Here is a 72,089-nt window from a genome sequence, read left to right on the forward strand (position 1 = left end):
AGTCCCCAAACATCCCCCAAGTGCAAAAACGGTTTTATTTTTTTTTCGGCAATTTCGCGGGGTACGCTTACCGTACGCTTACGGTAAGCGTACGGTAAAAAAATAAAAATAAAAAAAACACTATCCACACTTACCCCACCCCCTGTGCTTTTGGTGGCCGAAGGCCACCAAATGTGCTGGGCTTATTACAATGGAAAAAAACACTATCCACACTTACCCCACCCCCTGTGCTTTTGGTGGCCGTAGGCCACCAAATGTACAGGGCTTATTATAAGGGAAAAAAACTTAGCATTTAAAAAACCGTACTAATTCACTGAAAAAACCATAGGTTTCACACACGTTATAGTTAGGAATTAGCATTTAAAAAACCTTGCAAATTCACTGAAAAAACCATAGGTTTCACACATGTTATAGTTAGTGGAAATTTTACTGATAAAAAACCAATGAAATTGCCCCGTTATAGTTAGCGCAGGCAACTATAACTCACGCGACCGCAATCCTCTGCTGATGACATATGTGTCTTTATGAAAAAAAAATATTTGTAATATATGTATAGCTAAAAATGTATGGAAGAAGACATGGGCAAATAAGTGTCTAAATACAGTATTAGCATCAGCAGAGGATTGTGGTCGCGTGAGTTATAGTTGCCTGCGCTAACTATAACGGGGCAATTTCATTGGTTTTTTATCAGTAAAATTTCCACTAACTATAACATGTGTGAAACCTATGGTTTTTTCAGTGAATTTGCAAGGTTTTTTAAATGCTAATTCCTAACTATAACGTGTGTGAAACCTATGGTTTTTTCAGTGAATATATATATATATATATATATATATATATATATATATATATATATATATATTCAAAGGACCAATGTTTCCAGACACGAAAATGCTGCGCACTCGGGCTGAATGCATAAACAATCTTTTTATTCCGGCTAGCTCCGAAGATTAAAGAGCTAACACACGCGTTCCGGCCTCCTGGCCTTCACCAGTGTTGGTGACATTGGTGCTTTGAATAATTGTGCGGAGCCATCTCCGCGAGCTGCAGCACCCGTGCTGCTGAGAGCTGCGATTTGCTGACGGCAACTTGTTTTGAATGATCTATCTATCTATCTATCTATCTATCTATCTATCTATCTATCTATCTATCTATCTATCTATCTATCTATCTATCTATCTATCTATCTATCTATCTATCTATCTATCTATCTATCTATCTATCTATCTATCTATCTATCTATCTATCTATCTATCTATCTATCTATCTATCTATCTATCTCTCTATCTATCTATCTATCTATCTATCTATCTATCTATCTATCTATCTATCTATCTATCTATCTATCTATCTATCTATCTATCTATCTTTCTCATCTACTGGCGGTCGCCAGTAGGTAGTTATAGTTAGGACCTATTATCCATAGGAAATCCGCAACATTCTATTTGGAATAACTTTGGCGCCGGTTGACGAATCTTCGCAAACTTTTCAAAACTGGTGGGGTGCTCCAGTCCGCTCCTATCCTGAAAGTCTCTGGGTGATTCGTCAAGCGGGGGCCGAGAAAAAAGGGGGGTCCCAAAACGGGTTTTCCCCATGCAATTTTCCATAGGAACTTTTAATTGCAGCTACAGAATTACACCAAATTTGGCAAAAAGGTAGCCCTTGGTTCACACTCGTGCCTTTTGGTTACATGGTGTAAATCCGTTCAGTAGTTCCTGAGAAAATCAAAAGTAAAATCATAGATATATCAGGGCGGAGCCTAACTACACATTTCATCGTGAGATCTGATTGGCAGCCATCTTGGGACCAATATACATGATAGCACCTCATTAAAAAACATTGCAGTTAATAGAAGGTTTTAAGACTTTAGTTACATTATAAATCATTTGTTGATGGTACCATACTCATTTTAGGAATTGTGGTGTGTTCTAAGGTGATTTTACCATGTGAAAAAACCTTCTGCTGGGATATCATGAATCATGTTTGAGAACAAACTATTTTCTCATGCTTTTCCCACAGAGGTTTGGAAGGTGATCTATAAGCTAAACTGACAGCATATTTTCTGTAAATTCACTTTATCTTTCTCAGTCATGTGAGAATGAAGTCTGACATTCTCAGTAAAACATGTATATCCAACAAGGGCAGAGACTGTCAGTTGATTCCTTTGTGTTCTACTGCAGCTTCCCAGAGTGTTCTAAAGAACAACTAGAGCGCTAACAATCCTACTTATGACAAACGTATGGCACACCTGAAGCCATCTTGATTGGAATAAAGTGGAAACTCTTAAAACATTTAATTTAAAAATGAACAAAATGACGGGGTTCATTTTGCCATAGAAAGTATGATTAGTGCTGCAGAAAGAAAAATTAGGGAACATTTTGAGTGACTTCTCAAATCCTCTTCTATTTCATTAAAAAATTCTGACATGCAGACTGAAACATGCACTTTCAATAACAGCAGCAGACTTCCCTGGTGAGCAGTAGCTTTAGTACAGTGATCTAATGAGCAACAAGAGTGCTAACATTCTGAATTTATGGCAAATGTGTGACACATCTGAATGCCTTTTTGATGGAATCAAAGTAAAAAACTGAAAGTATTCCAACTGAGGAGACTGTAGCAAATGAGGAAATTAGGAAACTTCATAACAAATAAGTCTCCCAAGATGGTCACCAGAGACAAAAGAGCACAAATGTAGCACAAATATCACCCAGATGTAGCCCAAGTATAGCCCAATGACAGAATCTCCCAAAGTGTTCTAAAGAACATCTAGAGCGCTAACAGTCTTACTTATGACAAAAGTATGGTACACCTGAAGCCATCTTGATTGGAATAAAGTGGTAACACTTACAACATTTAATTTGCAAAGGAACAAAATGAGGGGGTTCATTTTGCCATAGAAATTATGATTAGTGTTGCAGAAAGAAAAATTAGGGCACATTTTGAGTGACTTCTCAAATCCTCTTTCATTAAAAAATTCTGACATGCAGACTGAAGCATGCAGTTTGAATACCAGCAGCAGACTTCCCTGGTGAGCAGTAGCTTTACTACAGTGATCTAATGAGCAACTAGAGTGCTAGCATTCAAAATTTATGGCAAATGTGTGACACATCTGAATGCCTTCTTGATGGAACCAAAGTAAACAAGCATTGAAAATGGAATATGCCTCGCCCTCATTTAAGTTAAAGCAATTCTGTTTGTAATCAGGTGGCTTTTTAGCTTTGCTTTTATTAGTGTTTTTCAAACTTTCATGTACATAACATGCATATGTATGCATATATGTATATGTATATGCATGCATGCATTTATATTTGTATTTATATAGATATGCAGAATATATATATGTTTATATATGTGTGTATATATATATATATATACACATACATATATACTAATGCATATGCATATATATGCATATATATGCATATATATGTGCATATGTGTGCAGGTAGAGAGAGGTACAGAGTTAGAGGTGTAGAGGTAGAGAGCTAGAGAGTAGTAGAGCGAGAGGTAGAGAGAGGTAGAGAGGTAGAGAGTAGAGGATGAGTAATAGAGAGTAGAGAGTGAGAGGTAGAGAGTGGTAGAGAGTAGCAGATAGAGTGGCAGAGAGTGAGTAGTAGAGAGTAGTATAGTGAGTAGAAGAGAGTGAGTAGTAGAGAGTGAGTAGTAGAGAGTGGGTAATAGAGAGTGAGTAGTAGAAAGTAGTAGAGAGTAGTTATGAGTGAGTAGTAGAGTGAGTAGTAGAGAGTAGTAGAAAGTAAGTAGTAGAGAGTAGTAGAGAGTGAGCAGTAGAGAGTGAGTAGTAGAGAGTAGTAGAGAGTGAGTAGTAGAGAGTGAGTAGCAGAGAGAGAGTAGTAGAGAGTGAGTAGTAGAGAGTAGTAGAGAGAGAGTAGTAGAGAGTGAGTAGTAGAGAGTAGTAGAGAGAGAGTAGCAGAGAGTGAGTAGGAGAGAGTAGTAGAGAGTGAGTAGTAGAGAGTGAGTAGTAGAGAGAGAGTAGTAGGGAGTAGTAGAGTAGTAGAGAGTGAGTAGTGGAGAGTAGTAGAGTAGTAGAGGGTAGTAGAGTAGTATAGAGTGAGTAGTAGAGTGAGTAGTAGAGAGTAGTAGAGAGCAAGTAGTTGAGAGTGAGTAGTGGAGAGTGAGTAGTAGAGAGTGGGTAGTAGAGAGTGAGTAGTAGAGTGAGTAGTAGAGCATAGTAGAGAGTGAGTAGTAGAGAGAGAGTAGTAGAGAGTGAATAGTAGAGAGTAGTAGAGTGAGTAGTAGAGAGTGAGTAGTAGAACGAGAGTAGTAGAGAGTAGTAGAGAGTGAGTAGTAGAGAGTGAGTAGTAGAGAGAGTAGTAGAGAGTAGTAGAGAGTGAGTAGTAGAGAGTGAGCAGTAGGGAGAGTAGTAGAGTAGAAGAGAGTGAGAAGTAGAGAGTGAGTAGTAGAGAGTAGTAGAGAGAGCGTAGAAGAGAGAAAGTAGTGGAAAGTGAGTTGTAGAGAGTAGTAGAGAGTGAGTAGTAGAGAGTGAGTAGAAAAGAGTGAGTAGTAGAGAGGGAATAGTAGACAGTGAGTAGTGGAGAGAGAGTAGTAGAGAGGGAGTAGTAGAGAGTAGCAGAGTGAGTAGTAGAGAGGGAGTAGTAGAGAGAGTAGTAGTAGAGAGAAGTAGAGAGTGAGTAGGAGAGTAGTAGAGAGTGAGTGGTAGAGAGTAGTAGGGAGTAGTAGAGTGAGTAGTAGAGATAGTAGAGAGTGAGTAGTAGAGAGTGAGTAGAGAGTGGGTAATAGAGAGTGAGTAGTAGAAAGTAGTAGAGAGTAGTAGAGAGTGAGTAGTAGAGTGAGTAGTAGAGAGTAGTAGAAAGTGAGTAGTAGAGAGTAGTAGAGAGTGAGCAGTAGAGAGTGAGTAGTAGAGAGTAGTAGAGAGTGAGTAGTAGAGAGTGAGTAGAAACGAGTGAGTAGTAGAGAGTGAATAGTAGACAGTGAGTAGTAGAGAGAGAGTAGTAGAGAGTGAGCAGTAGAGAGTATCAGAGTGAGTAGTAGAGAGGGACTAGTAGAGAGAGTAGTAGTAGAGTAGTAGAGAATGAGTAGTAGAGAGTAGTAGAGTGAGTAGTAGAGTTTGTAGAGAGTGAGTAGTAGAGAGAGTAGTATAGAGTAGTAGAGAGTAAGTAGTAGAGAGTGAGTAGTAGAGAGTAGTAGAGAGCAAGTAGTAGAGAGTAAGTAGTGGAGGGTGAGTAGTAGAGAGTAGTAGAGAGCGAGTAGTAGAGAGTGAGTAGAAAAGAGTGAGTAGTAGAGAGTGAGTAGTAGAGAGTGAGTCGTAGAGAGAGTTGTAGAGAGTGAGTAGTAGAGAGTAGTAGAGTGAGTAGTAGAGAGGGAGTAGTAGAGAGAGTAGTAGAGAAGAGTAGAAAGTGAGTAGTAGAATAGTAGAGAGTGAGTGGTAGAGAGTAGTTGAGAGTAGTAGAGTGAGTAGTAGAGAGTAGTAGAGAGTGAGTAGTAGAGAGTAGTTGTAGAGAGTAGTAGAAAGTAAGTAGTAGAGAGTGAGTAGTAAAGAGTAGTAGTGAGTGAGTAGTAGAGAATGAGTAGTTTAATTTAAAAGGAACACAATGAGGGGGTTCATTTTGCCATAGAAATTATGATTAGTGCTGAAAAAAGAAAAATTAGGGCACATTGTGAGTGACTTCTCAAATCCTCTTCTATACCATTACAAAATTCTGACATGCAGACTGAAACATGCACTTTCAATACCAGCAGCACACTTCCCTGGTGGGCAGTAGCTTTACTACAGTGATCTAATAAGCAACTAGAGTGCTAACATTCCGAATTTATGGCAAATGTGTGACACATCTGAATGCCTTCTTGATGGAATCAAAGTAAAAACAAAGTATTTCCTACTGAGGAGACTGTAGTAAATGAGGAAATTAGGAAACTTCATAACAAATAAGTCTCCCAAGATGGTCACCAGAGACAAAAGAGCACAAATGTAGCACAAATATCACCCAGATGTAGCCCAAGTATAGCCCAATGACAGAATGTCCCAAAGTGTTCTAAAGAACATCTAGAGCGCTAACAGTCTTACTTATGACATAAGTATGGCACACCTGAAGCCATCTTGATTGGAATAAAGTGGTAACACTTAAAACATTTAATTTGCAAAGGAACAAAATGAGGGGGTTCATTTTGCCATAGAAATTATGATTAGTGCTGCAGAAAGAAAAATTAGGGCACATTTTGACTTCTCAAATCCTCTTCTATTTCATTAAAAAATTCTGATATGCAGACTGAAGCATGCACTTTGAATACCAGCAGCAGACTTCCCTGGTGAGCAGTAGCTTTACTACAGTGATCTAATGAGCAACTAGAGTGCTAGCATTCAGAATTTATGGCAAATGTGTGACACATCTGAATGCCTTCTTGATGGAACCAAAGTAAACAAGCATTGAAAATGCAATATGCCTCGCCCTCTTTTAAGTTAAAGCAATTCTGTTTGTAATCAGATGGCTTTTTAGCTTTGCTTTTATTAGTGTTTTTCAAACTTTCATGTACATAACATGCATATGTATGCATATATGTATATGTATATGCATGCATGCATTTATATTTGTATTTATATAGATATGCCGGATATATATATGTTTATATATGTGTGTATATATATATTCAGTGAAAAAACCATGGGTTTCACACACGTTATAGTTAGGAATTAGCATTTAAAAAACCTTGCAAATTCAGTGAAAAAACCATAGGTTTCACACACGTTATAGTTAGCTGGACATTTCACTCGTAAAAAACCAATGAAATTCCCCCGTTATAGTTAGTTAAGCTAACTATAACTCGCGCACCCGCAATCCACTGCTGATGACGTCACATATAACATCACTCATGACATGGTTACTGACATCACTCATGACATCACTGATGACATCTCAAATGACATCACTGATGACATCACTGATGACATCATCCAGTGAATGTGTGTTTTTCTGAAAATTAAATATGTTTTATATATGTATATCTCAAGGTCGATGGAAGAATAAATGGGTATATAAGTGTCTAAATGGATGATTTGTTTTTGATAAATTGATTGTTTAACTGACTGAATAAGTGTATCATAGTGAATACATGGCTTAGTGAGTAATGTTTAAATATGTAAATATCTGTATCAGTCTCTCACTTTGTGTATAAGTGGCTGCATGGGTTGATGAATGGCTACGGGGGTGTCTATATAGGTTATTAGTTGTTTTTTTGAGTATCAGTCTGAGTGTCTGCATGGTTCGGTGGGGGGTATTACGTAGTGCATAGGTGCATGAATGAGTGACTCACTGTTTGTATGTGTTGAAGACAGCATGTGTGCAGGACTGTATGGGTGGATTAGTGTGTGTATGGGTGTGTTAGTGATTGAATGACTGTCTCAATAGTGTCTTTATGAGTAACTACATATGTTTTCAACTAGTATATGTGACTATTGGGGTATATAAGTGAGTATATGTGAGAGTGAGAGATTGGAAGACTTCCTGTATCAATAAGTATGTGTTTCTATAAGTGATTGTTTAAAAGACCAAGTATGTGTAAGTTTCCGTAGAAGTAAGTGTGGTGGTGTGTGTATAACTGTATATGAAGGTAAATGGATGTTTGATTCTTTATTACCATGAGTCACTATGTGTGTGAGTAACTCTCTGGATGAGTGGCATTGTGTAACAGGATGTACAGGTGTATGAGTACATATGAGTGAGTACATGTATGAGTGACTGTATAGGACTGTTGGTAAATGAGTAGATGTGTATGTGGTTCTTAGAATTACAGAAGAGTTTGTTGAAACTGGTATTGGAATTTCCATTAATTTTTTATTTTGTAGTCTCTATTTTTGAATGTGTGTATCAAAGGTTATATTAGGGTGAGAGGAGGTCTGCCACTTTTTCACAAGGATGATGTCATCAGTGATGTCATCAGTGATGTCATTTGAGATGTCATCAGTGATGTCATGAGTGATGTCAGTGACCATGTCATGAGTGATGTTATATGTGACGTCATCAGCAGTGGATTGTGGGTGCGCGAGTTATAGTTAGCTTAACTAACTATAACGGGGGAATTTCATTGGTTTTTTACGAGTGAAATGTCCAGCTAACTATAACGTGTGTGAAACCTATGGTTTTTTCACTGAATTTGCAAGGTTTTTTAAATGCTAATTCCTAACTATAACATGTGTGAAACCCATGGTTTTTTCACTGAATTTGCAAGGTTTTTTAAATGCTAATTCCTAACTATAACGTGTGTGAAACCCATGGTTTTTTCAGCTTATTTGTATGGTTTTTTAAATGCTAATTCCTAACTATAACGTTTGTGAAACCCATGGTTTTTTCAGTGAATTTGTATGGTTTTTTAAATGCTAATTCTTATATTTAACGTGTGTGATTTTTTTTTTTTTTTTTGCAAGGTTTTTTACATCTTTTTATTTTTACTTTATATTCTCTTTAAACACTATGCTTAAATTTTAAAAATTCTGCAATATATAATTTGTTCACCTTTTTTTTTGACCAAACAGGTAAGATATATTAGTAGTGATGCTTTTTTTCCAATTTTTTTTTTTTTTTTTTTTTTTTACGTGCGCGTACGGTAAGCGCACGTTTTGCTTTATGTACGTAATATTTCTTCTCTTTTTGCGTATGGTTACGCAATTTACGTAGACGTGCGTACTGCGTACGCGGCGCGTAAGCGCACACGTTACACGCGCACGTTACGCGGAAGTGTTGGGGCGTGCCTGTTATGCACATGCGCGCGTGCGCGTGTCTTTTATACGCGCATGCGTACTTTTACCGTACTTTTACCGTAAGCGCTCCGTAAGCGTAACGTAAGCGTAACGTACGCGCACGGTGGGTCATGTGATCAAGAAACAACACTTTTGATTGGTTTAAAGTACTTTCAGTTCTAGAACTCTCCTACACCACACCCATTCCCCTCATTTCTGCTTGTGATCCCTTAGGAGAAGGAGCTGAGTTGTCTTTGGGATACGATGGCAGACCAGCAGTCCTCTTCTGAGAGTGAGGCTAGCAGCACCACCATCAGGCAGAGAAGGAGGAAACAAAAGAGCTCTTTTATATGGGAGTATTTTACGTTTCCTGAGGGCCAGAAAAAAGTAAATGCTGCTCTAGTGACTTGCAAGCTTTGCCAGCGTGTACTTTCTAGAGGTAATCCTAACAAGAAGTATTCCTTTGGGAATCACACTATGTTAAGACACCTTGAGGATGTACACCCTAGGACAAATGCTCAACATACTGGAGCAAACCCTTCAGTAAGTCGATCGAGCACATCCCCAGCAGCTCAGCCGAGTACATCTTCGGCAGCTCAGCTGAGCCCTTCATCTGTGGGGGGAGATTCACCTTTTTCTGGTCCTCTGGAAACTAACCATCGATTTGCGAGGGTTACAATGTGGTGCTCAAATTGCCATGGTCTAATTGTTCGTGGGGAGACCAGTGTTCCCCTAATTAACAACAGAATAGACCAGCACATTTGTCCTACCAGCTAATATTCCCATTCTTTCTTTCCTCTGTCCCTGCATGAACACAACGGCTCTTTTAAGAGCCAACCTTACCTTTCAACTTTTTAAAAAAAATTCTTAAAAACTTTTTTTTTTTATTTACCGTACGCGTACGGTAGGCGTATTTTTTTTTATTTTTTTTTTTAAAACACTAAAAAACAATTACCACATTACAAGGTCCTTGAGGGATTAATAATGAAATACTGAAAATCTGTTTGAGGAGAAGTGGAAAAAAGGGACCATCAAATTTCTGACTTACCTGACCCACCCAAAAAATTAATTATCAATTTAAATTTTATTTAAATTGCTTGAAAAATGGTTTTATTTTTCGAAAATTTTCTTTCTCAATCTGAAAAAAAAAGAAAAAAGTATTAATATTTAATAAAACATTTTATAATACAGTACACGTATTTACATATTTTCCAAAAACAATTTTTTTGCCATTTTTTTGCTGTTTTCAGAATATATTGCATTTCACTATAAATCGTGAAAGCAATTGCATTCATCACTTAACAGCGGGCAAAAAAAAATAACAATCTCAAAGATTGTTTTAAAAAAGCCCAGAATCTCTTCTCACTTAAACATAACATTATAGAAATGCAAAATATTCAAAAAAAATATCATCTAATAACAATAACTAATTCTAAAAAATACCGTCTGACAATTTTGTTACAGAAGCATAATCACAAAAATAATATATCTCAAATAACTCCACAATACATCTGGTTACCTTTCCTTTAGGCCAAATGGTAATTTTAAAATTCTTTTTTGATTAAATTTCCAATGGTAATCCAATAAAATTCCAAAATTTGATTTGTACAGATGTTACCGATTCTCTCTAAAATTTAGGTTTCCGAAAGATTAATTAGGAATTAAATAAGTCCACAATACAATTGGTTACCTTTCCTTTAGGCCAAATGGTAATTTTAAAAATCTTTTTATTAGAAAATTCCAATGGTAATCCAATAAAATGGTAAAATTGATTTGTACAGATGTTGCCAATTCTCTCTAAAATTTAGGTTTCAGGAAGATTAGATAGGAATTTGCTAAATCAAAAGGCAAACGTTGCTTAAAAACCAATTGACAATCATTACACATTGTCCAGCCTTTTTTACATTTTAGATAAACTGTGTAATGACCAGAAGTTACAGTAGGTCCTTCATGGAAAATTATTGCAACTGTTACAAAAGTTTTTCCTGAAATTGATAATTGCTGTCCTGTAAACTTCTTTATTAAAGTATCCAATTTTGAACCATCAGCTCTACATCGTTGCATCATTAAAATTACATACTGTCCGTATTCCTTTAAAATTAACGTTGAAAACATGTCAGATTTACACTCACCGCATTCCATGCTATGATTAGCATCTTTAACTAATTTAGCAAAAGTGACTGATTTACTCTCTGGCAATGTTAAATAAATAAACCTTTCAGAATCAACATTAGAGCCACATGTATTGAAACAGTTTTCACAACTATGTTCCCATTTATAAGAGAGACCAAACATATTTTCTATTTGTACCCCTTCTTCTTCCAGTACCTGAAGAAAATACATCAAGAATTCCTGTGCATCTTGCTGTACATTTTGAGAAAACTGTGTACATCCTGAACATACATCTAAAAGTTTTCTAATTTCAGTAGCACTTTCTATTTTAGTTTTATCAATACTCAGCTTTTCAAAAAGGAGACTCAGCACAGAACAGAATCTTTTTCTCTGATTTACTATTATCTGCTCTTGCAAACTTTCAAGATAAAATACAACATTCAACACAACATTAGCGTAGCAGTTGACACCAGAGCTATTTTCAAAATGACAACCAACAACCTCTTCAACATTGTCCTTTTTCTTTTTGCTTGCAATTACATCACTCTTCTTTTTTTTTCTCTTCTCTACATCCTCATTACAGATATTCTCAATTCTCCTTTTTCGAGAAACATCACGTTTTTCCAACACAGGATACTGACCTAAATGAGGAGCATAGGTTCTTCTTAATCTATTATACTCCTTTACACAGTTTGCATCAGCACTAACTTTTGAGTCATCAAAGTCTATCATAAATAAACCAGATAATGTTTTCACTCGTGACAAAGCAACATAAGCCATACCTTCTTTGAACACAGTTGAACCAATGTTCACAAAAGCACAATCTACAGTCAATCCTTGAGACTTGTGAATAGTTACAGCATATGCTAGAGAAAACGGAAACTGCTTTCTACGTACATATAAGTCTTTCACAAGCAAAAAACGGACTGAACAACGACAAATGTCTTTAACCTCTTCAATCTGATCAAACTTTATTTTTAAAAATTCAATCCCATCTTTTTTCTGGTAGTTCACAAAACCCACAACTTTACCCATAGCTCCATTCACTAAGCCTTTTTCAACATCCAAATTTCTCCTTAAAAATACTCTACAGTTCATGCAAACATATAGATTTTTTTCTAATCCAGCTGTTTTGGAAATGTTCTTCTCTAGTGAATCCAATTTATTTTTCAGTTTGCCTGTTAATGTAATAGTAATTCTTTCATGCTGAATTTTGTCCACTGCTTCCAATTTCCTAATCTCTTCCTTTTCCAATTTCAAAAGTTCCTCATTGAATATCGAGCATTCACGTAGAGTTGGCATTAAGAAGATTACACTTTTCTTTTCTGCAATGTTCTTGTATATTTTTTCTGCAACTATTTCTTCCTTTGGGAATAAATTATGTAGCAACCGACTCTGTAATGCTTTCGTGCCAGATTCAGTGAGTAGTCCAATTCTGATATCTTTCAGAATACTTCCATATTCTTCATCATTTGCTTGCCTCATATTAGTAGTAAGTTCCTTGTACTCAAAGAAGGACCAAATATTTGCATTACCAATGCTTCCCAATGACTTCTTTGTGTCTTCATGTGTCACAGTATTAAACACTGGCTGTCCTTTAACTGGAGTAAGCTGTAGAAGATCCCCAAAAACTATGACATGTTTTCCACCAAATAACACGTCATAGTCTCTCCTTAGAATTTGCTGCATTCTTAAATGCACAAAGGCAAGCATTAAGTTTGATACCATGCTCACCTCATCAATAATGAGAACTTGCATCTTCTTCAACACTCTTGACACTTCAAAGCATGCTTCTCCTGTTAGCTTGTGGTATTCTATTTTGTTCTCATGCTCCACTGGTAACATTAGCAAACGATGTAAGGTGATTCCTTTTATGTTATATGCTGCTAACCCAGTTGGAGCAGTAACAACACAAGACAAAGTTGAATCCGTTTTTTGCTGTAGGTAGCTTCTGATGACTTTTATTAAGAAACTTTTTCCAGTTCCAGCTTGTCCGCTTACATACATCCTGATTGGTTGAAATGATGTGCATGAGCACTCTTTTTTTTCATGTAGTAATCCGTGATCAATTTTGTTTCTGATCTCTTCATAAATTTGTTGCTGCTCTTCATTCAGTTGTTCTTCCAAATTTGGTAAGTCTATTAATTCTTCTTGAGCTTGATTCATAGCCGTTTCCACTTCAGTCATAGCTATTGCAGCTTCATTTTCTACGATTGGTTGTCCTATGGGGATCTTGACTGAGCGTTCCAGAACTTTGGCTGTCTTGAGAACTGTCTCTAGCTACTTCTGCTGCAATTGTAGTTTCCTGTTCAATTTCTTCATTTAACATTTGGACATAATTTGTGAAAGTACTGCATTCAATCGTATCTTTACATGCATTAAATGAGTCCTCATAGCTCTGGAATTCTCCAAGTAGTTCCTCCTCTGAACGCCATGGTTTGAACAGCTGTAAAAGTGCCAAGTAGTAAAATTCCTTTTTGTCAGTAGTGTCGCAAGTCAGCTTCCGGTGATTTATCAAACTTCCTTTTGTTTGCTTCACCAAACATCCTTCCTCACCACTGACTTTGTATTTTCCATTGTTGATGTCTTCTGTGGCATTCCGTTTAAAAATAAAGTTCTGCAGCACTTCATAGAGACACATGTTTTCAAGGTGATGACTTCTTTTTGGGTAATATGTGTCCAACATGTTTGTTTTTAAAATATCTGTACTTTCAGGTTCGAACTGTGCTAAATATTCAATTTCTCCCACAGATTTCAGTACCCGATTTCTCATTGCTGCAAGGCCTAAACTTGCCCAAATTATTCTTCTTGATTTCGAGTAGAGACTTGCAGAAGATAACCTATCTGAACATTCGTAGGATCCAATTTCTCGATGCGATAACATCTTTAAACTGAAACTGTATAGCTTCTTACTGACAGTCTTCTCGTGAGAAATCTCTTCCCACATTTCTTTCAATTCAGTTTTTTCTGATTTAGTAATGTAAGACGTTACATATCGAGCAACAGCAATGGAATTGTCAGCTACATACTGTATATCCATGTTAGCATTCCACATGGATAAAATGACTGGGTTGTAGTCATTTATATTTTTTGATTCTTCTTTTCTTTTTAGGTTGTAGGTATTCTTAGGTGATTTTCTTGTAATAGTATGTCTCACAGCTGACATAAAACTGTTTACTCTTCCTTTTGAAAGAACAGGTCTAGGAAATCCAAATCGACATTTAGTGTAGAATTTATCTTTGCTCTTGTATTTCCGTCGACAGTATTTTCCACACCGATGACTTTGGAAACGTAAAACTTGCTCCTTTAACTTTTTCTCTTCTGTGCTTTTTGGTATAGCACATGTTGCATATTCTTCAATGAAAGATAAAACTGCATCATCAGAATCTGTTCCAAATTTTGGGGCATCCTTGATCCACAACAGCATATGAATATGAGGAGCACCTCTTGCTTGGTACTCTTTTCTCCAAAAGAAATCCACAACTTCTCCAAGAGGTGGATTTTTTTTATTGCAGATGAAGCACATCATGGCCTCAAATCTATGATTGAAATATCTGCAAACATTAACCGGATCCAATGAGCACAGTTCTCCTGTTGTCTTGTATTGGATGTTTTTAATGTTTGAATTTGCCTCTCGTAGAAAATCCAGTAAATCATCCCAAGCGTACTCGGCACAGCTTAGGGTAAGGAACCATGTTGGAGTTCCTAAATTCCATAACATGCATTTTAATTCACCATGGCGTCGGTACCAATATTCATTTGTCCCACGCTGACAAGCCATCAGATTGATCAGTTGTGTTTCCAAATGATCATCTCGGTGCTGCACTTTCTCCATAAAATCCTTAGCAGACACATTTTGTAAATGTACTCCACTTTTTAAAATGTGATTTACTGCATAAGATAATGCAGACAAGTCGCTTTCAAATAAAAGATGGAGCAAATAAGGAATACTTTGTCGAAATCTTGGATCTTCTGCATATACTCTTGTAGTCCGATACTCAGAAGCTGGAATCTGTTCTGGACGTTCATCGTATCGTCCTCCTTTTCCTGTAGGAAACAGCTGGGGAAAACATCGAGCTTCCAAGCTCTCCTCCCATACACTCACGGGAGTTCCTTTTGCTTTCTTCATCTGAAACAGATCAATAGTGTCTCCCATAACTTCTTTGGAATGAAGAGGATGTATGCTAAAATGTTCATAAATTTCTTCTTCCTTTGACTTGTCCACTTTTTCAATTTGTCCAGTTGGTGTTTCTGTGTCTTCTTGTAAATCTTCTTCTTCTTCATCTATATAAATTGATTCATACCATTTATTATTCCTTTTCAAATACAAATTTGCTCTTTGTACTTTCCGTACATCTACCAGCTCCTGCCAAATCTTCTTATTCTTTGTAGGTACACCATTAACCAGAATAACTAATGGTTCAGTTTCCAAAGTATCTGCATCAATAGTTTCCATATTTTTTTTCAAATCCAAGGGCAAATACACCACTCTACCTTTTAAACCTCTCAGTAAATCTGAAGGAGGTAATTTACCAGTTTTGGGCTCCATACATACTATGGTCTGGAACGGATGAACACATTGAATGAGTATAGACTCATATGTATTTAATTCAGAAAGTTCGGCAGGAATAGCATCCAATTCTAAATTATTATGTACAGCTCTGGTCGGCATTCTATTTTCTTCTAACTTATTATAACAGTATTTACAAATACGCTGATCTTCACCCAATTCAAAACAATTTTCAAGAAATATATATGTTGCAAAATCCTTCCACTTATAATTATCTTCATTTTCACTTTTTCTGTAGAGATCAACATTCCTGGTTTGATTTCTATAATGAGTTCTGCGGCAACAAATACAAGTAATATTTGGTCTTTCATTAGAGATTTTCGCAAATTTTGTCATTTGATCATCAAATTTCTTCCTTACAGAGGGTTCTACATTCTCTTCCACATCTTCCTCGATAACTGTGTCATTACCTGCACTCTCTTGTTCTGGACCAAAGTAACTAAACTGAATTTCATCAGTAACCTTCTCTACATCTGATACCGATCCACGGAACAGAGCCCTATTCAATTCATCTAACTTTATTGCTGGACTTTTAGCACAATACAATCGTCTCACAAACTTTCTCATTTTAGTATGATGAACTGCCAGCATCCTAAAATGGTGAAAAACACTTTGACACACTTTCCTAGATAGACAAGCCAGAGAGTGTCCTTGCAAACCAGTATTCTCTCTCACTCTGCATGGATCTAGACTTTGAAGCACCTTAATCTTCTGTTTAACACTTTTTTTACTATATTCTCTTAGAAACTCACGAAATTTATCAATAGATTCCTGACGCACAGTGCAAATACTACTACAATTCCAAGTATACACTGGGGCTTTAGGACGTCTCCCCATAACCTCATCCGCCATCACTTGTTCCTCATCTCTTGGAACCATTTTCTCCTTCTCCATTATACAACCATTTTTCACTTCATAAGCACGACCTCTGGTGTCAACTGCATGCAGCAAACTATTACTTTCAAAATAACTCTCTTCATTAAAAAAAGGTTCACTACTTGAACTATGCATCCATTCTCCTAAAAACACTTTACAAAAGTTTGTTCTTTTCACTAGTCTTTTCCTTTTGCTTTGTGATTTCAGTACATTGACCATTTTATCTAATGTACGCATCCTGTTCAAAATTAAAATGAATAGTTTCCTTTTTAATTCTAAAGCCTTTGCTACAATGGCTTCAATTTCTTTTTTCTCTTATAAAATTTTGCTTTTTTCTTATATTTCTTCACATCCTTTATCAAATTGGACATAACTCTTCTCTGAAACATTTTTCTACGAATCTCTTTAAACGCTGTTTTTCTTTTTAAGTTAATTTTTATTGTTTCTGAAGGTATATTTGCATTAACTAAATTCTCAATTTTTTCCTGTTGTTTTCTATTTAAAACATTATTTCCAGTACAGACATTTTGTACATTTTTCCTTTTTTTGAAGATATTTTTAAAAAAATCTTTTGTCTGCTTACCAGAAGACTTTCTCTTTTTCCCAACATGAGCATCTCCAACTAACTTAGGTCCTCCAGTTGTCTTCAAATATAGATTTTTTTCTGGTTTTTCCTTAGTCTGGATTTTGTAGGCATCTTAAATTTTGTTCACTGCTCTTCAGCAATACCTGAAAAAAACTAAAAAACAAATTCCTTTATTTTATTTAAATATATTACTATATTTTTTATGATCTTTTCAAATCTTAAAATACTATGTACCCCTTTCCTACAAGTGAAAATCACAATAAAACCATCACAAATTAAATATCTAAAAACAATTCCTGTGTGCACACAGAGTCATGGTGTGATATCAGGCAGAAAACAAAATTTCTTTGCCAATTTGAAAGCACACTTACTACTCTTTTTTTGGCAAGTGATAAGTACTTTTACAGGCTGACACATTTTCATTCCACTTTTCAGAATCTGAAAACACCACATGTGCAAACAGCTTTTTGAGACCATGAACATGTGTAACCTGGGTGAATGACTACACTCCAGCAAAGGCAACCAGCCTTAGTGATGTTGAATGTATTTGCATTACTCACTGCAACCTCAAACCCCACTCGGTTGTGAATACTATGCATGATTCTACAGGATAAGCAGCTGGGTGTGTGCTAAGAGTCTGCTTCTGCAGAAAAATAGCTGCCCCTTTCCTACTAATGCAAATCTAAAATTACCAGCGTAATACACAATAAATCTCTGTCAACAATTCCTCTTTGCACACAGAGTCATGGTTTGATATTAGGCAGAAAACGAAATTTCTTTGCCAATTTGAAAGCACACTTACTACTCTTTTTTTGGCAAGTGATAAGTACTTTTACAGTCTGACACATTTTCATTCCACTTTTCAGAATCTGAAAACACCACATGTGCAAACAGCTTTTTGAGACCATGAACATGTGTAACCTGGGTGAATGACTACACTCCAGCAAAGGCAGCCAGCCTTAGTGATGTTGAATGTATTTGCATTACTCACTGCAACCTCAAACCCCACTCGGTTGTGAATACTATGCATGATTCTACAGGATAAGCAGCTGGGTGTGTGCTACGAGTCTGCTTCTGCAGAAAAATAGCTGCCCCTTTCCTTCTAATGCAAATCTAAAATTACCAGAGTAATACGCAATAAATCTCTGTCAACAATTCCTCTTTGCACACAGAGTCATGGTTTGATATTAGGCAGAAAACGAAATTTCTTTGCCAATTTGAAAGCACACTTACTACTCTTTTTTTGGCAAGTGATAAGTACTTTTACAGTCTGACACATTTTCAATCCACTTTTCAGATTCTGAAAACAGCACATGTCCAAACAGCTTTTTGAGACCAGGAACATGTGTAACCTGGGTGAATGACTACACTCCAGCAAAGGCAACCAGCCTTAGTGATGTTGAATGTATTTGCATTACTCACTGCAACCTCAAACCCCACTCGGTTGTGAATACTATGCATGATTCTACAGGATAAGCAGCTGGGTGTGTGCTAAGAGTCTGCTTCTGCAGAAAAATAGCTGCCCCTTTCCTACTAATGCAAATCTAAAATTACCAGAGTAATACGCAATAAATCTCTGACAACAATTCCTCTTTGCACACAGAGTCATGGTTTGATATTAGGCAGAAAACGAAATTTCTTTGCCAATTTGAAAGCACACTTACTACTCTTTTTTTGGCAAGTGATAAGTACTTTTACAGTCTGACACATTTTCATTCCACTTTTCAGAATCTGAAAACAGCACATGTCCAAACAGCTTTTTAAGACCAGGAACATGTGTAACCTGGGTGAATGACTACACTCCAGCAAAGGCAACCAGCCTTAGTGATGTTGAATGTATTTGCATTACTCACTGCAACCTCAAACCCTACTCGGTTGTGAATACTATGCATGATTCTACAGGATAAGCAGCTGGGTGTGTGCTAAGAGTCTGCTTCTGCAGAAAAATAGCTGCCCCTTTCCTACTAATGCAAATCTAAAATTACCAGAGTAATACGCAATAAATCTCTGTCAACAATTCCTCTTTGCACACAGAGTCATGGTTTGATATTAGGCAGAAAACGAAATTTCTTTGCCAATTTGAAAGCACACTTACTACTCTTTTTTTGGCAAGTGATAAGTACTTTTACAGTCTGACACATTTTCAATCCACTTTTCAGATTCTGAAAACAGCACATGTCCAAACAGCTTTTTGAGACCAGGAACATGTGTAACCTGGGTGAATGACTACACTCCAGCAAAGGCAACCAGCCTTAGTGATGTTGAATGTATTTGCATTACTCACTGCAACCTCAAACCCCACTCGGTTGTGAATACTATGCATGATTCTACAGGATAAGCAGCTGGGTGTGTGCTAAGAGTCTGCTTCTGCAGAAAAATAGCTGACCCTTTCCTACTAATGCAAATCTAAAATTACCAGAGTAATACGCAATAAATCTCTGACAACAATTCCTCTTTGCACACAGAGTCATGGTTTGATATTAGGCAGAAAACGAAATTTCTTTGCCAATTTGAAAGCACACTTACTACTCTTTTTTTGGCAAGTGATAAGTACTTTTACAGTCTGACACATTTTCATTCCACTTTTCAGAATCTGAAAACACCACGTGTCCAAACAGCTTTTTGAGACCAGGAACATGTGTAACCTGGGTGAATGACTACACTCCAGCAAAGGCAACCAGCCTTAGTGATGTTGAATGTATTTGCATTACTCACTGCAACCTCAAACCCCACTCGGTTGTGAATACTATGCATGATTCTACAGGATAAGCAGCTGGGTGTGTGCTAAGAGTCTGCTTCTGCAGAAAAATAGCTGCCCCTTTCCTACTAATGCAAATCTAAAATTACCAGAGTAATACGCAATAAATCTCTGTCAACAATTCCTATTTGCACACAGAGTCATGGTTTGATATTAGGCAGAAAACGTAATTTATTTGCCAATTTGAAGCACACTTACTTCTCTTTTTTTAGCAAGTGATAAGTACTTTTACAGTCTGACACATTTTCATTCCACTTTTCAGAATCTGAAAACACCACGTGTCCAAACAGCTTTTTGAGACCAGGAACATGTGTAACCTGGGTGAATGACTACACTCCAGCAAAGGCAACCAGCCTTAGTGATGTTGAATGTATTTGCATTACTCACTGCAACCTCAAACCCCACTCGGTTGTGAATACTATGCATGATTCTACAGGATAAGCAGCTGGGTGTGTGCTAAGAGTCTGCTTCTGCAGAAAAATAGCTGCCCCTTTCCTACTAATGCAAATCTAAAATTACCAGAGTAATACGCAATAAATCTCTGTCAACAATTCCTATTTGCACACAGAGTCATGGTTTGATATTAGGCAGAAAACGAAATTTCTTTGCCAATTTGAAAGCACACTTACTACTCTTTTTTCAGCAAGTGATAAGTACTTTTACAGTCTGACACATTTTCATTCCACTTTTCAGAATCTGAAAACAGCACATGTCCAAACAGCTTTTTGAGACCATGAACATGTGTAACCTGGGTGAATGACTACACTCCAGCAAAGGCAACCAGCCTTAGTGATGTTGAATGTATTTGCATTACTCACTGCAACCTAAAACCCCACTCGGTTGTGAATACTATGCATGATTCTACAGGATAAGCAGCTGGGTGTGTGCTAAGAGTCTGCTTCTGCAGAAAAATAGCTGCCCCTTTCCTACTAATGCAAATCTAAAATTACCAGAGTAATACGCAATAAATCTCTGACAACAATTCCTCTTTGCACACAGAGTCATCTTCTGATTCTATGCAGAAAACAGTATTCCTCATTTATACCAGTACACCTTAATTTATGGTGAAAACATAGTCCATAATATTTTACATGTTCCTTACATTTAAATTTCTCCCAAAACACAAAATGATAAACACAACTTCAACAAAAGGAATTCCAATTCTATTATTCATTTCTAAATTTACCACATACATCCCCTCTCAAACTCATAACTCACCTTTAAAATTAGTTAGTTGTGAAAGAAATGTGGCACTCAAACAGCAGATTATCAGAGCCAGGATCTCTGTTCTGTACACCTCTCTCCTCTCAGCAGAACCAGATAATGGCAATGTTTCCCTCTCTTTTTCCACACATATACATGTTAATTTCAAATCTCAGTGCTTCCCCCTATTTTTCAAATGTAATCACACATTTCTATTGGTTGAAAACCAACCCTTTTCCAAAAGTACCCTTCCCCCAACTTGACTTCTGCCTGCTACCATAGCAACAGCTCATGGAACACTGCTGTGTGGAGTCAGGTCAGAAGTTCACCACACAATGTTTCATTTCCAAAGAGCAAGAGTGCTTGACTTTTCTAACCTAACAGCAAATCCATAGTAATGTTCTTTGGTAACACATTTTTCTGTACCAATACAAAACATGCTTCTATAAATTTACACATACAGCCTAGTTTTTAGTGTAGAATGGTATGAAACAGCCAATGAGTTCTTTTTATTTTAAAAAAATATGTATGCCTCCATTTCCAAACTGTCTTTCATTTCTTTTTCCCATTCTACTGAAATACACCTCCTGAGTGCATCCAGATCTCCTTGGAAGATGTTCACAGTGTGGATTGTAGGGCACAGCTATGTCTTCTGGAGTGAAAAGTATGCAGAGAAAATAGGTATGGTGAGAGACCTTGCTTTGCCAAATGTAGACATTAAATGGATTGGTCAGAGAGGGTTAAAGTGGCACCAATTGATGCCATTGGTGAAATCCTTCATGCAAATCCAACACCCTGACCTCATAATTGTGCACTGTGGTGGCAATGACCTAGGCACTTTGACTGGGGTAGATCTGGAAATGCTTATGAAGGAGACCTTTGCACAACTGTTTTCACTTTTCCCTAAAACTGCCTTTACGTATTCTAACATATGCCAAAGGCAAAAATGGAACTGGTCCAATCAATTTTGTCCACAGATTGACAAAGCAAGAAAGCACGTCAACAAATCTGTTTCTGCTTTCCTCCGAGACTATGGTATGGGTTCCATTTACCACAACAACTTGGGTTACAACATGCAAGACATTTATAGAGGAGATGGTGTACACTTCACTGATGAAGGGAACAGAGTCTTCCTCTTGAACCTTAGACTCTGCATCGGTACTTACTTGTAGGTACCACTAAAAAATCACTTCATAAACACAACGGCTCTTTTTAGAGCCCCCTAATATCTAAACACTTAAATCTGAATTTTATTTCTTTTTTTATTTTTTTTTTCTGCCGTACGCGTACGGTAAGCTTACCGTACGCGTACTCTGCGATTTTTTTTAAAAATTAATAAATGTATTTTTCGTACTTTTGTGTCCTTCTTTGACCCTCTTTCAAATGTTAGGGGGTCTGTAACTCTCTTCCTTGCCCCCTTTTCACGTTATCTCCCTTTTTTTTTCTGTGTGAAACACACGAAATGGCGGCCGACACTTCCTGATTTCGTCCGATTCGAATGTTTACAGTCATGTGACAACCAATCGGATTTGAGCTCGCGCACGGCACCGTACGCGTACGGTAAGCTTACGGTAAGCGCACGGAGCGCGCTTACAGATATATATATTGATTTAAATGCTATTTTCTCAGGACCTACTGAACAGATTTACACCAGACCTACAAAAGGCACATCCTTGACCTGAGGACTACCTCTCTGCCAAATTTCAAGTAATTCTGTTCAGCCGTTCGGGCTGTAGCTCGGACTAAAGGTCCTATGGGTAAATGCATGGGGAAAACGCGTTTTGGGACCCCCCTTTTTTCTCAGCCCCTGCTTGACGAATCCCCCCGAGACTTTCAGGGTAGGAGCGGAGCGGAGCGCCCCATTAGTTTTGAAAATTTCGCGAGGATTCGTCGACCGGCGCCAAAGTTATTCCAAATAGAATGTTGCGGATTTCCTATGGAAACATGGTCCTAACTATAACTATCTACTGGCGACCGCCAGTAGATAATATATACACATACATATATACTAATGCATATGCATATATATGCATATATATGTGCATATGTGTGCAGGTAGAGAGAGGTACAGAGTTAGAGGTGTAGAGGTAGAGAGGTAAAGAGTAGTAGAGCGAGAGGTAGAGAGAGGTAGAGAGGTAGAGAGTAGAGGATGAGTAATAGAGAGTAGAGAGTGAGAGGTAGAGAGTGGTAGAGAGTAGCAGATAGAGTGGCAGAGAGTGAGTAGTAGAGAGTAGTATAGTGAGTAGTAGAGAGTGAGTAGTAGAGAGTGAGTAGTAGAGAGTAGTAGAGAGTGGGTAATAGAGAGTGAGCAGTAGAAAGTAGTAGAGAGTAGTAGAGAGTGAGTAGTAGAGTGAGTAGTAGAGAGTAGTAGAAAGTAAGTAGTAGAGAGTAGTAGAGAGTGAGCAGTAGAGAGTGAGTAGTAGAGAGTAGTAGAGAATGAGTAGTAGAGAGTGAGTAGCAGAGAGAGAGTAGTAGAGAGTGAGTAGTAGAGAGTAGTAGAGAGAGAGTAGTAGAGAGTGAGTAGTAGAGAGTAGTAGAGAGAGAGTAGTAGAGAGTGAGTAGGAGAGAGTAGTAGAGAGTGAGTAGTAGAGAGTGAGTAGTAGAGAAAGAGAGTAGTAGGGAGTAGTAGAGTAGTAGAGAGTGAGTAGTGGAGAGTAGTAGAGTAGTAGAGGGTAGTAGAGTAGTATAGAGTGAGTAGTTGAGTGAGTAGTAGAGAGTAGTAGAGAGTAAGTAGTTGAGAGTGAGTAGTGGAGAGTGAGTAGTAGAGAGTGGGTAGTCGAGAGTGAGTAGTAGAGTGAGTAGTAGAGCATAGTAGAGAGTGAGTAGTAGAGAGAGAGTAGTAGAGAGTGAATAGTAGAGAGTAGTAGAGAGTGAGTAGTAGAACGAGAGTAGTAGAGAGTAGTAGAGAGTGAGTAGTAGAGAGTGAGTAGTAGAGAGAGTAGTAGAGAGTAGTAGAGAGTGAGTAGTAGCGAGTGAGCAGTAGAGAGAGTAGTAGAGTAGAAGAGAGTGAGTAGGAGAGAGTGAGTAGTAGAGAGTAGTAGAGAGAGCGTAGTAGAGAGAAAGTAGTGGAAAGTGAGTTGTAGAGAGTAGTAGAGAGTGAGTAGTAGAGAGTGAGTAGAAAAGAGTGAGTAGTAGAGAGTGAATAGTAGACAGTGAGTAGTGGAGAGAGAGTAGTAGAGAGTGAGTAGTAGAGAGTAGCAGAGTGAGTAGAAGAGAGGGAGTAGTAGAGAGAGTAGTAGTAGAGAGAAGTAGAGAGTGAGTAGGAGAGTAGTAGAGAGTGAGTGGTAGAGAGTAGTAGAGAGTAGTAGAGTGAGTAGTAGAGATAGTAGAGAGTGAGTAGTAGAGAGAGTAGTAGAGAGTGAGTAGTAGAGAGTGAGTAGTAGAGAGTAGTAGAGAGCAAGTAGTAGAGAGTAAGTAGTGGAGGGTGAGTAGTAGAGAGTAGTAGAGAGCGAGTAGTAGAGAGTGGGTAGAAAAGAGTGAGTAGTAGAGATTGAGTAGGAGAGAGTGAGTCGTAGAGAGAGAGTAGTAGAGAGTGAGTAGTAGAGAGTAGTAGAGTGAGTAGTAGAGAGGAAGTAGTAGAGAGAGTAGTAGAGAAGAGTAGAAAGTGAGTAGTAGAATAGTAGAGAGTGAGTGGTAGAGAGTAGTAGAGAGTAGTAGAGTGAGTAGTAGAGAGTAGTAGAGAGTGGGTAGTAGAGAGTAGTAGTAGAGAGTAGTAGAGAGTAGTAGAAAGTAAGTAGTAGAGAGTGAGTTGTAAAGAGTAGTAGTGAGTGAGTAGTAGAGAATGAGTAGTTTAATTTAAAAGGAACACAATGAGGGGGTTCATTTTGCCATAGAAATTATGATTAGTGCTGAAAAAAGAAAAATTAGGGCACATTTTGATTGACTTCTCAAATCCTCTTCTATATCATTAAAGAATTCTGACATGCAGACTGAAACATGCACTTTCAATACCAGCAGCAGACTTCCCTGGTGAGCTGTAGCTTTACTACAGTGATCTAATGAACAACTAGAGTGCTACCATTCAGAATTTATGGCAAATATGTGACACATCTGAATGCCTTCTTGATGGAACCAAAGTAAAAACAAAGTATTTCCTACTGAGGAGACTGTAGTAAATGAGGAAATTAGGAAACTTCATAACAAATAAGTCTCCCAAGATGGCCACCAGAGACAAAAGAGCCCAAATGTAGAAAAAATTTCACCCAGATGTAGCCCAAGTATAGCCCATTGACATTATGTCCCAGAGTGTTCTAAAGAACAACTAGAGCGCTAACAGTCTTACTTATGACAAAAGTATGGCATGCCTGATGCCATCTTGATTGGAATAAAGTGGTAACACTTAAAAAATAAAATTTGCAAAGTAACAAAATGAGGAGGTTCATTTTGCCATAGAAATTATGATTAGTGCTGCAGAAAAAAAAATTAGTGCACATTTTGACTTCTCAAATCCTCTTCTATTTCATTCAAAAAATTCTGACATGCAGACTGAAACATGCACTTTGAATACCAGCAGCAGACTTCCCTGGTGAGCAGTAGCTTAACTACAGTGATCTAATGAACAACTAGAGTGCTACCATTCAGAATTTATGGCAAATATGTGACACATCTGAATGCCTTCTTGATGGAATCAAAGTAAAAACAAAGTATTTTTCTACTGAGGAGACTGTAGTAAATGAGGAAATTAGGAAACTCCATAACAAATAAGTCTCCCAAGATGGCCACCAGAGACAAAAGAGCCCAAATGTAGAACAAATTTCACCCAGATGCAGCCCAAGTATAGCCCAATGACATTATGTCCCAGAGTGTTCTAAAGAACAACTAGAGCGCTAACAGTCTTACTTATGACAAAAGTATGGCACGCCTGATGCCATATTGATTGGAATAAAGTGGTAACACTTAAAAAATTTAATTTGCAAAGTAACAAAATGAGGAGGTTCATTTTGCCATAGAAATTATGATAAGGGCTGCAGAAAAAAAAATTTGTGCACATTTTGACTTCTCAAATCCTCTTCTATTTCATAAAAACAATTCTGACATGCAGACTGAAACATGCACTTTGAATACCAGCAGCAGACTTTCCTGGTGAGCAGTAGCTTTACTACAGTGATCTAATGAACAACTAGAGTGCTACCATTCAGAATTTATAGCAAATATGTGACACATCTGAATGCCTTCTTGATGGAACCAAAGTAAAAAAGCATTGAAAATGCAATAGGTATCGCCCTCGTTTAAGTTAAAGCAATTCTGTTTGTAATTTGGTGGCTTTTTAGCTTTGCTTGTATTAGTGTTTTTCAAACTTTCATGTACATAACATGCATATGTATGCATATATGTATATGTATATGTATGCATGCATTTATATTTGTATTTATAAAGATATGTAGATTATATATATGTTTATATATGTGTGTGTGTATATAAATATACAGATACATATATATAAATGCATATGCATATATATGTGCATATGTGTGCGTGTAGAGAGAGGGAGAGAGGTAGAGGTGTAGAGGTTGAGGTGTAGAGATAGAGAGGTAGAGGTAGAGAGATAGAGAGGTAGAGAGGGAGAGAGTAGTAGAGAGTGGTAGAGAGGTAGTGAGTAGAGAGTGAGTAATAGAGAGTAGAGAGTGAGTAGTAGAGAGTAGTAGAGAGTAATAGAGAGAGTAGCAGAGAGTGAGTAGTAGAGAGTAGTAGAGTGAGTAGTAGAGAGTGAGTAGTAGAGAGTAGTAGAGAGTGAGTAGTAGAGAGTGAGTAGTAGAGAGTGAGTAGTAGAGAGTAGTAGAGTAGTAGAGAGTGACTAGTAGAGTGAGTGGTAGAGAGTAAGTAGTAGAGAGTGAGTAGTAGAGAGTAGTAGAGAGTGAGTAGTAGAGTGAATAGTAGAGAGTAGTAGAGAGTGAGTAGTAGAGAGTAGTACAGAGTGAGTAGTATTGAGTGAGTAGCAGAGATAGAGTAGTAGAGAGTAGTAGAGAGTAGTAGAGAATGAGTACTAGAGAGTAGTAGAGTAGTAGAGTAAGTAGTAGAGAGTAGTACAGAGTGAGTAGCAGAGATAGAGTAGTAGAGAGTAGTAGAGAGAGAGTAGTAGAGAATGAGTAGTAGAGATTAGTAGAGTAGTAGAGTGAGTAGTAGAGAGTAGTACAGAGTGAGTAGTAGAGAGTGAGTAGTATTGAGTTAGTAGCAGAGATAGAGTCGTAGAGAGTAGTAGAGAGACAGTAGTAGAGAATGAGTAGTGGAGTGAGTAGTAGAGAGTGAGTAGTAGAGTGAGTAGCAGAGAGTGAGTAGTAGAGAGTAGTAGAGAGAGAGTAGTAGAGAGTAAGTAGTAGAGAGTAGTAGAGAGGGAGTAGTAGAGAGTAGTAGAGAGTGAGTAGTAGAGTGAGTAGTAGAGAGTAGTAGAGAGCGAGTAGTAGAGAGCAAGTAGTAGAGTGTGTGTAGTAGAGAGTGAGTAATAGAGAGTAGTAGAGAGTGAGAAGTAGAGAGAGTAGTAGAGAGTAGTAGAGAGTGAGTAGTAGAGTGAGTAGTAGAGAGAAGTTGAGAGCAAGTTGTAGAGAGTGAGTAGTGGAGAGTGAGCAGTAGAGAGTAGTAGAGAGTGAGTAGTAGAGAGTGAGTAGTAGAGAGTAGTAGAGAGTGAGTAGTAGAGAGTGAGTAGTAGAGAGAGAGTAGTAGAGAGTGAGTAGTAGAGAGTGAGTAGAGTAGTAGAGAGTGAGTAGTAAAGAGAGAGTAGTAGAGAGAGAGTAGTAGAGTAGTAGAGAGTGAGTGGTAGAGAGTAGTAGAGAGTAGTAGAGTGAGTAGTAGAGAGAGTAGTTGAGAGTAGTAGAGTAGTAGAGACTGAGTAGTAGAAAGTGAATAGTAGAGAGAGTAGTAGAGAGTAGTAGAATAGTAGAGAGTGAGTAGAGTAGTAGAGAGTAGTAGAGAGCGAGTAGTAGAGAGTGAGTAGTGGAGAGTGAGTAGTAGAGAGTAGTAGAGAGCGAGTAGTAGAGAGTGAGTAGTAGAGAGTGAGTAGTAGAGAGTGAATAGTAGAGAGTGAGTAGTAGAGAGAGAGTGGTAGAGTGAGTAGTAGAGAGTACTAGAGAGTGAGTAGTAGAGTAGTAGAGAGTGGGTGGTAGAGAGTAGTAGAGAGTAGTAGAGTAAGTAGTAGAGAGTAGTAGAGAGTGAGTAGTAGAGTGTGAGTAGTAGAGAGTAGTAGTAGAGAGTAGTAGAGTGTGAGTAGTAGAGAGTAGCAGTAGAGAGTAGTAGAGAGTGAGTAGTAGAGAGTGAGTAGTAGAGCTCTGCTGACCTGGTTCTATGGCTCTAAGGCAGCTCTGCCGACCTGGTTCTCTGGCTCTAGAGCAGCTTTGCTGACCTGGTTCTCTGGCTCTAAAGCAGCTCTGCTGACCTGGTTCTCTCCCTCTAAAGCAGCTCTGCTGACCTGGTTTCTCTGGCTCTAGGGCAGCTCTGCTGACCTGGTTCTCTGGCTCTAAAGCAGCTCTGCTGACCTGGTTCTCTCCCTCTAAAGCAGCTCTGCTGACCTTGTTCTCTGCCTCTGGAGCAGCTCTGCTGACCTGGTTCTCTGGCTCTAAAGCAGCTCTGCTGACCTGGTTCTATGGCTCTAAAGCAGCTCTGCTGACCTGTTTCTCTGGATCTAGAGCAGCTCTGCTGACCTGGTTCTCTGGCTCTAAAGCAGCTCTGCTGACCTGGTTCTCTCCCTCTAAAGAACTCTGCTGACTTGGTTCTCTGGCTCTAAAGCAGCTCTGCTGACCTAGTTCTCTTGCTCTAAAGGAGTTCTGCTGACCTGGTTCTCTCCCTCTAAAGAAGCTCTGCTGACTTGGTTTCTCTGGCTCTACAGCAGCTCTGCTGAGCTAGATCTCGGCCTCTAGAGCAGCTCTGCTGACCTGCTTCTTAGGCTCTAGAGCAGCTCTGATGACCTGGTTCTCTGGCTCTACAACGGCTCTGCTGACCTGGTTTCGCTGGCTGTACAGCAGCTCTGCTGACCTGGTTCTCTGCACTCCCGATGCATGCACCTGACTTTGCGAAAGTATATTTAAAAATAATGTAAGTTTATTATAAGTACAAATATAATTTTTTTATGAACATCTTCAATAATCCCTTGCCCTAATATGTATAATAAAGACACATACATATCATTTTGGAAAATAATTTTTTTTTGCGGGAGTCGCGCCCCCAGCGCGCCCCAGCACATATATGACATCACGCGGGACCCGCCACCGCGCAAGCATCTCGTACCGTAATGCATATGTGTCGCGAATGGCGGGAGCAGGAGTTGCGGACTGGTCGCATACCAATCGCGCACATCATGTAATATTACATGTATATGATGTAACTGAAAATCACGCATCCGTCGCACACCGTGCGCAGATCCATCACGACTTTTCTAAAATGGCAGCTAGAATCCGCGTACCCACCGTGATGTGTACACTTTGAGTGCGCGACTCCGAAAAAAATGTGGAATTATTTTTTTAAATGAAAATAATATAAATATATTAAAAGAAACAATGGAAACAAAAAAAATAATCAATCTGTCAGATTTTTTTGTGTGCAATTTTCAGAAAAATATATAATGTTATTTAATTAATAAAATATTTATAAATAAACAGTTAAAAAACTGTAGAAAATCAGTGCAAAAAAATAGGTATAACTACTATCACACTTAGAATTTAGCATTTAAAAAACTTTTGAAATTCACTGAAAAAAACCATAGGTTTCTGAGACGTTATAGTTAGAAATCAGCATTTAAAAAGCTTTGAAATTCACTGAAAAAACCATAGGTTTCAGAGACGTTATAGTTAGAAATTAGCATTTAAAAACCCTTAGAAATTCACAGAAAAAAACATAGGTTTCAGGGGTGTTATAGTTAGCTGGCCATTTCACTCGTACAAAACCATAGAAATTCTTCTGTTATAGTTAGTTCTGCTAACTATAACTCGCGCGTCCGCAATGCACTGCTGATGATGTCACATATTGCATCATTCATGACATGCAATATGACATCACTGATGACATCTCAAATGACATCACTGATGACATAATCCACGTGACAATCTGATACACCTCATCATAGTATAACCTTTCAGCACTCACTGTAAAATACAGAGTACCATATTTGAAACCATTGACACACCAATACCAGTTACTACATACCCACTCACTGATTCCTAAGTCTACACACACAACTACCCATTAAACAACAGAATCATTTATACAGGCAGACACTAATTAATAGAACACTATCAAATGCACTTATACACATATATAGACATTGACACATCAGCAGTCATCTTAGTCGGTTATGCAGTTATCCTACTCACTCATGAAAAGAATTAATCACACTTACATTTACTCACTTACACAATTACCCAACAACACCTCATTTATTCGAACACATAGTAACTCATAGTTAATATGTTACGAAATCACCATTACAATGATACACTCATTCATATAGTTACTCTCACAATCACTGACTCTTACACATACTTATTTATATACACCAACTCTCACATACAATGCCTTTTATTTTTTTACTTTGTTGAAGATGTACAACTAAAACATATATTCACTCACCAACACACAAATAAATACAGTCAGTCACCCAAACAACTGTTTCCACATGCACTCTTAAACCTATACACCTAGTCAATCACCCATTCACACATCTATGCATAGAGTTACACACACCCCATCCAACCACACACAAACTCATACAGATACTCACCCAACTAATCAATAACTAATATACACACTCATGTAGTTAGTGACCAACTGATGCAGCATGTTATACAACAACAGAGACACATTCTCATAGTTTAGTTACTAACCCAGATATTAAGTGAGACACTTTTAATTACTCACTTAAACAGACAGTCAGACAGCTACTAAATCCTCCATCCAGACAGTTATATATCCACTCAATCTTCAATACAGACTAGTATATATATAATACATATTTAAATTTCAAACTAAACCACATTCACTGGATGATGTCATCAGTGATGTCATCAGTGATGTCATTTGAGATTTCATCAGTGATGTCATCAGTGATGTCACTGACCATGTCATGAATGACGCAATATGTGACATCATCAGCAGTGCATTGCGGGCGTGCGAGTTATAGTTAGCAGAACTAACTATAACGGAGAAATTTCTATGTTTTTGTACGAGTGAAATGGCCAGCTAACTATAACACCCCTGAAACCTATGGTTTTTTTTGTGAATTTCTAAGGTTTTTTAAATGCAAATTTCTAACTATAACGTCTCTGAAACCTATGGTTTTTTCAGCGAATATATATATATGTGTATATATATACATATATATATTCAGTGAAAAAACCATAGGTTTCACACATGTTATAGTTAGCTGGACATTTTACTCGTAAAAAACCAATGAAATTCCCCCGTTATAGTTAGTTCAGCTAACTATAACTCGCGCGCCCGCAATGCACTGCTGATGACGTCACATATTACATCACTCATGACATGGTCAGTGACATCACTCATGACATCACTGATGACATCTCAAATGACATCACTGATGACATCACTGATGACATCATCCAGTGAATGTGTGTTTTTCTGAAAATTAAATATGTTTTATATATGTATATCTCAAGGTCGATGGAAGAATAAATGGGTATATTACTGTCTAAATGAATGATTTCTTTTTGAAAAATTGATTGTTTAACTGACTGATTAAGTGTATCATAGTGAATACATGGCTTAGTGAGTAATGTTTAAATATATAAATATCTGTATCAGTCTCTCACTTTGTGTATAAGTGGCTGCATGGGTTGGCGAGTAGCTACATGGGTGTCTATATAGGTTATTAGTTGGTTTTTTGAGTATCAGTATGAGTGTCTGCATGGTTCGGTGGGGGGTATGACGTAGTGCATAGGTGCATGAATGAGTGACTCACTGTTTTTATGTGTTGAACAAAGCATGTGTGCAGGACTGCATGGGTGGATGAGTGTTTGTATGGGTGTGTTAGTGAGTGAATGACTGTCTCAATAGTGTCTTTATGAGTAACTACATATGTTTAAAACTAGTATATGTGACTATTGGTTTATATATGTGAGTATATGTGAGAATGAGAGATTGAAAGAATTCCTGTATGAATAAATATGTATTTCTATAAGTAATTGTTTAAAAGACTAAGTATGTGTAAGTTTCCGTAGAAGTAAGTGTGGTGGTGTGTGTATAACTGTATATGCAAGTAAATGTATGTTTGATTCTTTATTAGCATGAGTGACTATGTGTGTGAGTAGCTCTATGGATGAGTGGCATTGTGTAACAGGATGTATAGGTGTATGAGTACATATGATAAGTGAGTACATGTATGAGTGACTGTATTGGACTGTTGGTGAATGAGTGGATGTGTATGTGGATCTTAGAATTACTGAAGAGGTTGTTGTAACTGTTATTGGTATGTCCATTGTTTTGTAAATTTTAGTCTCTATTTTTGAATGTGTGTATCAAAGGTTATATTAGGGGGAGAGGAGGTCTGCCACTCTATCACAAGGATGATGTCATCAGTGATGTCATCAGTGATGTCATTTGAGATGTCATCAGTGATGTCATGAGTGATGTCACTGACCATGTCATGAGTGATGTAATATGTGACGTCATCAGCAGTGCATTGCGGGCGCGCGAGTTATAGTTAGCTGAACTAACTATAACGGGGGAATTTCATTGGTTTTTTACGAGTAAAATGTCCAGCTAACTATAACATGTGTGAAACCTATGGTTTTTTCACTGAATTTCTAAGGTTTTTTAAATGCTAATTCCTAACTATAACGTGTGTGAAACCTATGGTTTTTTCACTGAATTTCTAAGGTTTTTTAAATGCTAATTCCTAACTATAACGTGTGTGAAACCCATGGTTTTTTCAGTGAATTTGCAAGGTTTTTTAAATGCTAATTTGTTTTTTTTTCTTCTATTTTTTTTAACATATTTTTATTTTAATTTTCTTACCTTTTATAAAGACTATGGTTAAATTTTTAAAATTCTTTAATATGTTTTTTTTAAATATATTTTTGAAAATAAACATGTAAAATTTATTTGCATTCCTTTTTTTCTATTTTTTTTTTTTTTAGTACGCGTACCGTAAGCTTACGGTAAGCGTACGGTTTACGCAACGCCCGTAATTTCCCTACGCTGCTTGCGTATAGTTACGCAATTTGCGTAGCCGCGCGTACTCCGCGTGGGACGCGTGCGCGCGTACGCTACACGCGCACGTTACGCGGAAGTGTCGGGTAGTGACTGTTATGCGCATGTGCGCGTGAGCGTGTCTTTTTTACGCGCATGCGTAGTTTTGCCGTAAGCGTACCGTAAGCGTACCGTAAGCGTACGGTAGGTCATGTGATCATGAAACACAACTTTTGATTGGTTGAAACTACTTTCAGTTCTAGAACTCTCCTACACCACACCCATTCCTCTCATTTCTGCTTGTGATCCCTTAGGAGAAGGAGCTGGGTTGTCTTTGTGATACGATGGCAGAACAGCAGAGCTCTTCTGAGAGTGAGGCTAGCACTAGCAGCACTGTTTTGAGGCAGAGAGCGAGGAAACAAAAGCCCTCTTATGTATGGGATTATTTTACTTTTCCTGAAGGCCAGCAAAAGGTGAATGCACCCTTAGTAACTTGCAAGCTGTGTCAGCGTGTACTTTCAAGAAGTAATCCTGACAGGAAGTATTCCTTTGGGAATCATACCATGAAGAGACACCTCAAGGATGTACACAGAAGGACACATGGTCATCTTTTTGGAGGTAACTCTTCAGAAAGACAAGCAAGTACATCCACAGCAGCTCAGCCTGGACCATCATCTGCAGAGCTGACTCCTTCTTCTGCAGGTCAGGTGAGCCCTTCATCTGTGGGGGGAGCATCTCCTTTTGCTGGCCCTCTGGAAATGAACCCTCGATTTCGGAGGGTTGATATTCGATGCGCCTTTTGTCAAGATCTAATTTGCCATAGGGAGACCAGTGTTTCCCTAGTGAACAACAAAATAGATCAGCACATTTGTCGCTTTGAATAATTTTCCCATTCTTTCTTTCCTCTGTCCCTGCATGAACACAACGGTTCTTTTAAGAGCCAACCTTATCTTTCATCTTTTTTTTACATATGTTTTTAAAAACTTTTTTTTTTTTTTTTTTACCGTACGCGTACGGTACGCGTACTTTTTTTTTTTTTTTTTTAAAAAACACTAAAAATCAATTATCACATTACAAGGTCCTTGAGAGACTACAATTATTATTATTGACTTACCATACCCACTCAAAAAAATATTTATTCATTTGTTTTTTAAAAAAATAGCTTTAAAAATGGTTCTAGTTTTCGAAAATTTTCTATAAATGACTCCCCCTTTTTACTACTAATGCAACAATGAAATCACCAGAGCAGTACACAATAAATCTCTGCCTGCACACTTACTGCTCTTTTTTTTGGCAAGTGATAAACACTTTTACAGACTGACACATTATGAATCCACTTTTCAGATTTTTTAAAAAGCACATGTCCAAACTGCTTTTTCAGACCAGCACCATTTGTAACCTGGGTGACTGCCTACACTCCAGCAAGGGCAACCAGCCTTAGTGATGCTGAATGTATTTGCATTACAGACTGAAACCTGAAAACCCCACTCGCTTGTAAATACTGTGCATGATTATACATTTACAGGAGCTGGGTGTGTGCTAAGAGTCTGCTTCTTCCCCCAAAAAATCGCTCCCCCTTTTTCCTACTAATGCAACTGTGAAATCACCAGAAAAAAACGCAATAAATCTCTGCCTGTAATTCCTATTTGCACACAGAGTCATGTTTTCACATTAGTCCCAAAACGAAATTTCTTTGCCAATTTGAAAGCACACTTACTGCTCTTTTTTTTTGGCAAGTGAAAATCACTTTTACAGACTGACACATTATGAAACCACTTTTTTGATTTTTTTAAATGCACATGTCCAAACTGCTTTTTCAGACCACCACCATGTGTAACCTGGGTGGCTGCCTACATTCCAGCAAGGGCAACCAGCCTTAGTGATGCTGAATGTATTTGCATTACAGACTAAAACCTGAAAACCCCACTCGCTTGTAAATACTGTGCATGATTATACATGGCAAGCAGATGGGTGTGTGCTAAGAGTCTGCTTCTTCCCCCAAAAAATCGCTCCCCCTTTTTCCTACTAATGCAACTGTGAAATCACCAGAAAAAAACGCAATAAATCTCTGCCTGTAATTCCTATTTCCACACAGAGTCATGTTTTCACATTAGTCCCAAAACGACATTTCTTTGCCAATTTGAATGCACACTTACTGCTCTTTTTTTTTGGCAAGTGAAAATCACTTTTACAGACTGACACATTATGAAACCACTTTTTTGATTTTTTTAAATGCACATGTCCAAACTGCTTTTTCAGACCACCACCATGTGTAACCTGGGTGGCTGCCTACATTCCAGCAAGGGCAACCAGCCTTAGTGATGCTGAATGTATTTGCATTACAGACTAAAACCTGAAAACCCCACTCGCTTGTAAATACTGTGCATGATTATACATGGCAAGCAGATGGGTGTGTGCTAAGAGTCTGCTTCTTCCCCCAAAAAATCGCTCCCCCTTTTTCCTACTAATGCAACTGTGAAATCACCAGAAAAAAATGCAATAAATCTCTGCCTGTAATTCCTATTTCCACACAGAGTCATGTTTTCACATTAGTCCCAAAACGAAATTTCTTTGCCAATTTGAATGCACACTTACTGCTCTTTTTTTTTGGCAAGTGAAAATCACTTTTACAGACTGACACATTATGAAACCACTTTTTTGATTTTTTTAAATGCACATGTCCAAACTGCTTTTTCAGACCACCACCATGTGTAACCTGGGTGGCTGCCTACATTCCAGCAAGGGCAACCAGCCTTAGTGATGCTGAATGTATTTGCATTACTGAGTCCAACCTCAAACCCTTAAACTATTCTTTTTTTTTCCAGTACACCTTAATTTATCGTGAAAACATAGTCCATATTATTTTACATATTCCTCACATTTAAATTTCCACCCAAAACAGAAAATGATAAACACAACTTCAACAAAAAGAATTTCCATTTCTATTATTCATTTCTTAATTTACCATATACATCTCCTCTCAAACTCTAACCTCACCTTTAAAATTAGTTAGTTGTGAAAGAAATGTGGCACTCAAACAGCAGATTATCAGAGCCAGGATCTCTGTTCTGTTCACCTCTCTCCTCTCAGCAGAACCAGATAATGGCAAACTTTCCCTCTATTTTTCCACACATATACATGTAAGTTTCAAATCTCAGTGCTTCCCCCTTTTTTCAAATGTAATCACACATTTCTATTGGTTGAAAACCAACCCTTTTCCAAAAGTACCCTGCCCCCAACTTGACTTCTGCCTAGTACCCTTCCCCCAACTTGACTTCTGCCTGCTACCATAGCAACAGCTCATGGAACACTGCTGTGTGGAGTTAGGTCAGAAGTTCGCCACACAATGTTTCAATTCCACAGAGCAAGAGTGCTTGACTTTTCAAACCTAACAGCAAATCCATAGTACTGTTCTTTGGTAACACATTTTTTTGTACCAATACAAAACATGCTTCTATTAATTTACACATACAGCCTAGTTTTTATTCTAGAATGGTATGAAACAGCCAATCAGTTATTTTTGTTTTGAAAAAAATATGTATGCCTCCATTTCCAAACTGTCTTTCTTTTCATATTGCCATTCTACTGAAAGACACCTCCTGAGTGCATCCAGTTCTCCTTTGAAGATGTTCACAGTGTGGATTGTAGGGCACAGCTATGTCTTCTGGAGTGAAAAGTTTGCAGAGAAAACAGATATGGTGAGAGACCTTGCTTTGCCAAATGTAGACATTAAATGGATTGGTCAGAGAGGGTTAAAGTGGCACCAATTGATGCCATTGGTGAAATCCTTCATGCAAATCCAACACCCTGACCTCATAATAGTGCACTGTGGTGGCAATGACCTAGGCACTTTGACTGGGGTAGGTCTGGAAATGCTTATGAAGGACACCTTTGCACAACTGTTTTCACTTTTCCCTAAAACTGCCTTTGTGTTTTCCAACATATGCCAAAGGCAAAAATGGAACTGGTCCAATCATTTCTGTCCGCAGATTGACAAAGCAAGAAAGCACGTCAACAAATCTGTTTCTGCTTTCCTCCGTGACTATGGTATGGGTGCCATTTACCACAACAACTTGCGTTATGACATGCAAGACATTTATAGAGGAGATGGTGTGCACTTCAATGATGAAGGGAACAGAGTCTTCCTCTTGAACCTTAGACTCTGCATCGGTACTTACTTGTAGGTACCACTAAAAAAATGACTTCATAAACACAACAGCTCTTTTTAGAGCTCCCTAATATCTAAACTCTTAAATCTGCATTTCATTTCTTTTTTAATTTCTTTTTTCTTCCGTACGCTTACCGTAAGCTTACCGTACGCGTACCCCGTGATTTTTTTTAAAATCAATAAATGTTTTTTTTGTACTTTACAGTCCTTCTTTGACCCCCTCACAAATGTAAGGGGGTCTGTAACTCTCCTCATTGCCCCCTTTTCTTGTTTTCACTCTTTTTTTTCTGAGTGAAACACACAAAATGGCGGCCGCCGCTTCCTGGTTTCGGCCGATTCGAATGTTTACTAAGATCTAACAGCCAATCAGAATCGCGCTCGCGCACGCCACCGTACGCGTACGGTAAGCGTACCGTAAGCGTACCGTAAGCGGGCTCAGATATATATATTGATTTAAAGGCTATTTTCTCAGAATCTACTGAACAGATTTACACCAAACCTACAAAAGGCACTTCCTTGACCTACGGACTACCTCTCTGCCAAATTTCTAGTAATTCTGTTCAGCCGTTCGGGCTGTAGCTCGGTCTAAAGGTCCTATGGAAAAATGCATGGGAAAAACGCGTTTTAGGACCCCCCCTTTTATCTCAGCCCCCGCTTGACGAATCCCCCCGAGACTTTCAGGGTAGGAGCGGAGCGGAGCGTAGCGCCCCACCTATTTTGAGAAATTCGCGAGGATTCATCGACCGGCGCCAAAGTTATTCAGAATAGAATGTTGCGGATTTCCTATGGAAAAGGGGTCCTAACTATAACTACCTACTGGCGACCGCCAGTAGGTAATATATATATATACACATATATATATACATTATTATTATTATATATTTTTTTGATGCGCTCACAGGCTGCCGCTCACTGGACACGTGTGCAATCCTCCGCATTGGTGAAATGCATATATAAATTCCCAGGCGATGACCTCCTTTCATGTCATATAATGTATGTTGCCTGTATACCGCAAATCGCAGTAGGAAAATTATAAGGGTATGAAGAAAGGAGACAAGATAAGAAATGAAACAATGAATTTGATCTCGTTTTAGAATCTTTTTTAACTCTGAAATATCTGAAATGCACCCGTTATGAAGTGTTCGGCAGCATTCAGTGGCCATTGAAGTACATTTTCATTTTACTGCCAGAACCGCCGCAGCCTGCAAGCTATACATACCTGTTTTAACACGGAGTAATTCATTACCAAATGAGGAGCATTACGGTTACGAAACCATTGCCAGCAGGTATGTGATGTTGAAACAGCAATAGCGGCAAACGAGGGTCATTGAACTGTGATTTAAAAGACATGATGGCCGTTTTTGTGGAAAGAATCTGTCGTGCCCGCAGGCTATTGGAGCAAGAATATCCACTGAAAGATTGAAACTGCTGCGAGCAAATCAGTGTGTGCTGACGGAAAAATGTTAAAATAATGTTGGAACATCGAACTTTCTCATTGGTACTCACTTTAGCAGTCATCCAATCAAAAGACAGCCAGCACGCATTTAAAAAGTCCGGTCATGTGTTCATTCAACTTTGAGCAAATCAACATTGAGAAAGGCAAATGTGCTGAAACGCGTCTGTTGGCTCAATAAATCGAGGAAAAAGACCCGTGTGTGCTCCTACCTTTGTTTCTATAAGATTTTATCGTGAAAGCCACTCTCACTGAGGAAGCACCCGTTATGAAGTGTTCGGCAGCATTCAGTGGCCATTGAAGTACATTTTCATTTTACTGCCAGAACCGCCGCAGCCTGCAAGCTATACATACCTGTTTTACCACGGAGTAATTCATTACCAAATGAGGAGCATTACGGTTACGAAACCATTGCCAGCAGGTATGTGATGTTGAAACGGCAATAGCGGCAAACGAGGGTCATTGAACTGTGATTTAAAAGACATGATGGCTGTTTTTGTGGAAAGAATCTGTCGTGCCCGCAGGCTATTGGAGCAAGAATATCCACTGAAAGATTGAAACTGCTGCGAGCAAATCAGTGTGTGCTGACGGAAAAATGTTAAAATAATGTTGGAACATCGAACTTTCTCATTGGTACTCACTTTAGCAGTCATCCAATCAAAAGACAGCCAGCACGCATTTAAAAAGTCCGGTCATGTGTTCATTCAACTTTGAGCAAATCAACATTGAGAAAGGCAAATGTGCTGAAACGCGTCTGTTGGCTCAATAAATCGAGGAAAAAGACCCGTGTGTGCTCCTACCTTTGTTTCTATAAGATTTTATCGTGAAAGCCACTCTCACTGAGGAAGCACCCGTTATGAAGTGTTCGGCAGCATTCAGTGGCCATTGAAGTACATTTTCATTTTACTGCCAGAACCGCCGCAGCCTGCAAGCTATACATACCTGTTTTACCACGGAGTAATTCATTACCAAATGAGGAGCATTACGGTTACGAAACCATTGCCAGCAGGTATGTGATGTTGAAACGGCAATAGCGGCAAACGAGGGTCATTGAACTGTGATTTAAAAGACATGATGGCCGTTTTTGTGGAAAGAATCTGTCGTGCCCGCAGGCTATTGGAGCAAGAATATCCACTGAAAGATTGAAACTGCTGCGAGCAAATCAGTGTGTGCTGACGGAAAAATGTTAAAATAATGTTGGAACATCGAACTTTCTCATTGGTACTCACTTTAGCAGTCATCCAATCAAAAGACAGCCAGCACGCATTTAAAAAGTCCGGTCATGTGTTCATTCAACTTTGAGCAAATCAACATTGAGAAAGGCAAATGTGCTGAAACGCGTCTGTTGGCTCAATAAATCGAGGAAAAAGACCCGTGTGTGCTCCTACCTTTGTTTCTATAATATACACATATATATATACATTATTATTATTATATATTTTTTTGATGCGCTCACAGGCTGCCGCTCACTGGACACGTGTGCAATCCTCCGCATTGGTGAAATGCATATATAAATTCCCAGGCGATGACCTCCTTTCATGTCATATAATGTATGTTGCCTGTATACCGCAAATCGCACTAGGAAAATTATAAGGGTATGAAGAAAGGAGACAAGATAAGAAATGAAACAATGAATTTGATCTCGTTTTAGAATCTTTTTTAACTCTGAAATATCTGAAATGTACAGTAATTAATTATTAGTAACATAGATTTGAGTAGAATCCAGTTGGGTTTGCACATTCAAGGCGCGATTGTAAAACTCAGGAAGGTTTGATTGAAAACTTACTTGATAGTAATACTATGTTTCTCTTAATATGTACATGGATACGAAGAGATGGAATGACAAACGTATATTAACTGTCCCAGGTGTGCCTGTACAAGGCTTCATGGCAATGTGATTGATAGTGTTAATATATGTCCATAATGAATTTAGAGCTAATAATGAATTTGCCCATGCAAAGATGTCTGCCGTAGTCAAACAATAAAGTTTCTCTATGTCTCAAGATGATCCTTTTTTTTAATGTCTATTAAGAGCCAAGATGCGCCGCTTTCCTTTCTCTGTGTTTACATTTTGAGTTTAAAAATTGTGATTTTCGTTTGCTTCACCGATATTGACAAAGGCTTGTAGCCGAAACGCGTCTGTCTGGTGTTTCTGTCGAGTGGTGAATAAATTCTGAATAACTATCCACCAGTGTGCACCTCATTATATGACTTGGAAGGAGGTCATCGCCTGGGAATATATATAGTTCCCTTTGACTCTTGAGTTAACGTAGCCTGACTTTAGGCCTTTATTGAGATATGTGTTTTAGCCTTGTTAGTATGCTGTTTCTGTCCTTTTGCAGGTGTGTTACCATGCCTCTCGTTAGATAGAGAAAGATTTGTATTAGACGACTGATGTTGAGGCCTGCAGGGAGGAAGTTGGCTGCAAACTCAGAAAAATAATGGTCAAAGGAGGCCTTCTGTTTATCACATACCAGGATGGTGGGATGTTCAAGGTTGTCCGCAGCAGTCCCAGTTTCGATGAGATGGGAAACTTCGGGCAGTGCGCTGATGTTCTTGACAGCGAGCAATTGGGTTGGTTCCTGGTGGTGTAAGGAGAGATAAGGATGTTTTGAAGCTACTGTTATATCGAATTGGTATTTCCATACTTAGTTAGGCAGACCTTCCCTGACTCAGAGGGAACAGATCTCTTTTGCTGAGCTTTTCCCTTAAGTGTAAAGCTTCATGCTGAACAGGCATTCATTTTCCTGAACTTCTGCCGAAGTTTTTGATTCCATGCTGACACCTTCTATGCTCTCTGAGTAGAAATGCACTTTGGGACCTTTTAATCTATGTTTTGAAGTTTCCTAATGGAACACCTGTTTGCGACAATTTGTTTTATTATCACTGTGTCTGTTACCATTCTGTATCTCATATTACTACGGCTCAAGTTATTGAGACATTCCAATCTGCAAGTCATATTGCTGTATCTTGTGAACTTGTTTTTATTCTGTTTATTACACTGGACTGATCAATATTCTAAAATAAACACATTTAAACATAATTATTGATTCCTGGTTCTTATGGTGGAGTAAGATTGGCTTCACAGGTCGGAAATGTATTTCTAATGTTATCTTCCTTACAGCGCTTCAAGTCAATTAACAAAAGTCCATATGGGAAATGGTGAAATATATTTGATGATGTCTCAAAAAGAGGTGTGAATACCAATGTGCCATCAGAATATAGCACGTCGAATGGTTGGTTGCTGAAGTGAAGGGAGCTAGAATACCCCTGTATGAGGACTAGAGTTGTCCAAGCCCAGTCCCAGCCTTCAAAGCCCACGTGCGCCATCAATGGTGAACTATGTTAAAAAAAAAAATATTGTGGCAGATTATTTATCTTCTTCCTTTGAAGGGTGAGTATAGTGGTCTTATATGTCGAATATAAGAACACAAGGAAGCCGACATGTGGACTAGTTGCTGAGCTGCTGACCTTGGATCTAAAAGATCCCGCTTCTCAGTCTGACATTAGCACTTACCTAATCTGTTATTCAATCATATTTTTAGAACTGTACACATGGGTAATAAAAATATGATTTAATAGTTGTAATGTTAATTCTAGGTATTGTATTGTCACAGCCAATTCCAACCACATTCACCCACTGAACTACATGGGTGAACTTCGTAGCCCCTCCACTGCCTGTCATCTAATGCACCTCCTTGTTAAGGTACATCGTTTCTTATAGAATAATTGCATTTATTTGAATAAATATGACATGTAAAGTGTACTTAGTGGATGTGAACCAAAGGATGGGTGAGAACAAAACCTAGGGTGAGTGTGAGTGCATGAATAAGATGTTATATGCTTCCACACGAATGAGCTGCTGTAAAACAGGGGTGTGTGCATACTTGCGAGAAGTTTGCTGTTGGAACATATTTTTTGCTTTCTGTTGCTAAACCAGTTTTTGTTGCACTTTAAAGTGCTTGTACTGTCTCCCTAAAACATGGCAAAATTGACTTGCACCGAATTGGCGCATTTAAGTTACTTGAAAGTCCCTAGTAAATGGTACTACATGTACCCAGCACCACCCACTATAGTAGCCACCCACTATAGTAGCCTTTTAAAGCATCTTAGCGTGCCACTGTAGCCTGTAGAGCAGTTTTTAACTACCATTTTGACCTGGCAAAATATACCTTTTGTCGGGCCTAAATCTTATTTAATAATACTTATAAGTCACCCCTAGTATAGACCCTAAATGTCTATAGGATAGGGTGAACTGTATTTCTAATGCATTGGACTTACACCTTTAAGCCCTGTGCTGGATGCTTTAGTTGTTTTTTGTTGTTGTTTTTTTTTACTCTTGAATCATATGCTCCCCTTCTTTTTCACTATGTTCCAGGTATTATCTTATTTTTTGTTGACCCCTTGGATTTGTAACCGTTCTTGTTTCTGTGAGTCCTATTCTATTTGACACATGTACTGCAACTGTTACCGTCTTTTCCCTCAATTGTAATGCACTCTGCTATCCCTCGGGATCATGTTCGCGCTATATAAAACTTTGTAAATAAATAAATATATAAATAAAGACGTTTTTAACAACTGGAAAGCCTATCTCTCTCATCGATTAACCTGTGATTTCGTCATTACATTTAATAAGTGATAGCTTTTGATTGAGATCATACAGAGATATGGTGTCTACATTCAAATGGATTGTAAGTTTAAATCCTTTTTAATGGTAAATTCGGATTTTCAGTCACTAGTCTGAAAGTGTCACTTTTAGAAAGTTGATATTCTCTTGTCCTAACCATTTGTGTCTTCTGCCAGTGTTCTGGGTCACTTGACTGTGAATAGCTCTGCTACTGGGGTTTGTGTATTGCTTCCCGACAGTGACACAAATGGAGATTAGGAGTGAACAGGATGGGCCATCGTGCCAGGATGGCTATTGGCAGAGCTGCGTCCAGCCCCACTTACATTTCAAAGGGCTTTGCCTCTGCCACACACAAATGAACCTGACACTAGTCTTTTGTTACCTTAGACTTCTTGAAGCCTTGACATGGGAGACTTTTTCAGAACCAGATGTGGCAGTAGTATAGGGACTATCCCCACTTCAAAGGTTGGCACCAGTTAAAATATTGACCTCCAGAGGCACTCATCAGTACACTCCTGGGTCTGCAGACATTACAAGAGGAAGGACTGCCTTGTTCCCCAGAGGACTGCCCTGCTGCTTAAGACCTGCCTTGTTACCTAGAGGACTGCCCTGCTGAGTGAGGCCTGCTTTGGCCCAGAGGAGGCTGTCCTGCTGCTTGAGGCCTGCCCTGATCTCTGAGAAGGAAGACTTGAGTTGCTCCCTTCATTCCAGGCTACCTGAATGACTCCAAGGGTCAGTTGGCTAACCTCCTGTTCGGAGCTCCAGGGACACAACAAGCTCCATAGGCCTCCCTGCAAATGCCCAGCTGACCTGCTGCATCTGGACCTGCCTGGACCTGCACCTGGACCTGCTTAAGCCCTGCTGTTCTCTGCTAGAGTGAGTCCCTGATTCTCAATAGATGCCTCCCCAGGTCCTGGATCCTTGGTTGGCATCAAAGTGCCCTCCTCCACAAGAAAAGTTGAAATCCTGAACGTATGGGCTCTTCGCAAGGGTGAACTGGCCCATTCACACCAAGACTCTGCTGCCCACATTAACTGTGAACGAAAAGCTCTTCGTGCTACAGCACAGCGACAACTGGCAATGCAACATCTGCACTTTGCTCTACAGAAATGATGGCTCACGGAGACTGACGAAGTGAAGCTCCAGCTCTGTGATGCCAGTCCAGATCCTTGTGCTACAGTGACAAGTGTTTGAGACACCAGGCCTGCTCCTTGTGCTACAGTGATGGCCATCCATGATGCTCTCCCTGCTCCTCGAGGTCTCCTCCCACGAACTAGAATCTTTGCGCCGAATTCCTAGAAGGTAACCTTTTTCAGATGGACTAACCTGTAACATGTAACTGGCCCATGCTCCATTGCAGTCAGGAGTGCCGCTTGGTGTTTTTGGTGCAATTCCTACACAAATCATTTTCTTTTTAAACCTTTATTTTTCATTTTCAAATAAAACAACTGTGCAGCAGTAACAGGAAGAACCACAGTGCACAACAAGTTGGTAAGGGAACAGTGCCTCACAATGCAAAGGTCAGTAGCATGCAATGTCCCCCGGAGAGAACAACAGGTGCATGACACAGGAACTCAAAAACACTTCCAATAACCACAGGGGGCCCTCCCAGGCATGGGCTACTCTCCAGGGACATCACTATCTCCACTGTTTGAAACCTACCTAAAACTTTGACATTCAATATCTGTGGTGGGCCAGGTGACCTTAACTTTGCTCAAGGCAAAATCAGGAAATTATGTGTACCTTCAGTGTGCGTGAATTTTAAAACTTGTCCCAACTTTGGGCCTCATTCGGAGTGCCACATTATTCCTCCTGATGTCCCCCGGACCTCAGAGTTAAAGGTGGAAGTATCTCCAGTAATGTGGTGATGAGAAAAGATTTAAATGCTGAATGGATAAGGGTAAGGAAAGAAAGATAGGTAAGGCGCATGCCAAGACTCAATATATTTTGACCACCTAGAGGGCAATTAGAAAGACTATTTTGCTAGCCAGCCATGGGTGTTGATTTAGATCAGTTTATTAGGGAATGTGGCACACAGGTCAAATGATAATGTGTTGTGCCCCAGTTCTGCACAAATGGTTCTGGATTATTGGCCCAGTATTCTGTGAAAAACACATTCAATAGTTATTTGTGGATCTATTGATAAATTACCACAAAAGCAAATATATGCAATGATGGTCACAAAATATTTTACAAAGTATTTTTTTAAATACGATTTCTATGGGAAAAGTTACATTCTTGTGTCTATGACTTGATTCCTGCCTTGCACTGATGGTGTATCTTGTCATTTTTCAGTGTGTGACATTGTGCGATTCCTCAAATTCGGTCCCTATTAATTTGAACTAGTGGAATCTACCAGGGCCATACTGACAAAATCACGCTCCTGGGCCTGTATTAAGGAACGGGTGCACTGTCCCTGTATGCACCACGGTACACCTTCAAACAGGGGTGCCAGGTGTAAACAGGTATAGTGGGTTCTAGTACTAATAATGCACTGCCCTCAGTGCAGCCACACACTGGTGCTGCCCTAATCACCTTAGTGAAAGGTGGACCAGCTATTTTAAGCAGCCGGGCCGTCTTTCTCTGTTGAAATGGCACCTGCCTGCATTTCAGGAAGGGACATTGATCCTCCTGCAGGCCGATGCAATGAGTGACTGCATTCCCTTGCATGGGCTTGTCTGGGAGGTCAATAGGACCCCCATTCCCCTCTTGCAGGGCTTGTTTTTGGGAGCGCATTCACTGTGTGCCTGAATCTTGGTAGCGCACCCAGTCCACCTCCCGATGGCCTTTTTCCTGTGTGCCCTCGTCCATAATAGGGCACTGGCACAGGGGCAACGTTTTTCCCTCAATAGCATGGGGCGACTACCCCATGCTGAAGAGGGAACACCCCCTGAAGATAGAACAGATGCTGTATGGGCTATGATGTTATCTGTACTACATTAGAGAGTTTACATTGGCCTGCATCTTCTTCTGTAATAATAAAGTGCCCTGGAGGTGCAGAAAATTTGTGCAGCTGCCTTTTGGCCCTTGGGCACTGTATAGCTTACGAGTCCTGGTGGGGAACTCATTTATGCACCTGATTACCTGACTGCTGTACTGCTCTACAAAGCGCTAAATATTTCAACATATGTTGTCTGTGTCACGTTGCTCCCTGGGCACTTCCCCCCCTGCATACCTGCTGATACTTCCTTGCGCAGCTCCTGATCACGCTGCCGCGGGTGGGAATAAGATACAGCCGCCATCAGCCTCGTTAACTAGGCCACGCCCACTGCTGGGAGGCCACGCCCCCTTTCTCTATAAAGGCGCACTGTTTGACAAGCGCGCTTTAGAGAAGAGACTCCTGAGGCGGAAGCTGGGAGATTTTAGCCGAGTTTTTTAATAATATTGAAATTGTCACCACTGTTTTCATCTGTGTCACGTTGCTCCCTGGGCACTTCCCCCCCTGCATACCTGCTGATACTTCCTCGTGCAGCTCCTGATCACGCTGCCGCGGGTGGGAATAAGATACAGCCGCCATCAGCCTCGCTAACTAGGCCACGCCCACTGCCGGGAGGCCACGCCCTCCTCCCCACTACAAAGATGTGCATTGGTAGAACGCGCAGCGGACGAGCGCAGCGGGCGCGTTCGGCGCGCCAAAGGTAAGCCCGTCTGCGCCCGTCCGCGCCAAGGTAGCGCCATGGGCCAGTCACGCTGCCTGCCCTGGCCCCTATCCTGATCGGCTTTCCATGGAGGGCTCCTACTCCAGGGAGGCACTCATCCAAATAGGCGAGCTCCATGCGGATAAAGGAACTCTCTCCCTGTCACTCACATCGCACCCTCGAGCCGACCTCCTGCGTGACGATCTTTTAAAGTGTGGGCTTCTTAATGTTAGGTCCTTGCCCAAACATAGTATGGAGATCCAACTCTTGATTGAGACTCACGAATTGGACATTCTTTTTATGACGGAAACTTGGACCCGTCCTGACTGTTTGGTTGACTCTGGATTTGCGTGTCCTCCTGGGTTTAAATTCCTTCACACCCCTAGGCCTTCTGGTAGAGGCGGGGGAGTGGGAGTTATTTTTAGAGCTTCTTGTTGCATCAAGGCCCTTACTTTAGACCTTACTCTGGGCACTGAGCTGCTAGGACTATCAATACAGACCCACTCCGGGACTAATATCACCGCGATAGTGTGCTATCGCCCGCCAGGTTTATTTAGCCTTCAGCAGCAACAAGCATTACTAACTACCCTAACTAATATCGCCCTCTCCCATCATAAGCTTCTCATCCTTGGTGATTTTAATCTCTGGTGCAACGGGACCCTTGATTCGGGTCTCGGGAATCTAGCCCAAGCCTGTGATAGTTTTGGTCTTTCTCAACTTGTCACTAAAGCCACCCATACAGCTGGTCATCTCTTAGATCTGGTCTTCGCGACCCCCGACCTGGTGGCGATGGGGGAAACCTTACCTATGGACTGGACTGACCACTCACTCGTTAAATTCTTTATTCATACGAGCAGCGGTCCTCATAAAGCCCCCATGTCGTCTACGGAAATTAAGTATAGAGACTGGAGGGCCCTCATTCGGCGGCACCTTACCGGTGAGGTGTTCCATTTGGAACAGCCCTTCGATGAGAAGTTGAATATAGATGAAAACTACACCTCTCTCTGCACCAGAATTACTACGGTCCTCGATGCCCATGCCCCGTTAAAAACACGTAGCTGCAAGGGCAAAGACTCTGCCCCTTGGTTCAATGATGAACTAAAAAATTTAAAGCAAGGCTGTAAACAAGTGGAGAGAGGATGGAGACGTGATTATAATAACACCTCGAAAGAGCTCTGGAAAACCAAGGTCTCTACCTATAAGAATCGGATAAAAAAATCTAAAACTGAATACTATTCCTCGCTGATTTGCAACACCATCAACAACTCCAGGAGTATTTTTAACATATTAAACAGCGACACTAACCCGGAGTGCTCCAAGAATGCGATTGTCCCGTCCCAAGATCTCTGCGACAACCTTGCCGCATTTTTTCAGGAAAAAATCGAACTCATCCTTAAAGATCTGGACATGCCTCCGGAGCTTGGCCCCCCATCTGGCCTGAGCCCTGTTTTGCCAGTAGAACGATCAACTAGCCCTGCCTTGGCTACGAGTGAACCGCTACTCGAGTTCCCTCTACTTACTTATGAGGCCTTCACTAAATTAGCCAGAGGGATCGTCTCTGGCTCTCCTTTGGATCCGGTGCCCCCCAAAATTTGGAAGGAATTTGAGGATTAACTATTCCCCCCTCTTCACCAAGTCTGTAACCAATCTCTGGTGACTGGTACTGTTCCAGTTCTGTGGAAAAGTGCGTTAGTCTCTCCTCTGTTAACCCCTTCAGTGCCCATGACGAGCTGGACTCGTCATGGGCTGCGGTGGCGCTGTGCCCATGACGAGTCCAGCTCGTCATGAACTCCGCCCGCTAATGGAAGGCGCGGCACTGGGCGGGGAAAGGGGCGGGCATGCAAGGGGTTAAAGAAGCCCTCCTTAGACCCTGACTGTTCTAAGAACTATCGACCCATCTCCCTGCTGCCTTTCCCCGCCAAGATAGTTGAGCGTTTGGTTAGTAACACTCTCTCCAACTATCTCGAACGCCATCTATTATTAGATGGGGACCAATTCGGTTTTCGGCCTGCTCATGGGACCGAAACAGCCCTTATCACCGCTATGGACGAGCTTCAAAGGCGTGCAGACAGAAGACAGGCAGCGTTCCTGATCCTGCTCGACATGTCTGCCGCCTTTGACACGGTGAACCATAGGATCCTAATGCGGCGGCTGTGGGAGGCGGGAGTGAGAGATTCCACACTGCATTGGCTCCATTCTTTTTTGCAGGATAGGCAGCAGGCAGTATCCATGCCACCTTTCCAGTCAGCTTTTTCCCCGGTATTACATGGAGTCCCTCAGGGCTCGGCAATCAGCCCAATTCTCTTTAATATATACCTTAGACCGTTGATCTCTCTCATCAAAAGCTTCGGCATCAAGATTGTGAACTATGCCGATGACACGCAGATGATTTTCTCCCTGGAAGGCGAGGACTCAACCTCCGTGGAGGCTTTACATAATTGTCTGCGTGAAACGTCTAGTTGGCTGAAGGATAACTCCCTTCAGTTTAACGCAGGAAAGACGGAGGTGCTTTTCAGTGCAGGTACTAGGATTCCCCAACCTTTTCCAACTAATTTTTGGCCTCCGGAAACAAGGTCCAACGTACGGCCGGTGGAATCTGTGCGCAACCTTGGGGTCATGTTGGATCAGAGGCTCAGCATGGAGACGCATGTTCAAAAAACGTCTGCCTGCTGTTTTGCCATCCTTCGCTCCCTAAGGAAAGTCTTGCCCCTCTTACCTACCTTTGCCCGTGCCCAAGTGGTTAGATGTACCATTCTCAGCAGGTTGGATTACTGTAATGCCCTCCTGCTCGGGTCCCCTGAGTTCTTGCTGGACAGGCTCCAGAGGGTCCAATCAGCTGCTGCTAAACTGGCTTTGGGGTGGCCGCGAAGTTCTCATGGAGCGTCCGCATTGGCAAAACTGCATTGGCTTCCTATAAGGCAGAGAATTCATTTTAAGGCCCTCTGTATAGTTTTTAGGGCTCTCCATGGAGCTGGTCCAGCTCCCCTGCAATCTAAATTTGCCTGGTATACCCCATCTAGACAGCTTCGATCTTCTGTCGCTAAACTGGTAGTTGTTCCTAGATTCAGGAAGGTCAGAGCCGGGGGCAGATCCTTCGAAGTGACTGCCGCCAGACTGTGGAACTCCTCCCGTTCAGAAGGAAGATTAAAACCTGGCTTTTCCCTTGCTAGCCCGCTTTCACTACAGTCTCCTTTTCTTTCAGCGCCAGGATGCCTGCAATGGTGACAGCCGCGCTTTACAAATGTCTAAATAATAATAATAATAATAATACCTGCCAGCCTCCAGATACTTTTAACTGTGTCCGTGCTTCTTCAAATGTAACTATATGGAGTATTGTGTATCATTGGTGCCAAAGAAAAGTAAAACATTCTTTCATTTGCAAGGAGTAAACTGATAGGACTCGAAGGGGCATGTTCAAGGGCGATACTATAAAAGAGTGCTTTCAAGGAAAGGTGGATCAATTTAAAGCTGAGATGCATGGTGTAGGCACTTAGCACTGCACTGGGTTCTGTGATGGAAGGATGTATCAAACAATGAGGGGAGAAAGATGTCAGGTTCGCTGTGGACTCAGCCTCCTGTCTTATATGAATAACCAAAGAAAACCCAAACGTATTTCTGAAATAACTATCCTTCCAGGAGTTTTATTTAAGGAAAACAATAAGTTTTCTTAAAATAACCCTCACACACCAAAAGGTCCTTTGGTGGCATGTGTCATCATCAGGTTCTTCCCGTCCCGCTGCAGGACAGGGCGTGCTATGACCGGCGGAGACGTGGGAGCACATTGTAGGGTGTGGGCTATATTGTGATGTGAGTGTGGAAGGATCAAGAAATGGTGAATTAAAAAATACCTGGCTATGTGGAACCTAACTTTTATTAAATCCTATAGCTGGTATTGTTTAAAAGGGGGGAGAGGGATACATACACTATAATGGGTGTGTGTCTCCTGGTCTACATGTTTCAAGCCTATCCCCTAGGGCTTTTCTTCAGTACCAAACTAAATGATCCCTTTACCCACTCCTAAACAACCAACTCGATCTTTTTATTTATATTTATGGTTAAGTATAGAAGTTGTCATGCAAATACAATACCTAGTTGGTACATACAATACCTAGTCAGTATGTATCTTCAAAATGATCTGGAAAGATAGGATTTTATCACATTGTTAATTAGTCAATAAAGTTACATTGAGGAAAACACATCACCAAATTGTGGAAACTAATGTGATATATTTTTCACTAGTGCACGATAATCCTTTTATGTAGATTGTATGTGTTGTGCTGCCCTTTTAGAAAACGAACAAGACAATACAAAACAAGCAACATAAATCGCACACTCTGTGAGGTATTTTCCATTGGCTAAAGGAAACGCTCTTTATATGCATGCATCGATCGTCTGAGCTCTTTTGTGACTCCATTTATATAAATAGTGAATCTGTAGAAAAATAATGAGTTTTGTAAAAAGTATGTATACATGATTAATGTCTAATTTTGGCCCCATAGAGGGGAGGGGCGCTTGTAGTCACACACTGAAAACAAAGAAAATATGCAAAAATGATCAAGAGATTTTGCAAGGGATATTCATTGTAAATCCAACCGAGAATGCTTGTCAAGGGGGATCGGCTATACCATAGTCACATCGTCAAAGCTTCATCCTCGCACGCATACTCAGCCTACCTGTGGCTCTGAAGATGACTAACGATTTCCTTGAATTTGTCCTCATGTCAGTGGTGACTAGACCGCAGACTCAAACAAAATGGGCTCCCGTTAGATGCACGACTTCCTGTATTCGAAGTGTATTACTCCAGCACTGGTTTGTGTCTGCTGGCTATTGGGGTATTTTACATTTTTTTTTAATAATAACAACCAATTGATGGAATCATCTTTTTAACAGATTTTTGGGGAAAACGATCAGGCTAAGGTGTATTCCAATTTTGGTTTATACAGAGACAGACGGTGTGATATTTGGCTGTGGTGATATAGCATATATTTTGACCAATTGGAGAAGAAAAATTGAAAAAATGTTCTAAAAACAGACAGGACTGTCAATTGGGGAAGCCTTATTGCTCCAAGTTTTTTTCAAAAGGAATTGCAAGGAAGAAACAGGAATTGCAAAGCAAAAACAGTCAGGAGGTTGTGTATTCCCTTATGGCAAACAATAATAAAAAATGATTCCCAAATAGGGAGAAAAAATTGAATTAATGAATGAATACAAATTGTGCCGTAGGTCAGAAGAACGGAGTTAAAAGTCTATTTGAAAAGACCCAGTGTAGACGTGTTATAGGTTGGGTTTAAGCAAAAAGGCTCCATATTCTACAATCGTTCTTTCTTATTTGCTATGCGTTGTTAATATATCAAAAGTGAGTACTAGTTGTTAACAATCTCTTTGTTGAAACCAACTACATTTTCTCCACAATTGATCATGACCAATGCTGTTTCTTTTCAAATCGTTGGGATTCCTTAGGTATTTGTTCTATGATAGTCCACTGCAGGTCCTGTATCGTGTGTCCCTCCTCAATGTAATGTGCAGACATTTTTGTTATACCTCTGTCACATGTTAAGTTGCTCCGATGCTAAAAATGCGTGTAATGACCACGCATGTCGTCATACCGATTTAATATAGTCAGCATGGGCAAGTGATCATGTAAATCACATTTTTTGAGTTGCAATTCATGAACCAGCATTGTTCCCAATTGGTGTTATTGTTGAATGTGATTCTTTTGCTCTTGGTGGTCAAATGGCAGACACTGCAGTTTTGGCATGGGTGGTGATCTGTAAAGGGGAGAGGAAACCCTGTGATGTTTCTCCTACCTTGTTTTGGCATGGTCGGGTATGTATAATCATGTCCCTTAAGCTTTTCCCCTTTCTGTGGGAGATAATTGGCTTAGGGAAATCTAAAGTGCCGCAGTTCAGAATTCGCCAGTGTCTGTTGATTATCTTGCTCACCTGGTTAGAGGCTGTGTTGTAGGTGGTTATACAGATTGGTCTTTCCTTGTTTGATTTTGGTGGTCTTACCACCAATAGGGTGTCCCTTTTGTTATTTTTGGCTCGTTTCATTGCATTGTCTATGACTCAAATGGGGTAAGTTTCTCCTTAATCGCAGAAATTGACCAAACAGGAGATTGTCCTTTAGATGTCTGGGGTGTAAACTGTTTTCGACAGGGCAGCAGTTCTTTGTGGTTGCTTTAAGTGTGTTGTTGTTTTTAGTTCTCCACCTTGTGTAACTAAAAGGAAGAAAAGAGGGAAGAAGGTTTTGCGGATCTTAATGTGTTACAGTGCAGGGTGGAGAATATTTAATAGGGTTACTAGTGTAGTGAAAGTGGCAAAGTTGAGCCGGATTACGTTTCAAAATTTGGTTACAATTAGGCCTGTGCTAAATTTCCGTTCCGCTTGTGGAAATTGCGATAATTTGACATTTTCGCGTTCCGCGGAGAGCGCGAAAATGTCAAAATTTCCGCATTCCGCAGCTTAGCGATAATTTGTTTCTTGCTCGCGCTGTAAAATAATACATTCTTGCGTGTGCGCGATCGCCTTACCTGAATCCCCGCGTTCGCTGACAAGTTTTTCCGATCCGGTCACGTTCTCCACGAGATGTTGGATTGTTGGTAGCCATTTGCGCTGTCTCGCGACAGTTCGCGCCCGCAGTAATGTCATTGGTCGCGCGATCACGTCTTTCTTCTCGCGATCATGCACCGCGAGAAGAGTGAAAACAAGATGGCCGCGCCCGCGAGCAACCGTATGGGTAAGTTGGCGAGCGGCGACCACGCAGAAAATACCGCGAACGGGTGGGAAAAAAACTTCTGCATCTTCGCGATATTTCCGCGTGTTTGCGGAGATTTTTAACATTTTCGCGATAATTTCCGAAAGTCCCTTTCGCAAATTCCGCCCACCCCTAGTTACAATGAGGTTACATGACACAGCTGTTAGGAGCTGTTCTGAGTAATTCTTAGAGCATTATTGTGAAACTTGAGTTGTAATGTAAACGCCTTCTCACATTGAAACCAGGGGAAATTGGAGAAATAGGTGAAGAGTGTAAAAATTGGGAGCAGATACCAAGGAAAGAGGGCCAACACTGGCAACGAAAACATCCATCTAGTGCTAGATTCACTAGCACAGGATTGATTTTTTTTTTGCCACGAACCAACCTGACATGTCTTATGGCCATCTGTTATTGATGTTAGTCACCGAGTGGTACCTGCACTGAGTATTGCAATCATATTCAAATCAATGTGCATTATTGGTTCTGCTATAAGCTTTCAAGTTTATCAAGATTGAAAGCATTCAGGGGGATACTTACAAGAAAATGCAGGAGCACGATGTTAGGCCAAATTTGGCAATGCAGCGCTCTGACTTTTTCAAAACTCAGGAATGCGCTGTATTTACAAAAATACATCCACCCCTGTGTTTCCTCTTGCGCTGGCACTAAAAAAGCTGCCCAGTGCAAATGCAGGCACCATTGAGCCATGTTACAAGGGGACCTGCGCTACAGGAGCGATTGTTTATGTGTAGGAAGGCACACCTTCCTGCACATAAACAATTAAAAATGGCTATTTGCTCTTTATATGTGTGCTACATAAGGCAGAACACATGGAAAGAGCAAAAAACAAGGTGACATTAATCATTTCTCCTCGTATTACCATGCTAAGACCAGGTATTACCTGGCCTTTGTTTTTGGCAATTCCCCAGCCTTGTTAATATGGGGCAGCGTCGAAAAATAATGGGTGTTATGGTGGAATGCCCCCTGCAACACCCATTGCCCGCCCTTTTTCCGCAGCAGACTGCGGCGGTAAGGGGCATATTTTCAAGGTGGTGTTAAGCCACGTTCAGTGGCTTAGCGCCACTTTTGTAAGTATGGGGAATGGTGTAACGCCACTGGAGCATCAGAAAAAGTGACGCTGCTGTGTCTTTAAGGGCTTGTAAATAAGCCCCCGGGTGTCTTGAAAGCCTCAGAGCCTGTTACAGTTAGGCGCAACTAAAGCTGCCAGGACAGGAGTACCAGAGGATTAATTGTCAGCATCAGTTGCTGTTACTCTTGTCTGTCATTTATAGCACACCTCTGCCATTGGTTTGGTAGTCGGTAGTTGACTTTCAAGAGATCCACCACAAACCGCTTTGGCATGTGAAGATGTGCCCTCAACAGTGAGAACTGGGATGTACTTCTGGAAGGTGGATGCATCCGGTTCAAAGGGTTGTGAGTTTGATGGGTGTGATCAGAGGGCTGTGCCAAGTAGCTTACAGGTATTACCGGTTGGTGCACATGTTCATTGCCTCGCTGAAGCATGTATGTGTGATATATAGGCGGCAGAAACGTGTGCAGTTAGGTACCATCACAACAGATTAAGAATATATTTTCACTGTGTTTGTATGTGCGTTACGAGTGCTTTCTTAATGTGTTCTGTTGTATGTGTGCATTATGTGTTATTGGAGAAGTTATGTTGTGAGTCTGCTGGTACTCAACATATGCTACATTGTTCTGCGTTACATGTGCGTGAAATTAACAGAGCTGAGCAAACTCCTCTGCAAGAAGACTAATCACCGAGGCGTGAGCAGGAATTGAGACAGCTCTCCCTCTGCAGAACTAATCACCAGATAATTCGTACAAGAGATCAGTCTGATTTGGTCGGCAATAAACAAAGTGTGCCTCTGGAAGCCCACATTCACATGTCAATGCATGCATAAGGCTTGCTAATTTAACATTCCTTTTGTATTTAGATGTTGTGCTTGTGAGTTGCAAGTGAGAGGCCCAGAAAGCACCCCAACTTGCCATTTCATGTTTACAAATTATACATGTTTGCTAGGATTGGCTTGTTTTTTTAACTCATGCTACTGAAAATGAAGCACTGACACTCTCTGGTGCATGCATTGTTGGCAGCTGAAGAGATTGCTACGAAGGAGCAGGACTTGTGTGTTCTATCCACAGGGAAGAGGGAAGGAAAACAGCAGTAAGTATCAGCATACCATTTTTAGACAAGGAGCATAGCTCATTTAGGGGCATATTTACAAGCTGGCGATAAAAAAATATCGCCGCTTTTGCAGCCGTTTTCGGCCGAAAAGCGGCGATAATTTTAACGCGTGAAACCTTGCTTTAGTGTCGGGATTCCTAACGCCCAGCTTTGTATCTCTAATGAGATGCAAAGTGGGCGTTCCTGACCTAACATGACAGGAGAATTGTCGCTAAGCGACATTTCTCCTATCATTAAGCCCCACGCTATGAAACATAGTGTCAGGAAAAGTAGCTATAACCCCTGTTATCACTACATTCCTTACGCCTGCTTCAGGACTGACTTAGCCATGATATCCTATGGAAGGTGGATATCATGGCTAAATTTCTGAGTCCCTATCAGCAAGCTAACGCCACACTACGTGAGATTATGTTGCAGGGATTCTGCTTATACACAGAACTATGCGTAGAACCCCAGGACCTCAGTGAATTGTGGTGTACCAGAAACTCACCTCAGAACCCAGAACCCAGTATCCGGCTAGCATAAGTGTCCCATTCGTTATCCGAGATTTGGCTCGGAGGTCCCAATGAAAAGACAACCCAGAACAAGCGACTCAGTGTACTCTCAGGAATGGTGGGAATCGGAAATACCTGTTCGTATATTATTCTCATATCAGTCCACAACAAGAATAAACAGAGACACGGTCAAAATAAAAAGAGTTTATTTTTATAGACCACGTGTCCTCAGATGCAGTACTTTGGCTAATACAAGCAGACAAATGATTATAATTAAAACCATCAGCATCGTTACAATACCATAGAATATAAAAGGAGTGATCATGTTATAAATGACAGTGGATACTACCACCTTCCCTTTATTAAGAAGCTAATATTATTATTATGCTAATAAAAGGTCTCTTAGGCTTGAATAGGGGACCCCATACCTCAAAGATCAGCTTAGTGAAATCACATCACAGGAGCATCAGGAGTCTTCTCGCAGGAAGGCTCGTCTTCGGTCTGAATATTAAACAAGATGTCTGCAATATTAAAAGCACCAGCTTTCAGGTATTCGCAGCTGCCTGTGTGTTATGGCTAAATAGTGGGTCGATCAACCTAGAGTGGAAAACATGCATTGTCTAACAACCCAGACTGTTTGTTACACTATGTACAGACCAAGGTCGCTGCGCAGAGCTCGGGATGGTAACAACAGATTGCTCTCGTGTGAGGCAAAGCGCGAGTCAGCAGTTTGTTTAAACAATAACATGTAGACGCAGTGTCGTGCGCAAAAGCAGCAAGATGGCTTTCTAACCTCTAACGTGGTTATGCTAACTTAACAATGTATGTACGTACTAAGGGATTCCTTACTACATGCCCCCTTGATCGAAGCACTAACCAGTAGGGAAGAAATGAGAGAACGCAGAGTTCAAATTCGACAGAGGCGTATTCAATTTGAAACCAAGTATCGGTTCAGATAAAGTTCGAAAAAAAAGAAAAGGGAGAGAAAAAAAACCTCAAAAGGGGAAAGGAAAAAAAAATGAAAAATGCTGCTTTGGCCAGCAATCCAAAGTCACAGGTAATGTTCAAGACATGGGAGTAAAAACATAGTGGACGACAGTTCACTCAATCCATGAACGTGTATGCAGCATACGTGGCAACTGCTTCCAACAGGAAATCGTTTGCACAGCCACTAAAAGTCTCAGCCATCCAGTTAATCAAAGAAAAGGAACATACATGTTCTTCAATAAGCGGAGCCTCTAGCACCATCAGAGGGCAACCGACGTGTTCCTCCAGATAACTCATATTCAAGAAGTCATAGGCAGCCCTTGCGATGTCCCAATTACCCAGGATACCATGCGCCGCACCACAGGCCATAATCCGAACACCAGAACAGGCAAACTCGTGAGACACTAAGGGCCTCATCAGTCGATCATAATCTGGCACCGGAGACACCGTGTTGGTTAAGCACAAATCCAGAGGCCATTCAAAAGGACAATCTAGGCAGTGAAAGACAGGTTGCACGCAGGTGAAGTAGGAATACCGGAAGGATAATCCATACGCCAGGCTCAAAGTCGCCAATGGCAGCGTACCATAATATTCAAGCATCCTGTCACGAAGAAGATGCAGACGGGACAGGTTGTCGTGTGGCACAGAAAGAGCAGCCATTTCGTAGTATGAAAAGTAAAAGTAGCACACCTGCCACCAGCGCCAGAATCAGCGGGACACCGCCAAAGATGCTCGAAAAAATAGAATGAAAAAATGCCGGAACCACACCAAAAATAGTTTGGAAGGAGGTCACGAGGCCTGAGCCCACAAGTTTAAAAAAATGAGCCAGGCCAGTTGTGGACGAGGCATTGAAGATTGTTTGGATCAAAGCTCCAAAATGCAGGGGGAGGTCAGTATTCAAAAGCGCCTGTACCTCAGTGCGCGTATTTGCCACGTGAAGGACAAATGTTTCTCGGGAGGAAGTCAATGGCACCTCCTTTTGGGACAATAGAGCTCTTATTCTGCTCATCTTGTTGAACTCTGCTTTCAAGGTCGGAATCGAAGGCCAGATGGAAACATCCAGCCGTCCATGCGGGGGAGGAAATAGAACATTATTGCAGCAGACTACTCTCTGCGATACAGTTACTATATATGGGATCCCCACTAACATCCCGCAGCAAGCTTCATTATTCAAAATCAAATAACTACCGTTTGCAAGCAGCGTGAAAGATGGTGTAATCACTGGCACTGGGATACCTTTGAGGACGCAGGCCAAATTCGGGGCGTGTACATTGCATGCACCGTGTAACTGAATGTGCCTACAAACTACAGAATGATCAGGTGTCGAGGTACACTCCTCACCTTTTAGATAAACCTCTGTACCATCTCTTGTACATCTATACGTAAAAGGGAGAGACCAAACCTCATGCAGGAACGCGGTACCCAACTGTTCATATCTACCCAGGGCATAGTGTTTCATGCATGACGTAAACTTAAAAAGCGCGAAAGGGAGCGTGATCAACCCATGTACTAACCACACGGCTGAATTCAATTCCGCCACAGAGAAAGGTAACGGCTCCAACTTTTCAATGTGTAACAATGAATATGTAGCATCTTTCATGGACATGAACTGTTGCTTTACAGTAAGGTTAAAGGGAAGGAATAATGATGTCGTATTCAGATAGTCCCAAGGGACCTTTCCTGCCTTTAACATTTGTAATGTCCATGCAAACTGCATAACGGAACGCAACTGGTTTTGACCATGGTACAATACAGACATATCATCATGTACAATATCAACAATTGAAGAAACAATATTGTCTAATGTATAAATTCTGGAAGAAAGAGTGTTAATGCTGTTATCTATAACGGCTAATACCTTTTCCATATTTGCTTGATCAATAGCCCTCAATCTAGAAGCCGCTTCAATTTGTGACAATTTCCATACTTCGTTGTAAATAGCATACGCCCACCTCTTGGATCTGCCACTCACAGGACCTTTAACAAAATCATTCAAATCTATTTTGTCATGTAATTTTGATAAATGAACTTTGACAGATGCCAAGGTGGAATGTCGCAGCCAGGATTGACATAATTTCCCTACAGAGTAGGTAGTTACTGTATGAGAGGACTCAAACCGAGGGTCTACGCGTTGCTGAGTATACCCCGGTTTCAGACTCAGAAAATGACGTTGACAGGCATCTGAACTACTTTGCCAAATCAACCATCCTTCTCGACTAAATTTCGAAATATTGAAAGATGTATTAGAGACTAATGACTGCAAAGCAGTAAGGGACAGATCTGTGTGATTATCCCAATTTTGTAAGCACCCAGATCTGGAACAGAAGGGAAATTTAGTTTTTTAGAAGTGGCCAATCCGAAACAGGTGGTCTGGAAGATGGTTGAATTTAAGAACAACATATGATTTGGTACAAGACAGGCACGATGTAAAGCTTCAGTTCCTTGAACCTGCCATGGTTTGGAACCCCAAACCGATTTAAGATCAATAGTAGCCTTCCACAGATCATAACCTTTGATTGACAACTCATCCATAAAAGACTTAGAATATAGTAATTTGGTGTGTGTCAGTCTAACCTTCGAGGCAGACTCAGACATCACTTTAAAATAAAAGGATGCTGGGCTGGAAACACTGAAATCAGAAAAATAAGTATACTTATCAACCAATGTAGGTGAACTGCCTAAAGATGGGGTGGGACAGTGTTCCCATTGGGTAAAATTTACAAAATTCCAAAATGTATTCGCTTTATGCAGGAAGTGATTGCCATAATGCTGAAAACAATACAGTTCTGCATAGTTAGCCGCATTTTCATACAAATCTTCTGCATCAAAGGCGGCATAATATTTCAAATCAGAAAACAGTGCTTCAATGGCATGAACATCCCAATCATCAGAACGTATGTTCTGCTTAACCACATCACCCATAGAAACACGAAATACATTAGGTACATTGATGACCTCTGTAGGACCATGAATTTGGAGTTTAACAGCATCCCACGCAATTCCATCCAAAACGGGCCAGGCAGTAATATTCACAAAAGTCTGGTCCCTTTTCATGATGTGGGACGAGGAGTGGGGGGCCAAAGTTCCATCGATAAGTCTAATTATAGATCTCTCTTTGAGATAGTGGCCATCCACCAGACGGAAAAACACTATTACAAATCCAATGGACATAAACAAAAAAATACTGATAAGCACCAGCCAGATGTATGTCCAAGGGGGAATCAAAAAATGTCTTTTGAACCAACTAGCAAAAATAGCAATGTTCGAAGGGGAAGTAGAAGGCAATGAGTTAGTGTCAAAGGAGAAACGGGGCTGGTCAACCGCCGTAGATTGTAAAACAGGCGAGTGACCATATGTAGGATAAGCATACTCAGTCTCTTCGGGCAGACCACCAGCCGGCGGTATTAACAAGGGATCAGTAACTGACTGCATCTCGATGGCAACATCAGACAAGGTGGTAGAAGCAGGAACCAACACTGAATTTCTTTGCATCGTCTGGCATGAAACTGCTGGAGTCAGACTATCGGCCACTCGCTGAAGTTTGACATTGTCAATAGAGATATACCTGTTTTCTTTGCGACCAGGAAGTGGAGGTAAAATGACTGTTCTTGTACCCTGCACTCCAAGCACTGGGACTGGTGCACGATAAGAGGGGCCGAACTCCTTCTTGTTCTCCACCTTCTCACGGACCAGGTCTCCAACTCGGGGTAGCCAGCCGACTACCAGAATCTGAAGCTCAGCATCAGACGTGGAGGGCAAGTGTTCCTTCGATAGAGTGTCTCTGGCTTCTTGTAGGGTCTGCAAAACAGCACAGTGATCCTCTACGTCAAAGGGTGCGGTCGACGCCGCCATGTCTAGACCATCAAGGTCTAGACATGGCCCCAAGTTGGGCGCCATGTTGCAGGGATTCTGCTTATACACAGAACTATGCGTAGAACCCCAGGACCTCAGTGAATTGTGGTGTACCAGAAACTCACCTCAGAACCCAGAACCCAGTATCCGGCTAGCATAAGTGTCCCATTCGTTATCCGAGATTTGGCTCGGAGGTCCCAATGAAAAGACAACCCAGAACAAGCGACTCAGTGTACTCTCAGGAATGGTGGGAATCGGAAATACCTGTTCGTATATTATTCTCACATCAGTCCACAACAAGAATAAACAGAGACACGGTCAAAGAGTTTATTTTTATAGACCACGTGTCCTCAGATGCAGTACTTTGGCTAATACAAGCAGAAAAATATTTATAATTAAAACCATCAGCATCGTTACAATACCATAGAATATAAAAGGAGTGATCATGTTATAAATGACAGTGGATACTACCACCTTCCCTTTATTAAGAAGCTAATATTATTATTATGCTAATAAAAGGTCTCTTAGGCTTGAATAGGGGACCCCATACCTCAAAGATCAGCTTAGTGAAATCACATCACAGGAGCATCAGGAGTCTTCTCGCAGGAAGGCTCGTCTTCGGTCTGAATATTAAACATGATGTCTGCAATATTAAAAGCACCAGCTTTCAGGTATTCGCAGCTGCCTGTGTGTTATGGCTAAATAGTGGATCGATCAACCTAGAGTGGAAAACATGCATTGTCTAACAACCCAGACTGTTTGTTACACTATGTACAGACCAAGGTCGCTGCGCAGAGCTCGGGATGGTAACAACAGATTGCTCTCGTGTGAGGCAAAGCGCGAGTCAGCAGTTTGTTTAAACAATAACATGTAGACGCAATGTCGTGCGCAAAAGCAGCAAGATGGCTTTCTAACCTCTAACGTGGTTATGCTAACTTAACAATGTATGTACGTACTAAGGGATTCCTTACTACAATTATCGCTGGGTTTCCAGCGATAAAAATTCACGTTACCCGCCGATAATTATCCTCACGCTAAGAGCATGAGCGATAATTATCGCCGGTTGTTGCTGATATGCCTCTTAGCATCTCTAAAAATACAGGAGCTGTGCATGTGTCCTCACTCCACTGAACATCATGCATAGACAGGGGGCCAGACGTACGACCCTTTTTTGCGGTCGCAAATGGGAGAACCTCACTTTTGCGGCCCCAAAAAAGGGTAATAGCATGTACAAATGCTATTTTGCGAGTCACTGACTCGCAAAATAGCATTTGCGACTCACGCTATTAGGAAGGGACATCCCTTCCCAATAGCGAGTCAACATGCTATGTACTAGTGTTTTGGAACCGCATTTGTGGCCGCAAAACATTCGCAGTTTACCACCTACTTCAAGTAGGTGGTACACCACTCGCAAAGGGTAAGGGGTCCCCAGAGGACCCCTTTCCACTTTGTGAGTATGTTGGAGAATATTTTTTAAGAGCAGGCAGTGGTCCCAGGGACCACTGCCTGCCCTTAAAAAAATGAAACTGAAAAGCATCATTTTCTTTTTTAAATGTATCCCGTTTTCCTTTGAGGAAAACGGGCTGCATTAAAAAAAAAACTGCTTTATTAAAAAGCAGTCCCAGACATGGTGGTCTGCTGAGCCCAGCAGGCCACCATCCCTGGGAGGGCCTGTCATTCCCAATGGGCTTGCAAATTGCGAGAGGCTCATTAATACCCATGAGCCTCGCAATTTGCGACCCCATTGGGAATCACAAACAGTGTTAAACACACTGTTGTTCATGAAAAATAGCTCCTCGCAAATTGCTTGTCGCAAATGACTCGCAATTTGCGATGCACTATTTTGTAGGTCTTACATCTGGCCCAAGGTATATAAGGTATTCTTGTGGGCGGTTTCTGAATGGAGTCTTGAACAATGGCGATCTGACTAGAAGTCTGAAAGCACCATAAGGGAGAGAAAAGCATATCAGTTAATACTAAGTCGTATCTCAGTCAGGATATGGATTCAACCAACTTAAGTAAAACTAGTGGAACAGAGATGTGTGATGAAATATGATTAGGGCATATTTGATGTTTGCCCTACGTTACTAAATTGTTGCTGAGGTGGTTATAACATTTACAATCATTCTAAGGCACAAACTGATAGACAAGTAAACCAATGATTGCGTGTGTGTACTGATTTTGTGGTCTCAGTGTGGTGCTTTTCGTATATTACTTGTGAATGGCATTTCATTACAAGACTGGAGGCTACCATTATGCAATATCTTTTATTGCTGCCCCAAACATGCAGCCCTTTAAAGAATACTAATACATCATAAAACATTAGAATGTTCATGAACAGTTAAAAATCACCACTGTACATAGTCATCCTCCTCTTTTGTTAGCTGCTCCATGACAAGATAAATACACTCTCTGCTATTTTGATTGTAGATACTGTTATTTGCTTCTTTCCTTATAGCAACAGCTATTGCATTATGTTTACCTGACGATGTTTAGTGTATTATCTTTTAGTGCATATTCTCCCATTCAATTTATGGTTGGGCTTCCCTAAATAGACCCACTTCTTTGGTTATTTAATTTATTTCATAAGCATCTAAAGGATTGTATTCATTTGCTATTTATTAGTCTGTGCTTGTTTTCTAAGAATTGCGTTCCTAGACAGGATCGTGCATTAAGCGGCATACTGTTTGGAGATCATGCTGTGACTCCAAACAGTTTCCCTTCATGCGGTAATTGCTGCTGGCCACGATGCGAGCGCTTCTGCCTCCCACCTCCCTCTCCACAGCCATATACAATTAAATATGTGAAGAAACAGGGAATACCGGCTTGGTCCCGGGCCCTTGCGTCTTCCAAAATAACACTCGGCAACCGTTGCCGGGCAGCGTGTAGGCATGCTCAAGTTTCCGCATCTGCCCGGAACGTTGCCGAACAACAAGGAAGCAAGCCGAGCCGTCCTTCCTTGCTTTCAACGCACCTAGTATTGCGTTGCCAGGGAGACGGCTCAGCTTGAGAGCTTAACGGCGGAGCACATCAGAGTCAGTTAAATTTCCTCAAGTTGCCACATATTTTCAATCCGAAGCTGCCACCTAGTGAGCTTTTAAGGTAAAATACTCCTCATATTCATTACTATTTGGAAAAATTAACCCCTTCGATGATCATGACGGAATGATTCCGTCATGAGCATCGGTGCTCCTGTGCTCATGACGGAACCATTCCATCATGAGGACAAGGGCAGAGGGATTTCCATTTTTTTTTTGTGCCTCGGGATATGGGGAAGAGCTTCCCCAATCTCCAGAGGTCCTCCCCTGGTTTTCAGTGTAATGACGATTGCGCGTATGGTGCGCTGTCGTCATTACATTGAAAACGAAACTGAAACTCAGTTTCAGTGTTTCAGTGCTCGTGGGGCTATCTCAGCCCCCGAGCACCGAAACACTTGGGAGAGGTGTCGTTGCAAAGGGGAGAATCTCCCCTTTCCAATGGTACCCTTCCCTAGGGGATCCCTGCTTGTGGATCACCCCAGGAAGGCGACTCACAAGCAGGGATCCGCCCACTAGCGCCAGGGAGGTGGGAGCGGGATTTTTTTCTAAAAATTTTACTTAGGGTGGGGGCTGCCCAAAACGGGCATGCCAATGCCCCCACCCCCTCACCAAAATTACAGCCTTTCTGCCCCCCGGGGGGCAGATCAGGGCAGTAGCCCCCAATCTGCAACCCCAGGGGGGCAAAAAGACCACTAGACCCCAGGGAGTTTTTTGGGCAAATGAAATTATAGTGGGGTCTGCCCAAAACAGGCATGCCAATGCCCCAACCCCCTAAAAAAAAAATATATTTCTGCCACCCTGTGGGGCAAAAAGCGCACTAGCGCCAGGGATTTTTCCCCCCGCAATTTTACTTAGGTTTGGGGCTGCCCAAAACGGGCATGCCAATGCCCCCACCCCACCAAAATGACTGCCTTTCGGCCCTCCCCTGGGAGCATATGGGGGCAGTAGCCCCAAATCTGCCCCACCGGGGGGGGCAAAAAGCCCACTAGATGCCATGGATTTATTTTGGGCAATTGAAATTAGGGTGGGGGCTGCCCAAAACGGGCATGTCAATGCCCCCACCCCCCCAAAAAAATTGCAGTTCTTCTGCCCCCCGGGGGGGGCAGATGGGGGCAGCAGCCCCCAATCTGCCCCCCACAGGGGCAGAAAGCCCACTAGAAACCAGGTATTTTTTTTTTATTCATTTAGGGGTGGGGGCTGCCCAAAATGGGCAGGACAATACCCCCCCCAGAGAAATTCCAATCATTCTGCCCCTTGGGGGGCAGATGGGGTCAGTGGCCCCTGATCTGATCCCGGGGGGCAAAAAGCCCACTAGGCACCAGCTATTATGCTGGCTTTTTTATGCGTGGGGGTTGTCTAGAATAGGCATACCAATGCCCCCACCCCCCAAAAAAATAGCCACAGTCTTTCTGCCCACCTTGGGGCCATATCGGGCCAAACTCCCCCCACCCCTCCCCCCCGATTCCCCCCCAGAGCGGCAGAAAGCCCACATGGCACAGACTTATTTTTAGCATTGTGCCTACCTGTGGATTTTGGGCTCTATCGAAGCCGGAACATTGGGAAACCTAGCAAACCTGTACATTTTTTAAAACTAGACACACAGTGGAATACAGAATGGGGTGACTTGTCTGGCTCTCACCAGGTTCTGTTACCTAGAATCCCTTGCAAACCTAAAAATGTGTCCCAAAAAAACACATTTTCCTCACATTTCTTTGGTGGACAGTTCTGAAATCTGTATGGATCCCCAAAATTCCACCGAGCCTGCATTCCCCAAAGTCTTCCGAAAAAAATGGTACCTCACTTTTGTGGGTGGGTCAAGTACCCGCGACAGACAAGGGCCCAAAACCTATTTAAGCGACTTCAAAATTACCTTTCACAAACAACCTGGTTTTGCAAGGGGTGTCCCATGAGTTTTTGGCCCCGGGCTCGGCGGCTACCTACGGAAACCTACCAAACCCACACATTTCTGAAAACTAGACACCCTGGGGAGTCCAGCAAGGTATGGCTTGTGTGGGTCCCCTAACATTTTCCTACCGAGAATCCCCTGCAAAACTCAAATTTAGATGAAAAAATCACTTTTTTCTCAAATTTCTGTATGAGAAAGTTCTGGAATCTGTGTGGATCCACAAATTTCCTTCTTCACAGCATTCCCCCAGGTCTCCCGATAAAAATGGTACCTCACTCGCGTGGGTGGGTCAAGTACACCAAAACATTTTTTGATAGGCAATTTTGATGTTGCCTCAATACGTTTTGTGCCCTTGCCTGTTGCAAGTACTTGGGCCTCCCACACGAGTGAGGCACCATTTTTATCGGGAGACCTGGGAGAATGCTGGGTGGTAGGAAATTTGTGTCAGCCCATTGATGCCACAGCTTTCCCACACAAAAATGTGTGGGAAAAGTGATTTTTTTCAGCTAAATTTGAGGTTTGCAGGAGATTCTGGGTAAGAAAACGTTGGGGGATCCATGCAAACCATACCTCCCTGGAATCCCCTGGGTGTCTAGTTTTCAGAAATGTGTGGGTTTGGTAGGTTTCCCTAGGTGGCCGGCAAGCACGGGGACCAAAACCCAGGTGACCCCCCTTGCAAAACCAGGTTGTTTTGTGATAGGCAATTTTGATGTCGCCTCAATACGTTTTGGGCCTTTGCCTGTCGCGGGTACTTGGGCCTCCCACATGAGTGAGGCACCATTTTTATCATGAGACCTGGGGGAACGCTGGGTGGTAGGAAATTTGTGTCAGCCCGGTGATGCCACAACTTTCCCACGCAAAAATGTGTGGGAAAAGTGTTTTTTTCAGCTACATTTGAGGTTTGTAGAGGATTCTGGGTAAGAAAATGTTGGGGGATCCACGCAAGCCATACCTCCCTGGAATCCCCTGGGTGTCTAGTTTTCAGAAATGTGTGGGTTTGGTGGGTTTCCCTAGCTGGCCGCCGAGCACGGGGCCAAAAACCCAGGTGACCCCCTTGCAAAACCAGGTCGTTTTGTGATAGGCAATTTTTATGTTGTCTCAATACGTTTTGGGCCCTTGCCTGTCACGGGAACTTGGGCCTTCCACACGAGTGAGGCACCATGTTTATCGAGAGACCGGGGGGAATGCTGGGTGGTTGGAAATTTGTGTCAGCCCATTGATGCCACAGCTTTCCCACACAAAAATGTGTGGAAAAAGTGATTTTTTCAGCTAAATTTGAGGTTTCTGGGTAAGAAAACATTGGGGCATCCATGCAAGCCATACCTACCTAGCATCCCCCGGGTGTCTACCTTTCAAAAATGTATAGGTTTGCTAGGTTTCCCTAGGTGCCGGCAGAGCTAAGGTTAAAAAACTACAGCTAAGCACATTGCAAAAAAAGGGTGATTTTTCACTGTGAAAACGTGGTGTGTCCACCTTGCGTTTTGGGCTGTTTCCTGTCGCAGGCACTAGGCCTACCCACACAAGACTTTGGGGAGCGCGGGGTGGGTGGAAATTTGTGAATCCACGCAGATTTCAGAACTTTCCACCACAGAAATGTGAAGAAAATTTGTTTTTTTTGACAATTTCTCAGGTTTGCAAGGTATTCTGGGTACCAGAACCTGGTGAGAGCCAGTCAAGTCGCACCATCTTGGATTCCCCTGTGTGTCTAGTTTTCAAAAATGTATAGGTTTGCTAGGTTTCCCTAGGTGCCGGCAGAGCTAGGGTTAAAAACCTACAGCTAGCCACACCAGTGAGGTACCATTTTTCTCAGAAGACTTTGGGGAATGCTGGGTGGGTGGAATTTTGTGGATCCACGCAGATTCCAGAATTTTCCACCACAGAAATGTGAGCAGAATGTGTTTTTATTTTTTTTACAATTTGTCAGGTTTGCAAGGGATTCTGGGTAACAGAACCTAGTGAGAGCTAGTCAAGTCACCCCATCCTGGATTCCTCTGGGTGTCTAGTTTTAAAAAATTTATATGTTTGCTAGGTTTCTCTAGGTGCCGGCAGAGATAGGGTTAAAAAACTACGGCTAGGCACTTTGCAAAAAAAAGGGTCATTTTTCACTCTGAAAATGTGGTGTGTCCACCTTGCTTTTTGGGCTGTGTCCTGTCGCGGGCACTAGGCCTACCCACACAAGTGAGGTACCATTTTTCTTGGAAGACTTTGTGGAACACAGGGTGGGTGGAATTTTGTGGATCGACGCAGATTCCAGAACTTTCCACCACAGAAATGTGAGGAAAATGTGTTTTTTCTTTTACAATATTTTAGGTTTGCAAGAATTCTGGGTAACAGAACCTGGTGAGAGACAGTCAAGTCACCCTATCCTGGATTCCCCTGGCTGTCTAGTTTTCAAAAATGTATAGGTTTGCTAGGTTTCCCTAGGTGCCGGCAGAGCTAGGGTTCAAAAACTACAGCTAGGCACTTTGCAAAAAAAGGGTAATTTTTCACTGTGAAAATGTGGTGTGTCCCTTTTGCGTTTTGGGCCGTTTCCTGTCGCGGGCACTAGGCCTACCCACATAAGTGAGGTACCATTTTTATCAGGAGACTTAGGGGAACTCAGAATTGTAGAGCAACTGTTATTACCTATTGACTTTTGATGCATTTCTGCCTTTGAAATGAAAGACAATGTGTAAAAAAGAAGTCATTTTGAAAAATGACCTATAATTCTCATGCTAGTATGGGTACTCCCGATTTCGGAAATGTGCAAATATCTACTGTTTCTAAACTCTATATTTTGTTCCCATTTCAGATATACATAGGTGTCTTTCATACCAATTTTTCCATATATACATTTTCCCAAAATAATTGCTATAGACCCGGTACATAATAAAAAAACATTGCAAGACGCTGCTCAGTTATTGGCTCTGGGTTCGTCGGGTTCTTGGTGAACCTACAAGTCCTGTATATCCCCACAACCAGAAAGGTCCAGCAAATGTAACGGTATATAGCTTTCATACAGCTGCCATAATTAGAAGAAGTTACAGGTGAAAACGTTGACACAAATGGCTGTTTTTTTCAACTAATTTCCAATTTTTCCAACATTTAATTGTTAGTTTCTATAAAGAAACCTTGAAGGATCTACACAAATGACCCCTTTTTGAATTTAGAATTTTGTCTACTTTTTTAAAATGTATAACTCTCCAGGATCCATTATTGCTTTCATACTCATTTTTACCATTAACTGGAAGGAGGTTGAAAGCACAAAAAAATAGCAAAAATATGCTATGTCCCAGAAAAATAGCAAAACTGTGTAAAACAATTTGGTTTTCTGACAAACGTCTGCTTGTCCCTGAAAGCTGGGAAGATGGTGATTTCAGCACCACAACCCCTTTTTTGATACCATGTGCAGGGAACAAACCAGATGCTTTCATCTGGTACCCTTTTTTCCCATTTATCAAAGAAAAAAAAAATGTAGCTGTATTTTGGCTAATTTCTGGGTCCCCTCCAGGGGAATCCACAAACCTTGGGTACCGTTTGACTCCCCATGATGTTGGAAAAAAAGGCGTAAATTTGGCGTGGATACCTCATGTGGTCAAAAAGTTGCAGGGGCCTAAGCGTGACCTACCCCAACTAGCCAAAAAAGGCTGGGCGGGGGGGGGGGAAGGCCTAGCAGAGAAGGGGTTAATGGTGTAAAGCCATCCAATCCTGGCAGATCAAGAAGGAAGCCAAAACAGGTACCAGAGCTTTTGTCATAAGACTTAAGAGGGGAAAAAACCCTTATCTCATGTGAGTTATTTTGTGTAAGTATTTTCCATTTATTATGGAGAATACCAATCTCCAGAGGCTTACAGGACAAAATGAGCCCCTGGGGGAATCCTTGAGGAGATTTTTAGAGGAGGAGCTTAGGTCCTCAGTGAAGGAGGCAGTGGATGCCGCACTTAAGGACTCCTAACTTTACTACTACTAAACTGAGAAAAATCCTAATTTAAGGTTTTCGGTATTCACAGAAGGCATTTAGGAATCCTAAAGTTAGGAGTCCTAACTTTACTACTAATAAATTGAGAAAAATCCTAATTTTAAGATTTTCGGTATTCACAGAAGACATTTAGGAGTGCTAGAGTTAGGAGTCCTAACTATACTACTACTAAACTGAGAAAAATCCTAATTTTAAGACTTTCGGTATTCACAGAAGGCATTTGGGAGTCCTAAAGTTAGGACTCCTAACTTATGTGAATACCGAAATGAGTAAGTGCCTTCTGTGAATACCAAAATGAGTAAGTGCCTTCTGTGAATACCAAAATGGTAGTAAGTTTGTCTTAAGTTAGTTCTGTGAATCGAGCCCTAAGAGAGGAATACATTCCAGGAGTGCAAAATGTAAGAGCAGACTGGAACTCCAGGTTCCTCAGGTACTCCAGCGACTGGAGATTATACCCAGAAGTTTTCACTCTAATACAGGAGATATGGGGCCCAATTCAAGTAGATCTTTTTACGTTTCAGGTACAGGCATGTTTCAGCTGGAAGCCAGACTCCAAGGTAGCAGCTGTGGATGCCTTCCTCCAAGGCTGCATGTAAGATGAGGGGCTATGCCTTCTCATCTTTTTCCATGATTCAGAGTAGGGGAGGGCGGAATTTGCATAGTTGCGCTACGCAAAGCTCCGTGAAATGCAAAAAAATCTCTGTGAGCACGCAGAAATTCCATGAACACGCGGAATTGCTTGTTCGCAATGCTTTTTTCCTGTTTGCGAACGCTGTTTTGCATGCTCGGGGGGAAATATCTCGCAAACGCGCACGTGAACAAGCAAAAAATTCCTTGAAGCTGTGGAACGCAGAATTTTGGGCAATTTCACGTTCTCCGCGGAACGCGAAATTACCCAAATTCCACGAGCGGAGCAGAATTTATTGCCCAGGACTAATTCAGAGGGTCCTTTGGCAAGTAAGGACAGAAGAGTGCAAAATTATTCTGGTGACTCCCTTTTGGAGCTCACAAGTCTGGTTCCCAGGCATGATGAAGCTATAGATAGATTTCCCTCACTTAATCCCAGTCTACCTGGGTCTATTGCAAGGCCCAGACGGAGAGTAGCATCCTTTAGTCGTAGAGGAGAAAATTAACCTTCTTGTTTGGATTATTTCAGGAATTCAGATAGATATTCAGAACTTTCAGGAGAGGCTAATGATCTTTTGGATGAATCATGGGCCCCAGGAACCAGAAAATATTACAGGGGTATTTGGAGAAAGTGGTGTAGCTGGAGCATGGAAAGGGATTTGGATCCTGTGGATGCCTATGTACAACAGGTAGCTAATTATCTAGCAACTCTGTTTAATACCGGCCTCTCTTACAGAACAATTAATTGCTACAGGTCCGCTATCTCTTGAGGGCAACTCCTAGTTAATAAGCTATCAATTGGTTGTAAGCCTTTGGTTAAAATAGTCTTGAAAGGTGTGAGACTGAAAAGACCTCCCAAAGCTAGCTATACATCTCTCTGGGATGTGAACTTGATTTTTAATTTATTCAATTTATGGCCAATCAACACTCACCATTCCCTTAAACAGATTTCAATGAAATTGGCTACTTTTTTATGTTTAATATCCTTTAGAAGAGACTCTGACATCAAAGCACTAGAACTATCTAACGGAATATATTCATCAGAAGAAGTTCATTTCGACATTTGGAAAAGAACTAAGACAATGTCAGATTCAATTTTCTATCCTATGTTTCACGGTTTTGAGAAACTGTGTGGTAAGATGTATGAAACAGTATGAGAGCAAGATCTTAAAATTTAGAGGAATAAGGTTGATTAACTGCTTTTGTCCTACGTGAAACCTTATAGGCCTTTTTCCACAGCCACATTAGCAAGATGGTTACGCATGATTATGAATGAAGCAGGTATTGATATCTCAAGGTTTGGAGTCCTTCTTCTAGAGGGGCCACGGCTAGTAGAGTCTTCTGAGCAGGGGGTTCCCTGTCCAGAAAACATAAAACTGCAGATTGGTCTAATGAAAACACCTTTGCCAGATTCTCTTTAAGACCAGTAGAGCATATT

This window comes from Triturus cristatus, chromosome 7, assembly GCF_964204655.1.
Source record: "Triturus cristatus chromosome 7, aTriCri1.1, whole genome shotgun sequence".
NCBI lineage: Eukaryota > Metazoa > Chordata > Amphibia > Caudata > Salamandridae > Triturus > Triturus cristatus.